Source organism: Haliotis rubra, unplaced genomic scaffold, assembly GCF_003918875.1.
Source record: "Haliotis rubra isolate DU_JTF1 unplaced genomic scaffold, ASM391887v1 Scf485, whole genome shotgun sequence".
Taxonomy (NCBI): domain Eukaryota; kingdom Metazoa; phylum Mollusca; class Gastropoda; order Lepetellida; family Haliotidae; genus Haliotis; species Haliotis rubra.
In genome coordinates this window covers 795,681-860,272 of record NW_025767174.1, presented here as the reverse complement: position 1 = coordinate 860,272, position 64,592 = coordinate 795,681, and the positions used below count along the sequence as shown (strand labels likewise).

Genomic DNA, 64,592 nt, shown 5'->3' with positions numbered 1-64,592 from the left:
TGTGTTTTCTAAATCCATTGTTTAAGTCAATATTGGTACTGGCATATTTCCTGAATCTTGGAATACTGCAATGAATTATGCCATTATTTAAATCAGGACCTGGCTGATCCAAATTATAAAGGTTATATCGCTTTTTAAATGTATCAGGGAAAAATATTTCACATCCATCCCTAGATAAACGTCTTCATTGATGCATGGATTCGAGTCTGAATGATATATTAACAGAAGCTCAAGCTGGCTTCAGACCCGAGCTTCTGACCACAGTGGACAATATATTTACTCATGCCAAACTCTCGTTTCTAAATGCTTCTCAAGACCAAAGGGACGATTTTCTGTGCCTTTGTTGATTTTAGAAGAGCTTTTCGATTATGTAGATCGTTCAAAACTTTTATATATGTTGTTAAAATCAGGTTGCGCCATGGAAAAATGTACAATCTTCTGCATAATATGTATTCATCCTGTTAGATCCTGTATAAAATTGTAGAGTGCAAAGAGCGGTATGTTTTTCACTAGTTCAGGTGTACGGCAAGGGATGCATTTTAAGTCCCGCTTCTTTTTATTCTTTTCATTAACAGACTTGCCGCAGAAATTCGCAATAAATGTAAACATGGTGTTTTTATATCTCCAGATATTGAGGATATTATGATGTTTATTATTTGCAGATGATATTAATATGTTATCTTACACAATCACTGGTCTCCAGCAACAGTTAAATGTTCTTCATGAATTTTGCACAGAGATGGGGAATTAAGTGTGAATTTAGAAAAAACAAATGTTATTGTCTTTAGAAATGGCGGTGTTTAAAGGAAGAAAATGGTACTATGGAAATGTAAAAACTTAATTGTGTTTCATATTATAAATATCTTGGATTGATATTTTTCCTCAAAGGTTGAATTGGGCAACAGCGTGTAAAGGGTTTGGCAACACAAGCATCTAAGGCAGCCTACTCTGTTCATAATTTATTCAAAACTAACTCTTTTATCTCTTTCCAAAATGGCTTGTACCATCATTGATTGTAAAAATAATGCCTATTCTTTTATATGGATCAGAAATTTGGGGTATAGCGTATTTTCACTGTATAGAAAGGTACAAACTACATTTTAAAACAATTTCCTAAATCTAGGTAAAATTTGCTTCTAAAAGAGGCTATATATGGAGAAACTGGTAGATGTAATATGTTTGTGTTCAGCAGAATAAGAGCAGTTAAATATTGGTTAAAGAGTTGGTAAGAAATGCATTATTTAAAGGTATCCTAAACAGTGTTATCTTTTTGAAATTACAAGATGATATTGGTAAAGGAATTAATTGAGTGTCTAACGTTAGATTATTACTCTTTCTACTGGATTTTCCTATGTATGAAGCTTGCCCAAGAGGGTTTGGCAATGAAGACTGTTTTATATCTCTTTTCAAACAGCGCCTATGTGATATTTTTCATTCAAGAGTGGTCTATGTCCATTAGTACTTCTAGATATTTAGAATATTATGCCTGTCATAAAGTCTTTGCTAGAACCAGAATTGTATATTTTAAATTTTCATGATAAATCTTTTATAAGAGCTTTATGTAAGTTAAGAATTGGTTTTCATGATTTCTGTGTAAATGGGGCACGTAAACATGGTATTTCTACAAGAATGTAAAAGTTATTTGATCTGTTCTAATTGTAATACAGGCGCTATAGAGGATGAGTTCCATGTCATGTTTGTATGCACCCAAAGTATCTAAGTTTGCGAAAAAAGTATATGCCATTTCTTTCACACACTGTTATAGATAAACATTCACTGTCAAATTTGTTAAATTCTAAGAATATTATGACCATAAAGTCTGTAGAAATGTATCTCAAACATGTTTTACTGTGCGTAGCCATAAATGTAACCATGTATGAAACCATATGTTCACGTGATTTGCAGAGTATTCTGTAACAACAAAATAATTGTAATGTAGGCCTTAAAGGCCAGAATTACTGAATAAACTGAATCTATGATTCCATTTTATGTAATCTCCAATTTGGTATAAAATATTTTTCCTGCTACTTTTGACTATTTTTTCATGTGTGTTTTTAGAAAGTTTCTGTATTCAAAATTGTAGCATCTGTACATAATGTTCTCAACTTTGTGAATAATTTTAGACATATCTGTATATATGCAAAACAACTGTTTGGTGGCTGATTGTTCTGAGGCGTGTTACTACATTATGTGGATGATTGTTCCAGATGATGTGGCTACATTGTATGGTTGATTTTCAAGATCGTGTGGCTATATTGTGTAATTGATTGTTCCATATCGTGTGGCTACATTGTGTGGTTGATTGTTCCATATCGTGTGGCTACATTGTATGGTTGATTTTCCAGATCGTGTTGCTATATTGTGCGGTTGATTGTTCCAGATCGTGTGACTACATTGTGTGGAGGATTGTTCCAGATCGTGTGGCTGCATTGTGTGGTTGATTGTTCCACATTGTGTGGCTACATCGTGTGGTTGATTGTTCAAGATGGTGTGGCTACATTGAGTGGATGATTGTTCCATATCTGACACAGAAACAGCAAATAGTAGCTGACACAGAAACAGTAACTAGTAGCCGACACAGAAACAGCAAATAGTAGCCGACACAGACACCTCAAACAGTAGTTGATACAGAAACAGCAAATAGTAGCCGACACAGAAACAGCAAATAGTAGCCGACACAGAAACAGCAAATAGTAGTTGATACAGAAACAGCAAATAGTAGCCGACACAGAAACAGCAAATAGTAGCCGACACAGACACCTCAAACAGTAGTTGATACAGAAACAGCAAATAGTAGCCGACACAGAAACAGCAAATAGTAGCCGACACAGAAACAGCAAATAGTAGCCGACACAGAGGAAACAGCAAATAGTAGCCGTCACAGAAACAGCAAATAGTAGCCGACACAGACAACTCAAATAGTAGCTGACACCTGGTGCATGATCGGAAGGCTCACGTGAAGACGGCTGCACAGAAAGAGCCGTTCGGACATAAGGATGTGCCGTGGCAACTCCACGAATACCTGTTGTCTTTAGGAAACGGCAACAAGCTGGTGTCAACAACTATTTCTACAATAACAGTGTGAGTGAGTGAATCAAATTCTGTACTGAGAAAATGTTATCCCAAATATAACACCAGAATTGTGATTTACATGTGGAACTGAACCCAAGCTTCATCAACAAATGCTTTGACCGCGGCGCTAACGCACCAGTCATATAACAAAATACATGTTTGTTTGCTGTTTAACATCGCACTTTCGCAACGTCCAGGTTATCGGTGTATTAGATGGTCTGTAAATAATCGTGTCTGGACAAGATAATCCAGTGACTGACGTCATGAGCATTGATCCCTGCAAGTGGAATACAATGGCACATATGAACCAAGTCCAGCGAACCCTTTGGCGTCCAAGAATAATTCTAACCCATGTCTTATGGGTAACACAATGAATGAGAGTTTGTACTAGTCTGATCTAGTAACAGTTTTACAGTGCCAGCCCACGAAAATACCAGATCACAGTGTAACACTTATACTGCGAGAAGTTTTATCCCCTTGTTTTATCTTCTTGTTTTATCTTCTTGTTTTATCCCTTGTTTTATCTTCTTGTTTTATCTTCTTGTTTTATCCCCTTGTTTTATCTTCTTGTTTTATCCCCTTGTTTTATCTTCTTGTTTTATCTTCTTGTTTTATCCCCTTTGTTTTATCTTCTTGTTTTATCCCCTTGTTTTATCTTCTTGTTTTATCCCCTTGTTTTATCCACTCAATGACATCTTTTAACACATTTTAGTACATAATATGATCAAACCAAAGACAATCGCCTCTCCAGGAAACACATTACCACAGCCTAGTATAAAGGGGTACAAAGTACCTTCAATAGTAATCTACAGTGTTCTCCTAATATCACACTAATGCTGATCACTTTAAACCTGCTGATTGAAACTGTCTTTAAGTCGAGATTTGACAAGAGAAAGGAAATTCTTGATATCCTTTATATGCCTTAACTGAACAACTAATAACTCAGTCATTTATGGTGAACTTGGAAGATACCCTCCCAAATGTCTATCCTTCTGTCAAATAAGAACCGTGCATCTTGTGGTTTAGGTTTACTTTGAATATAAACCTGATCAGCATATCCATAGCCTTTTCTGCCTGTTGAGATATTGATGATTGGGCTACACTCCATGAAAGTTTACTTGAGAAGTAAATATTAAGTATTTGAAGGAGGTAACCTCTTCTACCCTTTCACCTTTATAATACCACTTCTCATTAGCTCTCAGTTCCATCCTCTTCTAAAGACAATGATTTTGGTCTTATCAAAATTCACTTTCATACCAAATTGATCCCAGAATGTCTCTGAAGTGATATCTGCTGCTGTAGCCTGCCAACAGAGTAGCTCACGCTTGATAAGTCATCAGCGTACATCAGTGAAATTATGTTATCTACATCTCTATCATCCTGGTTCCCGGGCCTCTCATTAGTCTATATAAACTAATGAGAGGCCCGGGAACCAGGATGCATCTGTATTGACAAATAGAACATCATGTTTCTTTTTTGTGTTCATGTAGCCACCAAATTCTGAACATGGGTCGGTCAATCGGGGAGAAAAACTTTAACAAAGACACAATTATCTGAGTAGTGTTCTTGATTCTCATTTATTGTAAATCTTAGTACAATTTCGTCCTCGTGTTCTCTGGACTTGTGACAGCGACTGAGAAAAAGGAAAAACACTTTGTTTTCACTGACAAACTCGCCCTAAATATTTTAGATAATACCTATTACTAAAATATTAAAAATGAAATCTTTGTAGATCAATCGATATCAATAAAGAGGTTTGCAATGAAATTCAAGATACATTGTTTTCAATTTCCTATGACCTCTTTACATAAGTTATTTGTCTGTCGGGGCGGTGGGTAGCCTAGTGGTTAAAGCGACCGCTCGTCACGCCGAAGACCCGAGTTCGATTCCCCACATGGGTACAATATGTGAAGCCCATTTCTGGTGTCCCCCGCCCTGATATTGCTGGAATATTGCTAAAAGCAGCGTAAAACCAAACTCACTCACTATTTGTCTGTCTGTCTGTCAATTTCTTTCAGTTATCCTGTATAAAGTGAGACCTTGACAGTAAGACACCAAGTAGACAGCTCACGCACATAGAAGTTGACACAGTCTTGCTTTAGTGCTTGAAGATACAAGTAGTACAACATGTATGTAACACACACAGAGAGTGTCATCCATTTTATTCTTTTTGAAACTGTTTATTTCTTTTTTTCCTGGCAAAAGATAATACTTTGCTAGATAATTAATAACATCTGGGTTCTTGGATGATAATAACTGATAAAAGTTAGGATATGTTGGATTTAAAATGTAATATTCAGGTAACAATTTTTTCTGAAATCTGACCAAAAAAGGACAAATAAAGCAGAAACGGAACTCTCTGTTTCAATACATTGAACAATACATAGAGGACAAAATCGTTGATCCTTAGCAACATGAAGTTTATTACCTTCCTCTATCATCAATCTGTGATTTGAACACCTAAATGTAGTAAGGGATATTCTATATGACGTTACATTCACAACTGACAAATATTCTTCACAACAGTATTCCTTCTTCACAGATTAATATGCATTTAGTTTGGAAAATTTACTTATTACTTCAAACCATGTTTGTTGATCTATTGATATTCACCTTACTTTATAATCAAATAAGAACCTATCTATACAGCCTACATCTTGGTTGTGCCACACATAACTAAAACCATATTTATATAACAATTGTTGTGTATTATTGGCCCTGCATTGTCTACCAACTTCTGTTAATATATTATATATTGATAACGGCATGTGTGGTATAATATTCCATTATCCTTTTGGTATAATAACCGTGTCCAATGTTTTACAAGTTTTATATATTGTCTAGTTTTGAAAGATAAACATCCAAGTTCAAACTTAGGTACTAAGATCGGTGCATTCTACCAAGAAAAAGAATTTGCTCTAAAGAATTATTGTATACCCTGTCTGCTTCTAGTGGGGGATGAAATCACCATATTTCTGAGCGTAAGCTTAAGTTGGGAATACTTTGTGGTCAAAGATGTTGAGAAGAACAGATAATGTTAATTTTCTTAAATTTGATAGCTGGGAACGCTTTCTGGGCTTCATATGACATAGGTTTTTTGTGTTATATGCCATGACCTACTGCTTGAGAAATGAACACCTAACTATTTGTAGGAAGACACAGTTTCTAGTTGGGTATCATTGAAATAAAAATGCTCGTATTTCTTTAATCTACCACCTTTTATGAAAACCATACATTTTGTTTTACTAATCTTGACGGTTAAAGACCACTTTTTACAATATGTTGCAAGATTATTCAATCTTTTTGTAAACCTCGGACAGTGCTATCAAACAGTAACATATCATCAGCAAGAGTAACAAGAAAAGTCGACTGACACCAAGTCAATACATCTGTCTCCATCAACATCTAGAAATTCAGTAATATCATCAACATACAATGAAAATAGCAGTGGTGATAGTTGGCAACCCTGTTTTCCTCCGCTCACACAGTCAAAGAGTTGTGTGTAGCCATCTTGCAATGATATACATGATTGAACATGTGTGCACATATTTCTAATTCATCTAAAGATTTTACCTTTCACATTGCCAGTCAAAAGTTTATGCATCTAGTTTGTTCTGTTGATAGAATCAACTGCAGCTTTAAGATCAACAAAACAAGAGTATAGTTTGCCCTTATGTAAAGACAAATATTAGTCTGGCTGCACCTCATTAGTACGCACCATCTTCCTTTTCAGCATCCCACTTGCAATAGCAGCTTCACCTACAGGGTGTGCTAGAATAGTCTCGGCCTCATCCATATTTCCTTCTACTAAATAAGAATTGAATTCATCCCAGATTCCACACTCCTGTGTAGCACACTGTTTCCACTTCCACCTGTCCCACTGATGAGTGGCAGCTTCCTCTGGTCTAGCTGTAGCACTCTTCAGGGTGTCCCTTGTGCAGGTTAGGAGAAAGTGATCTGAGTCATATCTGGGAAAAATGCAAACTTATCTTACTTATTATACATGTATGTGGATACAATCTAGTAATCGATTGTACTTCTGCCTCAATGTGATGCACACTTTAACATCCATTCTTGTCCCATCCAGCTCTCCCATATGATATCTGTATTCCTCGTGTTCTACAAAAGGACAGAAGTGATTTTCCAAAAGTGTTAATCTTTGCTTGAGGTTGAATCTGTCACAATCATATTCCAAGTGGAGATGTTTTACATGATCATCCCACCCAGGAGTTCATATCTTCAGCAATGATAAACTTTGTATGTTCACCATATTTTTCAGTAATATGTTTTCCAAGATGACTGGGGCGGTGGTTTAGCCTAGTGGTTAAAGCGTTGACTCGTCACGCCGAAGACCCGGGTTCGATTCCCCACATGGGCACAATGTGTGAAACCCATTTCTGGTGTCCCCCGCCGTGATGTTGCTGGAATATTGCTAAAAGCGGCGTAAAACTAAACTCAGTCAGTCAGTCCAAGGTGACTATTCCATTTGGTTCCTGTCTCTTTTCATAGAAAGACACGAATTGTCGACCTATATAAGTAAAATAGCATAAAGTTTCCCATTCAAACAAACCATGCATACCATCAACAAATAACATATTATATTAGATCAATCAATCAATCTTTATTCAGTAGTTTAAAAGGCCACAGGCCTGTAGAACATTTAACGTTGACATGAGTAGATAGAAGTCATTTGCACATTCTTTTCTATAACAATCCTTTTTCTTAAAACTCATAGCGAAATAGATGTACGTTGTCAGATTCTGTAATAATAAGGTGGTAGTATCTGTTAATAGTGCAATTAACTGGAGCACAGTGGTGTAGTGGTTAGCATGCTGGCCTCTCACGCCAAAGGCGCGGGTTTGAATCCCGGTGGAGACATAAAGAATTTGTGACCTGGATCTTATACTGTGTTGTGTCCCTGGGCAAGGCACTTCGTCCACATTGCACTCAGCCCACCTAGCTGTTTAAAATGGGTATCTGAAAAGCGGATGTACGGACCTATACGGTCGCGCTTAGCGCTTAGTAGCAGCTTTGAAAGTACAATTCCGTAATAATGTAACGCCAGAGATCGGCATCGCGTTGGATTCTAGGCGCATTATTATTATTAGCATTAATTTTCTTACACTTAGATGCTTATAATATATAGTATGGATTTAGGTATTTCGTTCGTAGAGTCGTATACACAGGACAGAATAAAAGGAAATGTAGTTCATCCTAAACAGCATTCATATTACATAATTGACATATTCAGTTTTCTCTATGTATACCTGCATACCTGCCAGTTTCAATAAATAATTCGTGGGAAGAGCAACGAAAACGAGAGAGAAGCTGTACGAAACTTCTTAACGTCGATTTTTGCTAAATAGTCTTCAAAACGTATATCCGATTTCATTAATTGAAACTCAAGATTGATATTAGTATCAGTAAACGAGCACAATGTCAATATCTGATGTAACCTCCCTTAAGTGAATACGGGCGGTGGGGTAGCCTTATGGTTAAAGCGTCCGCTCGACATGCTGAAGACCCGGGTTCGATTCCCCACATGGGTGCAATGTGTGAAGCCCATTTCTGGTGTCCCCCGCCGTGATATTGCTGGAATATTGCTAAAAGCGGCGTAAAACCATACTCACTCACTCACTTAAGTGAATACCATCCTTGACCCTCCTCCTCACTAACCGTATCAGACGTTGGATTTGACGTTGAGGGTGTTGCATTCATCGCCTCTCGACGTGAGAAATCACCAACGGTAGTTGCACAATTGTCGTCCATTGTCGTCCAATGATGATGATGTCGTCCATTGTGATGATGACTGGCTATGTGTCCACAGGATGATCATTGAAATGTGGTACAACACTGTTTGGGATGTCAGTGATGTACAGTTGTACAGATGAGATTTTATCTGATCGCCACAAGATCACATTTACAGTAAGCCACTTGGACATCAACGAACGCCGCCAAACGGTACTTGCTCCAAGATATTCTCCGGCGCCAAACACGAGCTCGGCCACCAGTGATGACACCAAGCTGCTGCTGCTCGATCACTCATCAACGGACTTTCTGCGAGCCATATTGCATGACCTGAATAGGGGCACATGTGGCAATGTTGCTTCACTGCAGCTACTGATTGTAGTCTAACAAGAAGAAGCAAAAAACAAGGTCCGTGTTTTTAGCTGTTTTTCCAAATCCATATTTGATTTTGTTCTCGAGGATAGCATGAAGCTATTACATCAACATTAGCCTAGTGGTTCAGGCATCCGCTCATCACGTTAAAAGCCGGGTCCCCACAAGTGTACAATGTGTGAAGACCATTTATGGTGTCCCCCAAAGTGACATTGGTGGAATATTGCTAAAAGCAGGGTAAAACTACTCACTCACTCACCCTACTACATCAACAACAAAGAGACAGAAACACAGTTTTCGAGCCAAATTTACTTGATGAACTAATCACCTGTAAAATCAGCAATGGCCCCACGAAGGATGACTAAATACAAGCATCAGGAGCGGGTTGTCTATTTGGCTCCAGGACCCTCCAAAGTTCAGCTCAATACAGACAGACATAGCAGTTTCATCACATGTCCATCTTAAAAGGATACACTTGAAAATCACTGAGCATCAAATTTATGTTTTAAGTGAGTGAGTGAATGTTCAAAGTATAATATTACAGGCAGCCACATTCCTGCCATATCCCGGCTCTTCAGAAATGATCTGGCCCAGGCGAATAACCACAAAGTCTGACTATATATTCTTCTTTTGTCCATTCAAAGTATGATACAGTGGTGACCTGGCGAGTCCATGCGACCTTCCATGGCTGTTCCAACTAGCAAAGATTGTTTGGAGCACAAACAAGTCCGATGTTGGAAACATCCTCTAGTAATTTGTGGATGGTGCAACAGAAGTGATCACACTATGAGAGTTCCAGATGGTCATGTCATTGACTGTACAGACTAGAGAGTTCCAGATGGTCATGTCATTGACTGTACAGACTAGAGAGCTCCAGATGGTCATGTCATTGACTGTACAGACTAGAGAGTTCCAGATGGTCATGTCATTGACTGTACAGACTAGAGAGTTCCAGATGGTCATGTCATTGACTGTACAGACTAGAGAGCTCCAGATGGTCATGTCATTGACTGTACAGACTAGAGAGCTCCAGATGGTCATGTCATTGACTGTACAGACTAGAGAGCTCCAGATGGTCATGTCATTGACTGTACAGACTAGAGAGCTCCAGATGGTCATGTCATTGACTGTACAGACTAGAGAGCTCCAGATGGTCATGTCATTGACTGTACAGACTAGAGAGCTCCAGATGGTCATGTCATTGACTGTACAGACTAGAGAGCTCCAGATGGTCATGTCATTGACTGTACAGACTAGAGAGCTCCAGATGGTCATGTCATTGACTGTACAGACTAGAGAGCTCCAGATGGTCATGTCATTGACTGTACAGACTAGAGAGTTCCAGATGGTCATGTCATTGACTGTACAGACTAGAGAGCTCCAGATGGTCATGTCATTGACTGTACAGACTAGAGAGCTCCAGATGGTCATGTCATTGACTGTACAGACTAGAGAGCTCCAGATGGTCATGTCATTGACTGTACAGACTAGAGAGCTCCAGATGGTCATGTCATTGACTGTACAGACTAGAGAGCTCCAGATGGTCATGTCATTGACTGTACAGACTAGAGAGCTCCAGATGGTCATGTCATTGACTGTACAGACTAGAGAGCTCCAGATGGTCATGTCATTGACTGTACAGACTAGAGAGCTCCAGATGGTCATGTCATTGACTGTACAGACTAGAGAGCTCCAGATGGTCATGTCATTGACTGTACAGACTAGAGAGATCCAGATGGTCATGTCATTGACTGTACAGACTAGAGAGCTCCAGATGGTCATGTCATTGACTGTACAGACTAGAGAGCTCCAGATGGTCATGTCATTGACTGTACAGACTAGAGAGCTCCAGATGGTCATGTCATTGACTGTACAGACTAGAGAGTTCCAGATGGTCATGTCATTGACTGTACAGACTAGAGAGCTCCAGATGGTCATGTCATTGACTGTACAGACTAGAGAGCTCCAGATGGTCATGTCATTGACTGTACAGACTCATTGAGAGACTCCAGATGGTCATGTCATTGACTGTACAGACTGTACAGAGAGAGCTCCAGATGGTCATGTCATTGACTGTACAGACTAGAGAGCTCCAGATGGTCATGTCATTGACTGTCATTCCAGATGGTCTGTCATTGACTACAGAGAGCTCCAGATGGTCATGTCATTGACTGTACAGACTAGAGAGCTCCAGATGGTCATGTCATTGACTGTACAGACTTCCAGAGAGTTCCAGATGGTCATGTCATTGACTGTACAGACTAGAGAGCTCCAGATGGTCATTCTGTACACTGACTGTACAGACTACAGAGAGCTCTCCAGATGGTCATGTCATTGACTGTACAGACTAGAGAGCTCCAGATGGTCATGTCATTGACTGTACAGACTAGAGAGTTCCAGATGGTCATGTCATTGACTGTACAGACTAGAGAGTTCCAGATGGTCATGTCATTGACTGTACAGACTACAGAGAGCTCCAGATGGTCATGTCATTGACTGTACAGACTAGAGAGCTCCAGATGGTCATGTCATTGACTGTACAGACTAGAGAGCTCCAGATGGTCATGTCATTGACTGTACAGACTAGAGAGTTCCAGATGGTCATGTCATTGACTGTACAGACTAGAGAGAGTTCCAGATGGTCATGTCATTGACTGTACAGACTAGAGAGCTCCAGATGGTCATGTCATTGACTGTACAGACTAGAGAGCTCCAGATGGTCATGTCATTGACTGTACAGACTAGAGAGCTCCAGATGGTCATGTCATTGACTGTACAGACTAGAGAGCTCCAGATGGTCATGTCATTGACTGTACAGACTAGAGAGCTCCAGATGGTCATGTCATTGACTGTACAGACTAGAGAGCTCCAGATGGTCATGTCATTGACTGTACAGACTAGAGAGTTCCAGATGGTCATGTCATTGACTGTACAGACTAGAGAGCTCCAGATGGTCATGTCATTGACTGTACAGACTAGAGAGCTCCAGATGGTCATGTCATTGACTGTACAGACTAGAGAGTTCCAGATGGTCATGTCATTGACTGTACAGACTAGAGAGTTCCAGATGGTCATGTCATTGACTGTACAGACTAGAGAGTTCCAGATGGTCATGTCATTGACTGTACAGACTAGAGAGCTCCAGATGGTCATGTCATTGACTGTACAGACTAGAGAGTTCCAGATGGTCATGTCATTGACTGTACAGACTAGAGAGTTCCAGATGGTCATGTCATTGACTGTACAGACTAGAGAGCTCCAGATGGTCATGTCATTGACTGTACAGACTAGAGAGCTCCAGATGGTCATGTCATTGACTGTACAGACTAGAGAGCTCCAGATGGTCATGTCATTGACTGTACAGACTAGAGAGCTCCAGATGGTCATGTCATTGACTGTACAGACTAGAGAGCTCCAGATGGTCATGTCATTGACTGTACAGACTAGAGAGCTCCAGATGGTCATGTCATTGACTGTACAGACTAGAGAGCTCAAGATGGTCATGTCATTGACTGTACAGACTAGAGAGCTCCAGATGGTCATGTCATTGACTGTACAGACTAGAGAGTTCCAGATGGTCATGTCATTGACTGTACAGACTAGAGAGTTCCAGATGGTCATGTCATTGACTGTACAGACTAGAGAGTTCCAGATGGTCATGTCATTGACTGTACAGACTAGAGAGCTCCAGATGGTCATGTCATTGACTGTACAGACTAGAGAGCTCCAGATGGTCATGTCATTGACTGTACAGACTAGAGAGCTCCAGATGGTCATGTCATTGACTGTACAGACTAGAGAGCTCCAGATGGTCATGTCATTGACTGTACAGACTAGAGAGTTCCAGATGGTCATGTCATTGACTGTACAGACTAGAGAGCTCCAGATGGTCATGTCATTGACTGTACAGACTAGAGAGCTCCAGATGGTCATGTCATTGACTGTACAGACTAGAGAGCTCCAGATGGTCATGTCATTGACTGTACAGACTAGAGAGTTCCAGATGGTCATGTCATTGACTGTACAGACTAGAGAGCTCCAGATGGTCATGTCATTGACTGTACAGACTAGAGAGTTCCAGATGGTCATGTCATTGACTGTACAGACTAGAGAGCTCCAGATGGTCATGTACAGATTGACTGTACATTGACTGTACAGAGAGCTCCAGATGGTCATGTCATTGACTGTACAGACTAGAGAGCTCCAGATGGTCATGTCATTGACTGTACAGACTAGAGAGCTCCAGATGGTCATGTCATTGACTGTACAGACTAGAGAGTTCCAGATGGTCATGTCATTGACTGTACAGACTAGAGAGTTCCAGATGGTCATGTCATTGACTGTACAGACTAGAGAGCTCCAGATGGTCATGTCATTGACTGTACAGACTAGAGAGTTCCAGATGGTCATGTCATTGACTGTACAGACTAGAGAGTTCCAGAGAGCTCCAGATGGTCATGTCATTGACTGTACAGACTAGAGAGCTCCAGATGGTCATGTCATTGACTGTACAGACTAGAGTTCCAGATGGTCATGTCATTGACTGTACAGACTAGAGAGCTCCAGATGGTCATGTCATTGACTGTACAGACTAGAGAGCTCCAGATGGTCATGTCATTGACTGTACAGACTAGAGAGTTCCAGATGGTCATGTCATTGACTGTACAGACTAGAGAGCTCCAGATGGTCATGTCATTGACTGTACAGACTAGAGAGCTCCAGATGGTCATGTCATTGACTGTACAGACTAGAGAGCTCCAGATGGTCATGTCATTGACTGTACAGACTAGAGAGTTCCAGATGGTCATGTCATTGACTGTACAGACTAGAGAGTTCCAGATGGTCATGTCATTGACTGTACAGACTAGAGAGTTCCAGATGGTCATGTCATTGACTGTACAGACTAGAGAGAGTTCCAGATGGTCATGTCATTGACTGTACAGACTAGAGAGCTCCAGATGGTCATGTCATTGACTGTACAGACTAGAGAGAGTTCCAGATGGTCATGTCATTGACTGTACAGACTAGAGAGCTCCAGATGGTCATGTCATTGACTGTACAGACTAGAGAGCTCCAGATGGTCATGTCATTGACTGTACAGACTAGAGAGTTCCAGATGGTCATGTCATTGACTGTACAGACTAGAGAGCTCCAGATGGTCATGTCATTGACTGTACAGACTAGAGAGCTCCAGATGGTCATGTCATTGACTGTACAGACTAGAGAGACTCCAGATGGTCATGTCATTGACTGTACAGACTAGAGAGAGAGCTCCAGATGGTCATGTCATTGACTGTACAGACTAGAGAGCTCCAGATGGTCATGTCATTGACTGTACAGACTAGAGAGTTCCAGATGGTCATGTCATTGACTGTACAGACTAGAGAGCTCCAGATGGTCATGTCATTGACTGTACAGACTAGAGAGTTCCAGATGGTCATGTCATTGACTGTACAGACTAGAGAGTTCCAGATGGTCATGTCATTGACTGTACAGACTAGAGAGTTCCAGATGGTCATGTCATTGACTGTACAGACTAGAGAGAGTTCCAGATGGTCATGTCATTGACTGTACAGACTAGAGAGCTCCAGATGGTCATGTCATTGACTGTACAGACTCCAGAGAGTCTGACCAGAGTTCCAGGTCATGTCATTGACTGTACAGACTAGAGAGTTCCAGATGGTCATGTCATTGACTGTACAGACTAGAGAGAGCTCCAGATGGTCATGTCATTGACTGTACAGACTAGAGAGTTCCAGATGGTCATGTCATTGACTGTACAGACTAGAGAGTTCCAGATGGTCATGTCATGTCATTGACTGTACAGACTAGAGAGCTCCAGATGGTCATGTCATTGACTGTACAGACTAGAGAGCTCCAGATGGTCATGTCATTGACTGTACAGACTAGAGAGTTCCAGATGGTCATGTCATTGACTGTACAGACTAGAGAGCTCCAGATGGTCATGTCATTGACTGTACAGACTAGAGAGTTCCAGATGGTCATGTCATTGACTGTACAGACTAGAGAGCTCCAGATGGTCATGTCATTGACTGTACAGACTAGAGAGTTCCAGATGGTCATGTCATTGACTGTACAGACTAGAGAGTTCCAGATGGTCATGTCATTGACTGTACAGTACAGACTCCAGAGAGTTGCAGAGAGAGCTCATGTCATTGACTGTACAGACTAGAGAGTTCCAGATGGTCATGTCATTGACTGTACAGACTAGAGAGTTCCAGATGGTCATGTCATTGACTGTACAGACTAGAGAGTTCCAGATGGTCATGTCATTGACTGTACAGACTAGAGAGCTCCAGATGGTCATGTCATTGACTGTACAGACTAGAGAGCTCCAGATGGTCATGTCATTGACTGTACAGACTAGAGAGATTCCAGATGGTCATGTCATTGACTGTACAGACTAGAGAGCTCCAGATGGTCATGTCATTGACTGTACAGACAGACTAGAGAGCTCCAGAATGGTCATGTCATTGACTGTACAGACTAGAGAGTTCCAGATGGTCATGCCATTGACTGTACAGACTAGAGAGTTCCAGATGGTCATGTCATTGACTGTACAGACTAGAGAGCTCCAGATGGTCATGTCATTGACTGTACAGACTAGAGAGCTCCAGATGGTCATGTCATTGACTGTACAGACTAGAGAGCTCCAGATGGTCATGTCATTGACTGTACAGACTAGAGAGCTCCAGGTGGTCATGTCATTGACTGTACAGACTAGAGAGTTCCAGATGGTCATGTCATTGACTGTACAGACTAGAGAGCTCCAGGTGGTCATGTCATTGACTGTACAGACTAGTACAGAGCTCCAGGACTGGTCATGGTCATGTCATTGACTGTACAGACTAGAGAGCTCCAGGTGGTCATGCCATTGACTGTACAGAGTTGGAGATAGCCATGATCCACAGTCCTTGCCTGCCCAGACAGCCACAGTGATACTGTTGTGATTGAGAGTCAATGCCAGTTCATGTTCCGTCAGTTCAAGACAGTGATGTCTGCAAGAAGACACATGTACAATGGAGATTACCCACATTCAGTTTGATGTATTTTAGCAATATAACCGCTATGTTACAGTAGCCTCCAAATAATTAAGTCTGAGCAGACACTCAAGTTGTCAACATGGTTAGCAATGATCAATATTAAAGGGGCACCGTAATATGGCTGCATTAAACAATGTTGAAATTGCAATTTACATTTTTATGTAAACAAATTGAGCTGAAGTTCATAACATTGTGTTTTACAAGTACTTTCTGTCAGGAAGGTATTACTATCTAATGTCAGCAGTGATTGGATGGTTTGTTGCATGGGTTTTTAGTGGTGGGACGATTCATCGATACGCATCGATGCATCGATCCATGGGCTACCGATACAGAGAATCGATACGAAGTTTTACAATGTCGTATATCCCTATACGATACTTCAAATGCGCCACGATACATCGATATTGCCGAATCACAATATCTGTCAAGAAAAAAGTCTTACTTTGTTTGATTATTAAAATAGATGCTTACTTAAATATTTTCCCTTCATAAGTAAATGTTTTCTCGGAAATTCTTGCGTCAAGAACTGTGTCAGACATAGTGCTCGCATGTTATTAACATTCACAAGTCTGAGCAATGACATGTTATTAACATTCACAAAGTCCGTGTATAAACTTCATTATCTCGTTTCCGAATGAACATTTGAAAAAAAACGCTGGCGGAATTTGATGAAATACTTTAAAATGGTCTTGTTTTGATCTTAAAGGTGTTTTATATTTGGTGTTAGAATTAAAGATTTAAATATTGTATACCTGGGTTAGATGTCCTCACAGTACTTGAGTGTGTGAAACCTGGTTCTGTTGGTTAAGTTGCGATGTGGCAAAATTACTGCTGAAATTAAACTAATGTCTCTCACAGTGTGCAAGTTTTGTGACCATCCTCGGTTATCAGGGGCTGTGGGGTAGCCTAGTGGTTAAAGCGTTCACTCGTCACGCCAAAGACCTGGGTTTGATTCCTCACATGGGTACAATGTGTGAAGCCCATTTCTGGTGTTCCCCGCCGTGATATTGCTGGAATATTGCTAAAAGCGGTGTAAAACTAAACTCACTCACTCACTCATATTGCTGGAACACTCACTCTAACCCATTTGCTGTCTTCTCTGACTAAATACTGAAAAATAACATCAATCCAAATTTCATAATGTTTTTTATTCACGCAATTTCAATTGAAATGGTGTGATGTGTCATGACTGGACCCTTTTCAACTGACCCATGCAATAACAAAAACAGAAAAATAATGGTAAAATTAACTGTCAGTATCAACAGTCCACTATATGTTGGATAAATTCAGATAACAGGGAATCAGCAATATGGATCCTAGATATATTCAAACTCTCTTGAATGTGTTTAAGGTTATAACTACCGGTATTCTTGTTTATGAAGGCAGAAATAATATCACAAACTTAACACAATATCAATGTCATTTCGTACCTGCAGCAGTTGATTTCAGCTTCAATTTCACACTGACACACATGGTAGAATATAAGCAATCATTCTCAGATCCTCAAAGCCGTAGTTATGCTAAGAAATATTTTATTAAAATGGTCTTCCAATTTTACCTAAAATAATAGAAATCCTAAACCAAATAATACCAAAGAAGTACTTCTTCCTTGTCTGCGGTATGCATACTGGTGTGCAATTATAAAAACAAGGGTTTTCCATACATAATTGTGAGAAAAATTACAACTTTTTTCTATCACTGTCACAAACGTTAATGTATGATACATGTATTATCGATAACACAATTTTCATATCAAGGCCAGACCAATTTTATTTCTTGTCTTACAGATTTTTGTCCTCAGAAAACCTAAAGGCAGGAGGTAAAAATACAATCACCAGTCAAAGTAATATTCCTTCTAAATGCTAAAAGTATTTTTACTTTTGGCAATTTATGAAGTGTATGTGGGGCAAAATACAATCTAAAACAAATTCTTGTAAGTTTACATTTTTGGCCAATGACAACATTAAGATTATATTTTTGGAGCAGGAAAATTAATTTTTATTTTTATTCTTAATCTTGAAGAAATATGACCGCCGTCTCTGTAAACACACAAGAAATAAAATTGGTCTGGCCCAATAATCTTTTAAAAATTGTCCTATCGACAATATTTCTGATTATCAATTATTTCAGCCAGTCCTAATGTTGACTAGTTGGCTTCAGCAATATGACATCATAGGCGCCATGGGTGAGGACAGCTGGTGATCCATTGTTCATGGCATCTGGAACTGCGTAAGATCACCCAATGTTCTAACATGACAGATTAACAAGGCAGTTTCAGATTCTCCATGTGGTTGGTCTACTTCAGCAACATGACCTCATACTGCTTCATATCATGTCACTGTTTGTTCATGACACCAAAGAATGATTGGGAACACCCAACTTAGTAACATTTTAACAATAGTCATGTGAGGAAATCGGGAGTTCTAAACTTCTTTTGAGTTGTATAAATTGACAACGGGTAAAATAAAGATCTTTCTCAACTATAGATTCTCTGCCTGGAGTCTTTCCCAAGGAAAATATAATCCATAATTCCTTGTTACTCATCATTCCTAAGGAGAATATAATCCGTAGTTCTTTGTTACTCATAATTCCCAAGGTAAATATTATCTACATCCTTGTTACTTATAATTCCCAAGGGAAATATTATCTTAATTCCTTGTTACTCAGAATTCCCCTAATATATATCACAGTTCTGATATCTCTAACACAGCTGTCTTTGGGGAATACTTTTTACTGACATAACAGTCAAAGGTAATGGCAATTTAACTTAAAATGCATTACTGCATGTACATGCACAATTTGTCTCCAACACATACTACAGTTGTTTCTCACAACAAAAGCAGTTCATGGGAAAATATATTTTCTCTTTCCATAGGCATAGTGACTAACAGTTAACAAACATACAATCTAGATTATACAAAGATGACTTTAGAAAATAGTTTGTACAAAAAAAGGTATTTCCATCACAATTCAGTTTGCTGAAAGGTTGTAACTAGTAATGCTGCCTACGACACCCACTCACATCCTGAATAACTTTTAGCAGCCTCTAATTTGTTTCCCTTTGCATCCATAAAAGGAAAACTTCAAAGACATTGGCTACCTTCTGAGTGTGAGAGTCCTTCTGAGTATGATATACATACTACTACAAAGATGTCTGAGAGCTGATTCTTTCATCCTGTGTGTAGGACTGTGTGAGAGTCATGATATACATACTACTACAAAGATGTCTGAGAACTGATTCTTTCATCCTGTGTGTAGTACTGTGTGAGAGTCATGATATACATACTACTACAAAGATGTCTGAGAACTGATTCTTTCATCCTGTGTGTAGTACTGTGTGAGAGAATTAGAATGTTCTTTAACTTCCTTTGAGAATTACACTTCCCGTGTCATCAAAACAATAAAAACAATCAACTGGAAAGAATTTGAAGATCCCCACTGCACTTTTGACATTGTGGAAGCTTTCGTACAAAACCATACAAAATATGTACAGAAAAGTTTCTAGTTCTCTCAAAACATTTGTGCTGCATCTGACGTACCCCAAGTGTCCCAAGACTGCTTACTAAAAGTAGGTAGGCATCATAAAGTGTTTTAACATTATGTCTCCCAAGCAGTTCACCAACACACATCCACAGAGGCACTTCATACATGACATGTATGTATAATATCTAGAACACAGAACTACTCCAGCAGATGTGGACAGTATCTAATATCACAAAGTACAATGATGTCCATATTCCATCCTTTAAAAAGTATCTAATATCACAAAGTACAATGATGTCCATCCTTTAAAAAGTATCTAATATCACAAAGTACAATGATGTTCATATGCCATCCTTTGAAAAGAACAATGTCAACAGTTGTTCCACTGTTGTCATAGTAATGACAGTTGCTCAATTTACCTAAAACAGTAATAAGAAAGGTATGATAATTATGGATGACAACTTCTTTAATATAAAGAGGTTGTCATCCATTAGCTATCACACCTTTATTATCATTATAATAAATAAGTTGTCATCCATAAATTATCTTACCTTTCTTATTATTCATCAACTTCTAAAATGCCAGTTGAACAGATTTCCTAAGTCGGTGTTTCCTTGTCTAACTCTAACTAAAGATTAGAGTGGGTTGGACAATCTGTTTCTGTGAACTGTAGATCGTAACTATAAGATTGTTTTGGAATAGTTATATTGAAAATCAAGGACTGAAACTGCAGGACTATTTACATTACCAAGGCAACATATTTTATACTGAAAACCCAGCTTGAAAAACAGCATCAGTCTCAAATCTCTTGCATAAATCTAAACTACTGTTTGATGAATATCAGTCAATATCAGTGAAAGGAATGAATGCACAAAATGTCATCTACACCCTGTTGATATACTGCACAAAATATATGAACAATATACATAACAATAACTTCACCTGAAGGAGTAAGAATTAACTCCGAAGAGTGGTGTCTAACAAATAAAGAAGTTGATATAGTACAAACAAAAAGTTGAGAACATAAGAAATCTTGCTCGCCATCTTTAGGTGTCTCCCTCTGTCAATCACAGACTGAGGGACAGGTTCCAAGTCACTGGTAGAGTACAGAACAGACCTCTCTCTAGAAGTCCCAGAAAAACATCAAGGCCAGTGCCTAGTTGCCACAAGCTGGAGGGGAAGTCTGTCTTCCACATGCACTAGGCTGTTGTGTTTGGGTGTTTGAACCAAACATGGTGTTGGTGTGTTTCAGCACCCTTTTTTATGCTGTTTTTGACAATGTTTCATTTAACTCAAACTCAACTAATATTGAATCAGTTGCTTCACTGTATGTTCCAACATGTCGTTTAAAGTGCCAATTAAGTACACAAAAAATTGCATTTATCTTAGGTGTAAATGACCTCACCAGGTTTAAGTTTATATATATGACCATCCAATTTTAGGGTGTTCCCATACTTTTTGTTTGTAGTATATATAAAAAAATCTTTGACTCATGTTCATCAGTTGTAAATGCCCTTCAAGAAATAAATTGATCATTTGTAGTGTATCTCAAGCTGAGCTCCTAATGACGGTCAGCAGGTGCTGTAACAGGACATCTTTCCTGAACAAGAGTGAGTGAGTTTTACACATCTTCCACCAGTATTTCAGTTTTATCAGGTCATGTTTGCTTGATGTGGGGGGAAAACATAGTCATGATAAGCACATAACAATCAAGGATTATAATGAGAGAGATTCTGAGATTTGAATCCACAATCATAGGATCATGTCACATCCAAGGGACACAAATCCTCACAGTGAATATTTGCACAATGAAGCTAACCATGACCCTAGACTTGACTAGAAGTGAACAGAGACACGGCAGACTAAAAGAAAGACTTCAGAGACAATCAAAATTATCGCATGGGCAGCAGCACCTTTACAACAATCTTACCGCATTACGCGACATTCTCTACTAAACAACCCATTCATAGTGCCTGGCCTACCCATCCACTAGTAAAGGTTTTCTATTATGACAAGCAATGGCTCCTTGGGAGCTGTTCTCGTCAACAATCCCGACAGGGTCACTGTCCCAATAAAAGTAGGGAGCTGCCACACCATGTGTCATCGTGGGGTAAACTTGGGACTGGAACCAAGGTAAGGGACACAAATCTGTACCAAACTGGAACCAAGGTAAGGGACACAACTCTGTACCAAACTGGAACCAAGGTAAGGGACACAACTCTGTACCAAACTGGAACCAAGGTAAGGGACACAACTCTGTACCAGACTGGAACCAAGGTAAGGGACACAACTCTGTACCAAACTGGAACCAAGGTAAGGGACACAACTCTGTACCAGACTGGAACCAAGGTAAGGGACACAACTCTGTACCAAACTGGAACCAAGGTAAGGGACACAACTCTGTACCAAACTGAAACCAAGGTAAGGGACACAACTCTGTACCAACTAGGTAAGGGACACAGCTCTGTACCAGACTGGAACCAAGGTAAGGGACACAACTCTGTACCAGAGGTAAGGGACACAACACACTGGAACCAAGGTAAGGGACACAACTCTGTACCAGACTGGAACCAAGGTAAGGGACACAACTCTGTACCAGACTGGCAGCTAGGTAAGGGACACAACTCTGTACCAGACTGGAACCAAGGTAAGGGACACAACTCTGTACCAGACTGGAACCAAGGTAAGGGACACAACTCTGTACTACACTGGAACCAAGGTAAGGGACACAACTCTGTACCAAACTGGAACCAAGGTAAGGGACACAACTCTGTACCAGACTGGCAGCCAAGGTAAGGGACACAACTCTGTACCAGACTGGCAACCAAGGTAAGGGACACAACTCTGTACCAAACTGGAACCAAGGTAAGGGACACAACTCTGTACCAGACTGGCAGCCAAGGTAAGGGACACAACTCTGTACCAGACTGGCAGCTAGGTAAGGGACACAACAGTGTACCAGACAGGCAGCCAAGGTAAGGGACACAACTCTGTACCAGACTGGCAGCTAGGTAAGGGACACAACAGTGTACCAGACAGGCAGCCAAGGTAAGGGACACAAATCTGTACCAGACTGGCAGCTAGGTAAGGGACACAACTCTGTACCAGACTGGCAGCCAAGGTAAGGGACACAACTCTGTACCAGACTGGCAGCTAGGTAAGGGACACAACTCTGTTCCAGACTGGCAGCAAGGTAAGGGACACAACTCTGTACCAGACTGGCAGCCAAGGTAAGGGACACAACTCTGTACCAGACTGGCAGCTAGGTAAGGGACACAACTCTGTTCCAGACTGGCACCAAGGTAAGGGACACAACTCTGTACCAGACTGGCAGCTATGGTAAGGGACACAACTCTGTACCAGACTGGCAGCTAGGTAAGAGACACAACTCTGTACCAGACTAGCAGCTAGGTAAGGGACACAACTCTGTAGCAGACTGGAACCAAGGTAAGGGACACAACTCTGTACCAGACTGGCAGCTAGGTAAGGGACACAACTCTGTACCAGACTGGCAGCAAGGTAAGGGACACAACTCTGTACCAGACTGGCAGCCAAGGTAAGGGACACAACTCTGTACCAGACTGGCAGCCAAGGTAAGGGACACAACTCTGTACCAGACTGGCAGCTAGGTAAGGGACACAACTCTGTACCAGACTGGCAGCTAGGTAAGGGACACAACTCTGTACCAGACTGGCAGCTAGGTAAGGGACACAACTCTGTACCAGACTGGCAGCCAAGGTAAGGGACACAACTCTGTACCAGACTGGAACCTAGGTAAGGGACACAACTCTGTACCAGACAGGCAGCCAAGGTAAGGGACACAACTCTGTACTACACTGGAACCAAGGTAAGGGACACAACTCTGTACCAGACGTGCATTCAGTTGGTAGTGGTAGGTTGAGAGTTGATGTTATGTTCAAACAATTAACATATATCACAATATAGAATAGCAATTAATGTCATATTAAGATACGAATTATTAATGATTATCACAGACGTTTGTCTAATTCCAACACCCCTTTAAATGTGTGCTAGTTCACTATCCCCTGACTGCCAAATCATGCTATCCAACCACAGTAGCCTTCATGGACGAGTAACATTTCGAGGCATATGATTAAAAAACACTTCTCACAGCTTCGATTTTGTCTACACACTAAAACACAATAATACTGACAGAAAATGTAAACATAGCAAACATCTTTGTCTCATTCAGGCGGGACTAACTATTTAGTTTTATATTCTAACTAGTCTTTTTTAAAAAAAAACTGAATTTCTAAGGCTGCTCCAACATGAGTGCGTGAGTTTAGTTTTACACCGCACTCAGCAATATTCCAGCTATATGGCGGCAATCTGTAAATAATCGAGTCTGGACCAGACAATCCAGTGATCAACAGCATTGATCTTCACAATTGGGAACCGATGATGTGTCAACCAAGTCAGCGAGCCTGACCACCCGATCCCGTTAGTCGCCTCTTACGACAAGCATAGGTTACTGAAGATAAATCCTAACCCGGATCTTCACGGGTCTGCTTCAACATGAAACAAGCGACTGACAGCTGTCCACTTCCTGCATATGATGGGATATAATGGAACATGTTTTTATACAAATATCATTTAGGATGATGCGATTTTGTAATTATTTGTTAGTGGTGGTCTGACGGTTCATGTAAAAACTTAAGTAGATGACAGAAAGGTGATACTTTGTTACTTAAATCCCTACATGTCTTTCAACTGACCTGCCTTAAAAACAGAATTTCAAACATAGTGAAAACATAGCATGACAGCAGTATAACAGAAAAATAATGTTTCTTGTTTCACTCTATGACGGTGGTGTGTAAACAACCAGACAATCTAGTGATTGACATCACGAGCATCAATCTACACAACTAGGGTAGATGATAAGCTATCAACCTTGTCACCATTTCTGATCACATAATTATCTGTTTGCCCCAACAGCATGGGCTGCTGGAGACCTATGTTCTTACACAGGAACCAATGATTTGGAAAATAATGACAACCATCTAAACAATAGCAGATGATAAGAATCATGTTTCGCTCATGTGAATAAACACTGTTTTATGTTGCAGAGGCAATATTCCTTCCATACATTCACAACCCTGTAAATAAACGAACCTGTATAAACAAAACTGAGTACAAAATATTCAAACTATTATTATAAACAGTCCTCTTGAATATCAAACTAATTGCACTTAGGTAATGGCCAATCTCAATCAAATCAAATCTTTAACTGTGATACAATACCTCTGTGTCAAAATCTCAGGGCACCTCAATGTGGTGGTTCGAGTGAACAAAGCATTTAGAAAAGATTCAATATATCAAAAAGAATCTAATCAGGCAGTTTCAAATGACAAAAATTAAAGCTGGAAGGTTCTGTAGCTTACCTATATTAATGACAGCTTTGTTTGTGTGTGCAAAGGTTGATTGACACAGCTGGAATTATTATAACCAAAACTTGTATCAAATTATTCTGCATACTGCATTCTTACCGCAAGTCAACCCTTGTTGAAACAATTAAAAGAGAAAAGATGATATTTAATGTTTTGTTTATAGGTACACTTCTCAAAACCACTTTAGCGAGGATCAGTCCTATGTTCTAGCTCCACAATAATCATAGCTTCAGGAGACGTTTTGTTTTGGTTTTGTTTTGTTTGTTTGAGGCCGTCCACTCTTTGGAGGAGTCCACAGATCTTCATACACAGAGGTATTTTATCTGACTAAAACATGAAATTCTAATGTAACTGAATATTGGCAAGAGGGAAAATGAATAAATATATTCATAGAAAAGTATTCCATGAGTAAACACTACCAGCCAGGCAATGATATAAAGTGATGAAAACAGGAACAAAAAGGAATAAAAAAATTAAAAATATTTGTTAAAGATTATGACATTGAATTATGCTTAAACAAAACAGGTAATCATATAAAACATAAACTCTTGTCAAGTTACAAAAGACAAAATGAAAAAAAGAACAAGAAACTACAAACACAATGTACTTGAAAACAGAAGCAAAAAGATGTTTAAGCCAATTGTAGTGTAAAGGCACACAGGAAAACATACACATTGTACATGCTTCTCAATAAAAATCATCAACCCCCTAGCCGTAGAATACAAACGGTCAATAAGCAGAGGTAGGGTTTATGTACATTCCTTTCCATTGTACAAAAAACACATTGATCACTCAACTTGAAGATATTATACAATTATAGACTCTTGTAGAGGTCGATATCGGTTTTAATTGACCTGAGTAATACAATATCGACCGAGCTTGCGCGGTCGATATTGTTTTTCTCAGGTCAATAAAAACCGATATCGACCTCTACAAGAGTCTATAATTGTTTTATTATATAACGAAAGAGAAACGGGTTTTAACATAAACTTTTAATGCGCACACTGTGCCATCTATCCGAGTGATCTGATTGGCTGAAAAGCGGGGGAAGCCCCTTCGTACGGGATTCCTTGTCTATTTTTAGTAACCCAAGTCAATATCGTAATTTATCAGAAAACTCAAGTCAATATCGGGTTTTGTAGTCAATCATGTGACGGTCTCTTGACCAATCGTGGTACAGGAAAAATACAACCTATATAATAACACTGTTTAATAAAGGTACAATGTTATTAAACATTGTGTAAAAAACATTGTGTGATTCTGGACGTATGATGGCATAATGGTTTACAGTTATGACATCACAATGCTAACACCTCTGTCACACTGGTATATGGACCTTGCTTGACTCATGGAAAGCTGAGAGTCATCACACTGTAGGCAGTCTCTATCAATTTATGTTGGAGAGTAATAAACGGAATACTAAACTCGCTTCCGTGTTTAATAAAAATGGTATTACACGGAAGGTTGTTTAGTATCCTCTTTGTATAATATCTCTAACCACAGTAAGTGCGAACACATGAAACAGTTTCCAGACTAAAGTCAACTGTTGTTGTGAGTTGAAAAACATATTATACTGACAATACACCAACGAGAACAACAGTACTTTTCTCTATAACACTATAAGGAGAATTTACCAGAGCTGTGAGACTGACTAGAATGCCAGGTTTACCAAAGGCTGGGACTTAAATCTTGGATCTTGGGCTCCTGATACACTTAAGGGAGACAACCCAGCAGTGTAAATTGCAGACCCACAGACAACTGTACCACCTTTGCCTGTTCAACTACATTAGATAGAGGGTGGGACTCATTTTAAGTAAATAGAGGATATTATATAAGTGCCCATGTCATACTATGTTTACGACACAAGTGCTTAAATGTTGGTATTTCCCGAGCGAAAGCGAGGGATATTCCGATATTTAGGCACGAATGTCGTAAACATAGTATGATATGGTCGTCAAATTGAGGGCAATAAACCGAAATCTACTTTCAAACACAAGCTGGCTATCCGCCGTCGCCGCATGTAGAACGCAACGTCACAGAAGAAACGTGACGTCGTAGTCTTGTTCATGACGTCACGTCACCATGACAAGGTGATATCTTGCCCTAGGGCATCGTATGAAAAATATGAACCCCGATATGTTCGTCCTCGTAGGTAATAAATCATAATATTGATACAGATTTAAGTATATCATTACTAAATTGATAATTAACTGCCATAGAAATGTCTACATTTACTTAGATTACAATGGTAAAGATGGACGAAAAGAAAGCAAAGAAATTCTGTTTTAATGGATCAACGTGGGTCATCTTTAGCACTTATTCATTAATTGCCGTCTTAATACACATATAGAAAAACATTTTGTATGAATATAACTTGTATCACCATATCTTTTAAGACTATTGAAGCAACCTATCACTATCTACCTGTCCAATCAATGGCCGGCATTGATGCATGTACACTGTCAATGGGGAACAATGGGGTTGTGGTACTATCAACAGAAGTATAAAAATATGTACTGTCAGAAAATATACAGCCAAAGTGAAAATTTGACCAACTGATTGATGATACCATATTTATGCCTATCAATAATGACACATCTACGGACAGAGGGGAAATCTGTCAACTGAACAATAATGATGACATTTCTTCCCACAGAGGTCCGACACCCTTTCTTGGTGTCAGCGTTCAAGGCTCGTGGATTGGAGACAAATCTACGGACAGAGGGGACACAATAAATACACTGGATGGTCACAACACAATCACAGCAGATGGGGAAATCCACCGAGCCCTACATGGCGGAAAAGTTAAGCTAGATGCCTGTCAGACTGTGAGGTCAAATCGCCACACGTTGATCGGCTGTTGACAGAGTTGTCTTTTCCTGACTTTCCCGCCAAACACCAGCAGGTACGGCACACCATCCAACAAGTCCTGGAAAGGAGGACAAAGTGTTTAACAAGCACAATGTCACACATTTTTGACAATATTTCGGCCTGTATTATATATTTTGCGGCATATGCTTTAACTTCCTATTGATGCAATAAAAGACTTATTATCCCTTATGACTTGCCTGAAATTGATAATTGAAACTTTGAGGCAAACAGCTTCTAAACAGAGAACACTTGCCACATATTGAATGTAAACAATTGCTCTCTACATCGAAACAGTCGCAATTGGTGTTGTTGGTGTTTGTCAAACAAGTTTTGTGTAGGATATCCGTAAAGGGCGCTCCAAGGGACAAAACTCTATGGGGTTCGCTTGAAATAATGTTCGACCGGTAGAGGACACGAGAGTCGATTTAATGCAACACTGCATTAATTCATTTGAACTTTTTAATTTAATATTGTAATCAAAATATGTAAATAAAATCGAATAAATTATATGATAGCTTAGTATTATTGAGAGAAATGCATTATTTATTTTTAGAGAAGTGTGGTGTGATATAGTGTCTTTATAGCTTTTCTTGTCTTTATTAAACACAGGGTTCAAAGCTGCTTCAACGATTACTGCACTTTTACTGCGATGCATGCGTGCATGCACGTGTGTGCGACTGGGTGTCTGTTTGACTGCTTGTACAAGTCACGAATAATGCTGTTTTCATAGTGCCAGTATGAGATACCATGATGCAGTTTAATGTGATTATTCAATAATACATATAATTCATTTGCAGAGCACTTAACATCCACCTTAAATATGCTCAGTGGCGATAAGCGCAAATTACGAGCAAAGTGAAGACATTATTATACTACCCTGATTAACATAAGCTACTTGTGACGTCCTAAACTGTGAACAGTCATATGACCATCGTATCCCACCAGGTACTCATTCACTGCAGGGAGAACAGTGGCAAATATCTGGCTGCTTCTAAGTTTTGTCATTTTGTGGAAGGGTACTGGTACTTATATCTTACTATAGTTGACAGGTTTACAGAGATTGACATTTGTGAAACAGCACTGTGCTTACCATTCCTTCTTGTTGGACAGATGGTATCCTCTCACCCATGCTGCTAGGTCCAAGATCAAGGTTACTTCCTGTCTGAGTAGCTACTGTCACAAGAACTTTCTTATATCCTCCAGGTGGAACTTTCACCTGTACATCACAATCGTCACAATTATCCTGAGAACTATTCACACCTGAGCATGGAACAGATGCTGTATCCCTTGACAATGGACTATTGAAGGTCGTGCTGAGGTCATGACCCGACCTTGACCTCTGGCCTTCAATAGAGCTGCCCATTTCAGATATATGAAAGGACTCAAGCTCAATCCAGTCTTCTGGTAACACCTGTGTCGACCCCTTGGTGAAGATGTAGGGACTGGGCACCTTAACAGGCGACACCTGTTGTTGCTCAATGTCTTCAATATACAAATCATCACAGTTCTTGGAGTAAATAGCTTTGAGAGAAGTGGCTCTGATGGTAGTATGATTTGCAGGACTGGTGTGAACCAGTGTCGAGGTCATCAGAAGATGGGAATGGGTGGTGTCACCATCGGGTTGATGATGATTCGGAATGGGTGGTGTTGTTCGGAGGCTTTCACATGAGTAAGACATGGGAGCTTGATGAGTATGTACAACAGAAGATTGTTCTTTGGTATTAAGAGGTTTGGCCGGTAAATCGGAGCATGTTTTACTTACAGGAACCTGAGATTCATCTGCAGTACAGTCCACTACATTGTCAATTCCAACACTTTCATTCGAATCTCGAGACACAAATCTCAGTAAAGGTCGTTTGTCGTCACCTGTGATGACCTTTGACCTCGGAGCATAATCATGACCTTTGACCTCGGTCATCTGTACATTATTTATACTACTGTCTTCCAAGGTGAGAATATCACAGTTTCTTGAGGCAGACCTCACAGGGTACACCCACGACGTCTGTGGAGTGTCTGTTGTCACTGAAGGGCTCGTCCGTGGACGCCCAGCATTGATCTTACTTGAACCAGGCTTGGGGCTCTGTAATACTGATTCAGAGAAACACCTGACAGAGTTATCTCCCCCTGCATCTTGACTGTTGCTACTGGAAACACACACTGTTGCATGCTGGGAGCAGGGTAGAGGATGATGAGGACTGGGGGGGAAGGCAATCTTCCTCCACATAGTTGTATCTGTGAACAGCATCAGTGATATGATCACACAAAGAGAAAGACATGAACTTATATTAACATTATTACCATGCCTCGATTGGTCAATCAGAATTCTCAAATCAATCAATCAATCAATCAGTTTATTGCATGAAGGCCAGAGGCCCATATACAAAATAAATATGTATGATATGTACAACATATACAACATGCAACACACACGTTACATTGAATCTCTTCTCAATATAAGCGCGTGATAAATAAATAGAGCTACCTTATATTGTAATAGGGATGCTTTACAGGAAAGTATTGAATACAATTTTGTAGCATTAATATTTGATTGTAGCCATTGTGGAAAATACAGTTGCCTTAAATCATTATATGCAGGACAAAGAAATAGAAAGTGTAATTCATTCTCTACAGTATTACAAAATGGACAGAACCTTTGTGATTTTATAATAGATGAATATCTTCCTTGATTGATATATAAATCATTTAGGCCAAGTCTCAGGCGTATGAAAACATTACGAAGCTTTTTACTACGTAAGTTGTATAGATACGACTCAGGTTCAAGTAAAGATTTAAACTCACGATAACAATCATATCTTGAACTTTCAAAATAACTGAATGAAATGTCAACATCACTGGATCAACAGTTCTACAACAATATTATTAACAGGAAGTACTTCTTGGCTCGCTAACTTGGTTGACACATGTCATCGTATCCCATATGCGTAGATCGATGCTGATGATGTTGATTACTGGATTATTTACAGTATTGAATGTTTATAGAATACCACCATATAGCTAACCACAAGTGCAGTGTTAACTAACAACAAGTTATTGCTCCGTTAAAGTAGGTAGGAAGTTTTCAATACATTTATGTACAATTGTAGGTAACCCATGAAAAAACACTTACCACAACATTCAAGGTATGTGTGGCACTACCTTTTCAGCTCAGTATTATTTGTTACACTGCTGTACTGAGTCTAACTAACCCTAGTAGAAGGTCGCGTCAGCTAACCTTTGAGCTACCTATGACCGTCCTATCAAACCCGAGACGGACGAACGGATTTAGCCAATCAGACAACAGCTAATTGATAGGGTTCGGCGGGACCTACAAAACAGTTTTTGGATTTTCTCTTCATTGGTCGCGCTGACACTGATCTAACAACAAACGGAAATCCGCATAAAACACAGATATTTGATCTGCAGTATATACGCTTTGGGGTTCCTTATCAGGTTACTATGAGCTTACGTTTTTGCAAGATGACATCCTTGAATATTGACGAAAAGGATATTTTCAGCATCTGTTACTCATTGCGTCTTCCATGTGTATTACTCGGAAGCGATCATGCAGAAAATAGCATTTGGAATCCTTTGAGTTTTTTAGGTAAAGGTTCAAACAGTATGTGCGAATGTTAACTTTTGTGATTTGGTAAGCTGTGTGCTGATTGGTCAGTCCAAAAGGGTAGCTGACGCGACCTTCTACTAGGGTCAGGCTCAGCATAGCAGTGTAACGAATAATACTGAGCCTAAGTGTACAAAGACTGCAAGGTTAGTACATTTTGGACACAACAGGTAGCTTGAAATTTGGCCTGTTTTTACTGATGTCATTATAGTGTTGCATGGGCAAATCTTGTTACACTCTACAACATGGCGAAGGACAATGTGTATTGCAAGACTTACTGAAGTAGAAGAGCCAGACATCACTGTACAGCTGCCCCTGGTTCTCTCCGCCCACAACCACCATGCTCTCCCTCACCTGCAACAACATACTGTCATAACAGCAATATCGCATACCACTATAATAGAAGCCATGCATAACATCGTCATGGCAACATCAGTTCCATAGTACTGTAATCGTATATATTTTCACGAGGTGCAATTTTCGCAGAAAGTTCACAAAAGACCTGTTAGCACAGTAGTTTTTTCACGCATTTCGAACACCTGAGTGATGGTATCCATCACAAAGTTTTCACAACATGCATGCAATGATCAAAGCTAGCCACCAATGAATAATTAATGAATTAAGGAAGAGTGTATGCTAGGACCAGGGTTTTACATGACGCGTTATTCCTGCGTATTTGACACAACAATTTTGTAAACGACTCTCAAAATATTATCATACGAGTCAAGCTTGACGCAAGTTTTATGGGTGACCCTCACAACTCAGTTCAATAAAATCGATTTCATAAGCAAAAAATGATATTGTCAGATTGTTCCAGAGAACTCAGAGGACACAGTAATCCTGGCTGTTTGAATTGAACAATGCTGTAGTTTCATTTGGTGGTGTGACATACATTTACATACTGAGAATGATTAACACAAAGAAATATTAAACTTTTCATGACTCCCAAATATTGAAAATGACTCCCCAAAATAAATATTGTGAGTCACCAAGACTCCCATTTTTAAAAGTCTATGTAAAACCCTGTAGGACTTACGATAATTAAACATTGAAATCATAAAGTTTGTTGTTTATGAACACGTTTTGTTCACATGGTCAAATCACTGATTGGCTGCATTAAACAAATTGCATGTTGTTCCTACTTGAGTATTTGTCATGACTTGACCTTGAATATTTCGCTTGGTATGATTATTGACGCACAATCTTTTTGCGCTAAAAGCGCGAAAATTAATCCCATGCAAAAATAACTATGATGTAACTGATGCACCACACACCATCAAAAAATATAGTTTACCATGATAATACAAGCAGCATTGCATACCATTTTTAAGGCACAATGTCAAACCACACTTCTTTTAAAAAAATAATAATGCATTTCTCTCAATAATTCTAACTATCAGCCCTCAGGGAAGCTACCATATAATTTATTCCAAAATGTTTTACGTATTTACATTAAAATATTAAATTAAAAAGTTCAAATGAATTAATGCAACATTGCATTAAATCCACTCTCACACCCCCTACCGGCCGAACATTATTTCAAGCGAACCCCATAGAGTTATGTCCCTTGGAGCGCTCTTTACGAATATCCTAAGCACAACTTATGATTGAAACCAGTTTGACAAACACCTACAACACTGTGTGTGACAGTTTTCGATGTACGGAGCAATTGTTTACATTCCATATATGGCAAGTATTCTCTGTTTGGAGGCTGTTCGCCTCGAAGTTTCAATTATTGATTTCAGGCAAGTCGTAAGGGATAATAAGTCTTTCACTGCATCAATAGGAAGCTAAAGTCAGTGTATATGCCCCAATAATATAATATATAGGCCATGATATTGTCAAAAATGTGTGACATTGTGCCTCTAAAATTAACAGCATTGCATAAAAGCAAAATAGCTGCATACCCCAATGTCACATGTAAGATTTTTGCACTTTCATAGTGACATGTCAAGAAACAGATGACTGCTCTTTTGCCTGTCAGATACTATTATCTTACAACTCTTTCTTTCGATAAATATCTCATTTGGTTTTGCTTATTAGTTAAATTTTGAAATAACTCGTAAGATGAATTGTATCTCACAGACATTTTTCAAACAATCTATGTGAACAGGTCCACATTTTACCATAGCGGGTACCCAGTATACGGACTCGGAGCCGACCAAGCCAAACAATTGTTGTCCTATACCCTTACTCCTAAGCACAAGGCAGGGTAACAACAAGAACCTTCTTTCGATGACTTCCAGGGAGTGAAACCTCCAGTCTAGTCCATCTCACAGTCCCTGAACCACATTACTTGCGCTTCCACCCAGCCCTTTCTGTAATGCTTAAGCTCTAACAGAAGCAAGTCTAGATTTCCTCATGTTCTGAATCCCCCATCTCATTAAGGCTCCTTTTCAGTTTAAAGGAATAAATTGTTTCTATCAAAACTATATATGCTTAGAGAATAAGCGTTAGTCTATCTTCAGGCAAACCCCACGGAAGTGGTCCTGTAACCATGATAACACTGACTGAGTTTGGTTTTACGCCGCTTTTAGCAATACTCCAGCAACAACACGGCGGGGAACACCAGAAATGGGCTTCATACATTGTACCCTTGTGGGGATTCGAACCCGGGTCCTCGGCGTGACGAGCCAACGCTTTAACCACTAGGCTACCCCACCGCCCCACCATGATAACATGTCATGGTGACATGGTGAGTTATACTTACAACATCGGCTGTGTGACCCGTCATAGGAGGGGGACCTTGGACTGTCTTGATCCTCTGCCACTTCTGACTCACTGGAAAACATGAATACATGGTCAACATTAACACTCTCCATAACTCTATTACAATAACTTCAGTCTGAACCAGTACTTAGCTTGTTTCTTCTAATATTCAGCTATTGTACAGCCAGTATTCAACTAGCACTAAACAGTATTTAACTAGCATGAACCAGTATTCAACTAGCATGAACCAGTATTCAACTAGCATGAACCAGTATTCAACTAGCATGAACCAGTATTCAACTAGCATGAACCAGTATTCAACTAGCATGAACCAGTATTCAACTAGCATGAACCAGTATTCAACTAGCATGAACCAGTATTCAACTAGCATGAACCAGTATTCAACTAGCATGAACCAGTATTCAACTAGCATGAACCAGTATTCAACTAGCATGAACTAGCATGAACCAGTATTCAACTAGCATGAACCAGTATTCAACTAGCATGAACCAGTATTCAACTAGCATGAACCAGTATTCAACTAGCATGAACCAGTATTCAGCTAGCATGAACCAGTATTCAACTAGCATGAACCAGTATTCAACTTGCATGAACCAGTATTCAACCAGTATTCAACTAGCATGAACCAGTATTCAGCTAGCATAAACCAGCATTCAATTATCACGAACAAGTATTCCACCAGCATAAACCAGCATTCAACAAGCACAACCAGTATTATGCTAGCAACAACAACAGTAAGCTATTATGGACCAGTGTTCTGCTAACATCATCCCACTAATACTGCAGCAAGTATTCTCACAGAAATGGTAGCTCCACAGATCAGCCTTGAGGGTGAGGTCACACAGCCCCCCGAACATCCACATGCTGTTGCAGTGCATGACACTGCTGTGGCCATGACGACCACCAGGCATCTCCGCCGATGCTGGGGAAATGAATTGCCAGTAATCTTCATCTGCATGATACCCCCATAGTTCACTGCTGGACCCCCTCAGATCCACGAAGCCTCCATATATGTACATAATCCCACAATGCATCACTGCCGAGTGGTCCCTTCGACTGGTTGGCTGAGGCACGGTGACATCGGTGCAGGGCTTGTGAAGAAACAGTTGATCTGTGTAAACAAACAACATCCTTGTCACAGCTACATCGAACAGTCATACTCTCTTGGAACTTACGGGGCGGTGGGGTAGCCTAATGGTTAAAGCGTTGGCTTGTCACGCCAAAGACCAGGGTTCGAATCCCCACATGGGTACAATGTGTGAAGCCCATTTCTGGTGTCCCCCGCCGTGATGTTGCTGGAATATTGCTAAAAGCGGCGTAAAACCAAACTCAGTCAGTCAGTGAGTCTTGGTACTTCCAATATATGACCCTTGAAGATCCAAATTAGAATTTGTCTTCAGCAAACAATGCTAAGGGAACGGGTGGTCAGGCTCGCTGACTTGGTTGACACATGTCATCATATCACAATGGTTAACATCTATGCTCATGATGTCAATCACTGGGATGTGTGGTCCAGACTCGATTATTTACAGACAGCCATCATATAGCTTCAAGATTCCTGACAAACTTACAATATACAGCAATTACTGTTGTATTCATCTTCCTTTTAACATTGTTCTACCCAACAGTGGGTTCCCGTGTTATTTCCTGTTTACAGGGGGCGGTGGGGTAGCCCAGTGGTTAAAGCGTTGTCTCGTCAGGCCGTAGACCCGGGTTTGAATCCCCACATGGGTACAATTTGTGAAGCCCATTTCTGGTGTCCCCCGCGCCGTGATGTTGCTGGAATATTGCTAAAAGCGGCGTAAAACCAAACTCAGTCAGTCAGTCCTGTTTACAGTCGTACACAATGCTCACACTTTATAACATCAGTCTGTAATGAGCATAGACCCGACAATCCATTGATTGTTACCTTTCCTCACACATAAATGTTGTTTTCTGATTGGCTGAGCCAATCAATGTACCCAGCTTACAAGTGAGTAACACTGTCTATGTTGCCCGCTGGAAATACCGAACTGTGGAATTTGTTTGGTACTTCATGTTAGTAGTGTTTAGCTGTTGCCTAACTCCAGTACACCTTATTATGATCCAATACCCGTGCTTCAAACAGTTCAAACATAACATTGAGGTGTTCGTTATGTTTCAACTGTTTGAAGCACGGGTATTGGATGATAATAAGGAGTACTTGTTTATGTCCCCCACCTTTCTTGTTCAGGGTGCCATTGTACAAAACAACCTTAGCGCTAAGTCTACCTTAAGCCTATGTTAAGGTATGGGAGTTATGGTCACCTTATCGCTAAGACCGCTTTGTTCAACGGCACCCAGGTTACATAAACAAACATAGAGGGTACATCAACCCATATCCCCCTCATGATCAATGAACAACTTATATCTTGAGCAACATTCCCATCTGTCAAGAAATGATGACATCCAAGTCACAAATCCTGACCATCCAATACACTCAGTCACCTTGTACAACAACCATAGGCTGCTGGGGAGCAGTTATAACAAGGAATCACCATGAGTGTTGATCAAACATGGATTCTACCATGACTTCAGTAAATACTCAATTGTGATTGGTTAATCAAAGTCATTCAGAGGTATATAATCACACAAGTTTCATACAATGTTCAGTGTTCATGCACAGCTATAAACACTGTTAATGTCAACATTCCACATAAACTGTCGGGAATAACATTTTTTTAACATTAATGAATCTTGAAATCTGACCTATGTTAAAGATCCACAATGGCGGCTCAGTCCCTGCACTGAATTCCCCACCAAATATCAACAGCATCCTCTGAAACACGACAGACAATGGCATCAAAACAAACAAACAAACAGACTTACAATATAGTGTGGTCAATATTTAGATCAATTTGTTAATATGTAGAGTGGTCACAGGCCAACATTCAGCCCCAAGTTTCCAAAATTTTAACAGAATTTTTCAGTTCATGTAAAATCAGATTTTTTTCAGTTTGTGTTAATATTATCATAACTATTGATATTACAAGTGTTTATCAGTGTTGACTTGTGTGGGTTAATAACAGACTAGTCACTCACAATGTGCAGATCAATAATCAGAAATCTATCAATAATCAACTGTAATCATCAACCCAACACAAAACTCCAGTGAGCAATAACAGGACACAATCATAACATTGTGTGAACGAAACACGGACCCAGTTAATACCACGACCATGACGATTGAGGATACTTCCTGTTTAGACACAAATGAAAGTATTATTATTATTTTTTATTATTATAGGATATTTATATAGTACACATATCCAGGCAACTACTGCATGCTCAAGGCTGCTGGTATATTTTTCCCTCGATCATTGGATGTCAATCTCAACAGCACATCGTTTTATCAATCTCAACTCCCTGGGAGTATACAACTCTTGCAGCCACTAGGTGCACCGAGTTATTGTGGCTTTCTCATCCTAACGAGGTACCCATTCACAGCTGGGTGGACTGGGACACATAGTCACAGTACTTTCCAAGTCCAAGTTCACCAAGTACCCGCAACTAGGTGTTTGCACGTATTCATGTGGCCACCATCTGGTCATATACCTACGGATTCGTGGGTTCTTTTAAGTGCACAGGGTTGTGTACTATACACTAACGAAAGTATGTTGTTTACATCACAGTTTTACGAGTCAGGAAACTGCATCAGTTGTTTATATCTTGATTTAACAAACAAAAATGAAAAACATCCCTTCTAAAGTCTAATTCCATGTTTCATTGTTAATGAATAGTGATCAGTATCCCATGGTCATCAACAATTGATCAATCACTCCAGTGAGTGAGAGTTTAGTTTTACACCACACTCAGCAATATTCCAGCTATATGGCAGCTGTCTGTAAATAATCGAGTCTGGACCAGACAATCCAGTGATCAACAGCATGACCATCGATCTACAGAATTTGGATACGATGACATGTGTCAACCAAGTCAGCAAGCCTGACCACCTGATCACTCCAGCACTAATGGGACCAACATATATCACACCCATTAACGCCCATTTTTCTATTTTTACACTGAAAGCAATGCTTCATTCAGTATTGAAATACCTTTGAAACTTATAGAACTATTTTCTAATTCCCTTATAAAATCCCAATTTTGAAAGTAAATTGTTTTCCCCAATTTCCCTACCAAGGGACTTAATTTGGAACACTAAATAATTCCCTGTTTAATGTTCCACTTCTATATAATTGAAATCAGTCCCAGGCAGAGGATAATAAAAATGTAAGAGCACTATGAACATTTTGTTTGTTTGCTGTGCAGGTGACAGTTCTCGATTGGAACAGATGGGATAAATAGTCCATGATCAGCAAAATAGTTCCACAACAGATTTTCTGAAGCACGTATGACTATCATATTCCCTCTCTCACCCGACTTCGAAAAAGTGTTTTCTTAATTCATGGCATTTACTATAAATAACATGATAGCTGCTTGTACATTTGTTCTAACTGAAAATTACTTTATTCACTTTATTCAGCATAGTCCTGCAGTTGATGTTTATTCCCCCAAAATATGTATACATAGGTCTAATTCCTCTCTCACGTATGTTTTTTTGTTGTTTTTTGCCGCACTCAGCAATATTCCAGCTATATGGCGGCGGTCTGTAAATAATCGAGTCTGGACCAGACAATATAGTGATCAACATCATGAGCATCGATCTGATAACATGATGACATGATGATGACATGTGTTAACCAAGTCAGCGAGCCTGACTGACCATTCACATTATTCGCCTCTTATGACAAGCATGGGCTGTTGAAGATTCTAACACGGGTCTTCACAGGTTTTCTCACATCTGTATCCACAGCTGTTGCATTTGACTGACCTTGTGTGAGACGATGGTGTGACCCTGCAGATGTGGCAGTGATGTTCCCCGATACGTCAGACGTTCCCATGTTCCGCTACCTGCAAACATAGGACTTCAGTTTAGCTGTTTTACACCACAGTTGTCAAGATACCAGTTATATCATGGTGCCCTGTAAATTACTGATTTTGGCACAACAAACAAACTTGTTCACATTGATAGGCATCATCCATTGGGTAAGATGACACAGGTTTAAAAAGTCATTGGGCTCCATTCACAAAAGCATCGTAACTCTCGCAAGTCCATGTTAAGGTATGGAAAGGTGACATCGTCTTAGCACTACAGCTGCTTGTGGAGAGGGTCTCTATGTCGCATGTCACAAAAACTATACTCATGGAAACAAATAAGGGAACACATGAAAGAACAAGTGTTCCTTTATTGTTTTCCAGGTTTCTTCACAAGGTATGTATTGCACTGTTAGTGAAATTCTGGAAATAAATAAAGGAACACTTGTTCTTTCATGTGTTCCCTTTATTTGTTTCTATGAGTATATTCCAGCACAATTTATTCTACCTATGGACCCATGATGTACATAAACATGGCAGTATCTGTGTTTGTGGCAAGGGAGGTTGGGAGAGGATTAGATGCACACATCCACTTCATGATGATCAGACAGAAGCAAATGTCTCTACACTTTGATTCACGTGTTTTAGAGAAGCAGGTCACATACCTAGATGGTAGCGCCAGAAATCCTTCAGAGGTAGTGTGTTGTCCTTCCCACTGCAGATGTAGACCTGACCGCCGTGCCCACACGCTGCATGCTTCAGTCGGGTTCGAGGACAGCCATTGCATGCTGGGAGTGCCTGGATCTCCCTCCATGAACAGGAGAGCTCCTGTTTCGCGTTGTTGTGTTCATATGTGGTGTTTATTTTCATTGTTCGTGGTAGATCCTTGTGTGGAACATAATGAAAATCTGGGAAATAAACAAACAAACATCATGTTACTGACTGACTGAGTTTGGTTTTTCGCCGCTTTTAGCAATATTCCAGCAACATCACGACGGGGACACCAGAAATGGGCTTCACACATTGTACCCATGTGGGGATTCGAGCGAAGGGTCTTCGGCGTGACGAGCCAACGCTTTAACCACTAGGCTACCCCACCGCCCCTCATGTTACTGAATGTGGCCGCGTCAATTTAACGGGAAACAAACAGACATCATGTTACTCAATACGTCTGCATCAATTTAACATGCAAACATCCCAGACACTAGGAACGAATCAAGTCGCTAAAGCTTTGAATGTCATCAATACTAACGTACAGGCGATACTTGTATTGTTAGTTTGTGAGATCACAATATACTATTTATTTCTGAGTTTCATGCGACTCACAAATGTGAGTCTGGTACAAACAATATAGAGAATGGACACAGAAAATCAAAGACATCATATCCAGAGAGACGCACAAATTTACCGGGAGCATACCTACAGGGCAGGGGTGGAAATAACTTTAAAATTGCTAGTGTACTCCGGTACAGTGGCACATGTAAAATCACTTGCCCTGATAATTTTTCCACTATACTGGCTGTCTTCTGGTTGATTTTTTAAATAAACAACATAATTAACATTGGAAAGTCAAGTGGACACCGTTACAGTGTGATATACAAATTTGCTTGCCCGACAGAAAGAAACACTGGACTCGGACGTCGGGCAATAGGTTATTTCCACCCCTGCAGGGAATCAAGAGTACATATCTGTCTGTTATTTCACCCATCAGTCGCGACCACTGTCCACATACCACGGATTAATTGTAGGCTCTGAAGTAATTATCTGAACGTGCACTACACAACACCATTTCAATGCTCTAAAGGATCCTCATATTACAGTCATTCCATGCAGTAATGCCCTTTGCGATATCTTGGTTTCGGTTAAACCGCGTGGTGATCTGTGGCTCCCATAAAAACTTGCCCATCGATCACACATCTTCACGTCATCGGAAATAGCATATCAATAAGTCTGCTGTAATGTTCAGTGCCAATTGCAGTAAAAAGTGTTCATTGTACACATCCTTGTGTTATGGGTTTTGTACCAGTCAAGATAAAACCCTGCTATTGACAGAACTAGATCTGATAGAGTCAACTCCTGGGATGCTGGAAGTGTTGGGGCATCTGTAAGTAAGGTTGAACATGAAGATGTGATGATAAATAGTGTATTCACTAGCATACCAGTTATCTCTCAGGGTGTTTACTTAATGTATGAACAAAGCCCAAAGTGACGAATGTCTTTTTTTTTTCTTTTTTTTTTTTTTGGGGGCATTTACATTGTACATGCCTCTCTATAAAAATCATCATCAATATTGCTAAAAGCCCCCTCCCTCCCTCCCCTAGCCATAACTTATGAAGGGTCCCTAACATCGTTCTGTTTTCAACAAGAAAATCTGACTAAACCACTTAGATTGTGAAAATACCTACCTGAACAAAGTTATTACTCCAAATGAGACTAGCAGACATCCACATATTGAAGGCACATACAAATAAAGCCCCCTCTCTTCACACAGTTGGAAAACCTGGCTGTCAGGCCCCAAGTCATTACGACACCGATGTGAAAACAACTGTTTTGGAAACGTAACTTCACCACAACAAAGATGTCGTAACACACCAGTGATTCAAGAGTTCAGCAAACTCTGTTGCAATACATACAAACATAGCTCCAGTCAATCAATCCTTATGTCTGCACTGAACAGGTCACAGGCATTTATAGCACATAGATACAATTTGAGAGAAGGGCACTCAATAAAGGAGTGGTTTTCCTATACTTAATGGCACGATATTAAATAAAGACTGACAATGGCTTGCTGGGGAATTGAACAAAAATTTCAATTCAAAGACATTTGACAAGACAAAGTTCTGATATATATATTTGTTAATGATGCATATGCTTGACATACAAATTGTGTACTTCATTTAAATAACACACAAGGACAATTTGTTCTTCTGTCTGGATTTTGTACAACCAATTTCAACCAACATGAATTTCTAGCTGGATTTTATGGATATTTCTGTACAGCGACATAAAATAACTTCTTTGAGTGGCATTTAGAAGTTGGAGAGATCCATGGATATACAACTATGTTATTATTAATATGAGCGACATTTCAGCTTCTAAAACCGTTATCAAGCAAGTGATGACATGCTTGATAATGGTGTTAGTAGCTACACCGAAACATCGCATAGGATGGACAGAAGGAAATAGATGTTTTCGTTTTTAGCTTGGGTCATCTGCACGAGATTTTAAAACCCACGTGCATATACGCATAGCGACGGGTCTATTTGGGCGAGCTGACCCAAGCTAAAAACGAAAACATCTTTTTCCTTCTGTACACTCACATTTATAATAAAGAAGTTGTATATCCATAGAACTCACATCGATGTTCAGAAACATAAAATGTTTGGAGTATTATGTAATTTTTATACCTGCACAAAGTTTAGTTATTTGATACTGTTGTATACAGATTATATTATATATTTGGAGCGGAATCTATATGAAGGTCTTACTGATAAGTGTCACAAACAAGGCCTGGATATCTACCACATTTGTCACCATCATATCTAGGGCTGTGTATTGGCAAATAAATTGTATTGCAATATATTGCAATTCAGGTACGTGTATTGCGATACGTACTGGAACTTAAATGTTTGAGACAGTGAGCGACACTAATAGTACATGTCGATCCAACTTTCTACATTATAAGTCCCTAAACATATATGTTATGGTTCTGATAACAGCTATCTCAAAATTAGGTTGCATAGTCATGGATTGTATTATTTTATTTTTTTCACAATTTATAGTATTACAGTATGCCGTTGTGTCATTGAATAATGAAGGAAAAATTTGTTGTGAATGAAAGTATGTGTCGATCTTAATTTAAACCATAAAGATAATCACCATAACTAAGGGCTAAGGTAATGAAATTACTGTTTCCTTTCTTTTGAAATAATGCCACTGGCCACTGTCAGGACTCAGTTGGATTGTACAAGCGATCAATTGAAAATGTTTCCAAATTGAAGACTTCGCTCTAAAGTTTTGTACTCGAGAAAAAGCACTACAGCGGTGTGAGCTATTTTGGGTTGTTTATCAATACAAGAGTGCCGGTACCAATCTATCTTTTTTAATTTATTTATATGGTTTAAAAGTCATGCAAATGCAATTACATGACCAATAAACGTTCTCAAATATATTAATGTATAATAACATAAAGGCAATGCAAATGTTATTAGTATTTATGACTACATCACGAAACTTACCGATCATGGTCACGGAAATTGCCGATCGTATCAGGTGAACCGGTTCGCGAAAAGTGTACTGCAATATATCGTATTGTGAAGTTCGAATTGCAATATACCGGTTAACTGGTATTATTGCCCACCCCTACCGGTTCTCAGAAAAAATATTGCAATATGTATCATTTGGAAAGTGTATTGCAATATACCGGTTATACTGTGCAGTCCTAAGCATATTTGGTATATTTATCATTAGGACAAGAATTCTGCTGCAGACCCGTGAAGATCCTGGTTAGAATTGATCTTCAGTAACCCATGCTTGTCATAACAAATAACGGGATCGGATTATCAGACTCGCTGACTTGGTTGACACATGTCATTGGTTCCCAATTGCGCAGATCGATGCTCATGCTATTGATCACTGGATTTTCTGGTCCGGACTCGTTACTCACTCGCTCACTCACCATGCGTATCCCAATTGCGTAGATCGAAGCTCATGCTTTTGAACACTGGATTGTTTGGTCCAGTGTCGATTATTTTCAGATAGCTGCCATATAGCTGGAATACTGTTAAAACTAAAAGTGGCGTTAAACAACAAACAAAATTTTGTTCAATACAAACAGATACACTATTTCTACAACATAGTTCAGTCCCTAAACCTCAGCTCCTTATAGTATTATTGGACCCAATTTGACATCAAACCAGGGATGGAAATAACTTTAAATTGCTAGTGTACTCCGGTACAGTGGCACATGTAAAATCACTTGCCCTGATAACTTTTCCACTATACCGGCCGTTTTCTTGTTGATTTTTTAAATAAACAACATAATTAATATTGGAAGGTCAACTGGACACCGGTACAGTGTGATATCCAAATTTGCTTGCCGACAGAAAAAAAAACACTGGACTCGAAGTCGGGCAATGGGTTATTTCCACCTGCAATCACGTATGTAGACAGTCTATCTTTAATATCCTCTACAAATGAGGCTATTATAAACTCCTGATCAGTAAAAATTAAACCTGAAGGGACTCGCCAAAATTGTTTACTTATCAGGTATTTTACTTATCAAACTTATCAAAACCTGGAAATGACAACCAAATGCATGTACAATGTACATGTGTATGTATTCAGCAGAAGAACAGACAACATTTGTAAGTAATATGACATGATTTATTCCCTAACATTTCATTGCGTTAAGTAATACATTTATAATACAAAGTAATAAAAATCAAGCATAATGAAACAAAATATTTTAGTCTAACAGTCTAACCTTTTACTCCACAAAAGATGTCACGAGGGATTGTCTCTTTGTAAAACATTTCTTCACTTCATTTCCTTCTCTGTAACATAGTTGGCCACCATGTTGTAGCCTGTCATTACACTGTATCTCTCTGTTTTATACGATAGCATTTGTGTTAAATAAACAAGCATTTTTTCCAATTGATCTTATTCCGATTTCGCGAGATTTTATTACTTGTCACGTGACCGTAATGGCGGCCTGCTTCATGTCATTCACCATGTAAACTGGATAAACTCACTGTCATTGCTGATTGGTCTAATCACTGATACTCGCAAGCTACATAAAACAATGAACAACTTATCAGGGCTGGCTTCCAGTTGTCAGTGTATTGTCAACTGCATGACGCCAGCGAGCTGTAAGTAGGATGTTTGTTTAGCCGGAGACTGATACGTGCCCCTCATGTCGGATTATGTGGTGATCGCTAATTTAGTTATCCGGTCTCTTTTGTTAAGGAATTTACTTCCAGGGATCGTGAAAAAAACTTTAGTTAAGCGGTATTATTTACTTATCCGAGTTTAGTTATCCGGACTCTAACAGTGATAATTAATGAAGAAATTTGCCGGGACCAAAGAAAAGTGTTTACTTATCCGGTATGTTTAGTTAAGCGGTCTTTACTTAGGCGGTTTCCACTGTAGTCAACTCCATATATGCAAAATCACCAATTTTCAGCTCTGTTCCACACGATACAATCATAATATAAATATTTAAAACACATATTTCAAGTAACACTGATCAAAACATTTAACTACCCGTGAAGATCCGGGTTAGAATTAGTGCTTGTCCTGGAGCCAACTACATGTCATCTTATACCAATTGTGCAGATCGATGCTCATGCTGTTGATCACTAGATTGTCTGGCCCATACTCAAGTACTTACAGACCACCACCATATAGCTGGAATATTGCTTAATGCGACATTAAACAACAACAAAAAATTTTTTAACAAAAGCTGAAATATTAAAGAAAAAGGAGAAAATCCTAAAGTGAGATTTCAATTTGTTTTATCATGTTATTTTCCACAAAATAAGGCTCAGTGTCATGCATTCTTTAATTCCGTCTTGCGAACATTCAATGGCATTTGCTGCAGTGTCTGTGCAGGTGTTCTAGATTATATACACAGTCATACCTCGCAATAACGCTCCTCGCGATACCGCGGATTCGGTTAAACTGCGGGGTAATCCATGGCTCCCATAAAAACAGTTGCCCAGCGATCACACATCTTCACGTCATCGAAAATAGATTATTAACAAATCTGCTGTTGAGCTCAGGTTAATCACGTTGTAAACTAGCGAAATTCAGTGCGGTTTGCAATAAACAGTGTACATCGTACATATCAATGGTTTTCCAGATGCTTAAAATCATTCAGAGTTGTCTTGAATAATCAGACGAACAGAGGAACATCGTAATAACTTATAAAAGACAACTTTATCATGAATACATGCCATCAGCCAAGTACTTACGATGTTTGCTGTGATGCAACATATGGCGTTATAGCGTAGGTAAACACCGCCATCCAAGAGATGTATGATGTCAGAAAACACATAATTTCATTTTATTTGATTAAATTTAATCCCATTTTCATTCATTAAAACTGTTTACAGTAACAACGGAGAAAACATGTGTGAAATGGCATTACCTCATTCTATACGAGTACAACTTCCATGAACCCCAAGACCTATGTTATTGACTCATTGAAGTCATTTTTGACAAGTAATTGCCAACATTTTGTTTTTACAATCAAAGTGGCACATACCGTGGGAAGTCAGCGGTGACTTGTCAAACTGTCTCCTATGTAAAATGTATCCAGCCACATAACCCAAAGTGCTTAGCTTATGTTAATTATTATGTTAGCTATTTTTTGACTTGGCACAATACACGAAATAGCAGTTTTGTTATGTCCATGGAAAATACAAGTTTACTTGGGCCATTGTTCCACGTTATGTAATAGTTACTGTCTAATAACGCGGGGGATCATCCATGGACCCCAAGACCGCATTATGTCGAGGGATGACTGTAGCTGATTATATGGCATGACACAATACTTATGTGCTTGAATACACCCTTCGATACATCCTGATACACAAACAGCTCCAAAATACATCTAGCAACAAACTAACTATGCACAGAAAGAAAACAAACCACAAACTAGGTAATTCCTTGCCTCAGCAACTGTCTCACGCTCCCAGGTGAAACAAACAGGTCGGAGAAAGAGAATCTTAGATGTTGTCCAAGTGTTTAAGTATTAATTGAACCTTCAAGCCAAGTTGATCACAAGATCGATTCCATGCTAGGAATGAGTGATTAATGTTACATTCATGACCCTTTTGGTTTGAAGGTTTTTTAAATTAGAAAAATATGGCTTTGCTTAGCAAGTGACACATGTAAAACTAAACTAACATTTAGTCTTGAAAATAACATATTTTACAGAAAAAACGTTTCTAACTTAGATTAGTAAACCATAATAAAACCCAGAGACTTTCTTCATTTTCAGAAACTGTGGTAATCTCGATTCATTCTAGGCTTGCATGGGTTGCATTAGGTATATTTGTTTCAGGGTCTGTTTGACAGACTAATGGAAAACCTGCAGGGGTCATAAAGATTAAAGGGTTATAAGCTAAAAGCTAAAATTAAAGGCAAGTTATAAAGCTAGTTGAACGTATCTGCTAAAGATTAAAGGGAAGTTATAAGCTAGTTGGACGTATCTGCTAAAGATTAAAGGCATGTTATAAGCTAGTTGAACTATCTGCCAATATTCAAGCCAGTATTCCAAAGCCTTGTATACATATCAAATCTGACAATTCCACTGACATGACCACCACTAACCACCATTCCTCTTCACATGTCACAAACACCTGTGGGTGAGAAACCCATTTCAGATAACTGGTTGGTGAGATCAGATTTGGGGTAGCTGACACTCAATGCTTGTCTAAAACCTAGTTCATTGTCTTACCACAAGATTTTATGTTTGTCTTACACAGTTCGGGGTCAAACGGACCCCTAAAACGTAAATTCAAGGATCTTTACAAAACATATTATGTCCCTTTAAAATAAATAGTATAGTGTACTGTCAGGTTAAATTATTCAAATTATTGGGCCTTGATATTTTTCTCAAAACTGATACATTGTGTGTCATTCTGAACACAGTATTATTTTTTCAGAGTCCATTCCAAACATTTGTGAATACCGAACGACAAACGCACAATTTACTGTCATAATAGACTGTTGCTTTTTAATGATCTTCACAAAAGTGCTGTCAGAAATTTTCTCATTTACCTCTACAATTTATGTAGGTAATATGTGAAAGTGTGAAATATCTGTTAAACTAAGTTCGACCTAACTACAGTCTCAGTCTCAGTGGTAGGGGAAAAAGGATTTTACTGAGGAGAGATTAGTGCAGAAATGAGCAATGCAGGTTTTTTCTAAGTCCAAAACGATTTATTTGGAACACACCATGGCTTTATGCAAATTAGTGTGCGACGATATTGTATTACAAATGACACTTTTTAAATTCCCAATTTGAAATTAGACGTAGCTTCATTATAAACGATAGCTGGTGTAAAAAATAATTATTTTCATGCTGAAACTATTAAGGATGTAGCTACCATGGAGTCTCACTGTCACTATAAAAAGAAACAAATAGGAGGGTTCATCTTAAAAGCAAAACCTGGATGGGTGTCGCAGACGATCGTAGGGGTCGGGCTTGGGGATAGAGATATCCACTAAGATAAGATCATCCTTTAGGGCAATTATACTGGGGGAAGTACACGGCACGTCATAACAATTTACAAATAATATCCAGTCCTGTCGATCTTCACGATCGGGTGGTCATGCCACCTATATATTTGGAGACATTTAATATGATGCGTTTCTTTGGTTATCAGGTATCATACTCTTTTACATATCTCAACATAAACTTCATGAAAGAAAGACACGTAAGATGTTAATCAATAGATGAGGCATAGTCAACACACATGACAGAGCACAAGATTCTTTGAGATGACCCCTCGTGCCTGTAGGCAGCACATGCATTTTATGCCAGGTGAGTCGACGGTCCGTCGTCAGACCTGGCTGAGCGACCTAATTGCCATCAATAGTTTGATCTATTGTTTTCAGCAGCTATTCTTATTTTTCAAAGTTTTGCCCGATTTCACTGACCCGACTGAATGCCAAGTTAGGCCAAAGTAGGTTATTTCGACATATGCTATTAGCAGTTGTGTAAATTTTAGGGATACAGAGTAACAGCCTAAAAACAGTTTTTTTCTATTTCCAACAGTACTTTTATAAGCTTCACCAATGGCAGCCAATAAATCTACTTCCAATGACACCTAAGGACTAGTCTAGACTACCACCGTCTGACATATCACCTACCCACTGTGTATGACACAACGCTGGGGGGCAGCCATGTACCATCTACAAAATCTCACTTGCATGTCACCATCACAGGTCTGGCAGCTGGCATGGCCTCAGTGGTCCCCACCGACTTATCAACCAGCAAGGTGATGCAAACTTGATATATTGATCAAGTCAACGGTTACCAGACAATCAACATGGAAATCAAGCCAGCCCTTCACCCGTTGTCGTGGAAACCAACAAACAAAGATACCCCATACATGACAAACAGAAACCCTGGCTATTCAGAAATTAGAAGGGTTAGGAGGCGGAATATAACAACGGCCCGTGTCTAAATGAAGGGAATAAGCGATAGTCCTCTGTGATTCGTCAACATACTTAATGGAAGGTAGCACCAACCAGTTTTATCGCAATCATCAATAAATAAGCCCAGCTTCATCAACCAGGACCAACAAAGTGCTTTGTCATAATAGGCCTATATATAATACCTGGAAATGGATAAATATTTGATTGTATTCGTGGGTAACAAATGATAGGGAAGGTGATTAATTTTTCAATTACTGCTCCAGAGGTGTTTTGCTTTATCATCGTTATGAAGCATGAGATGAGGAAAGAAACAAGAGTACAGCATGTACATTACAATGCTCACTTGTATGTATGTAAGCATGTGTATACCTGTTGCCATGGAGATAGGTATTAGGAGTAGGTCATCGATCATGTCAACATGGTGTACACATTTGTCCACCGGAAAGTAAATAAATGTAAGGGTATGTCATCTGACTTCATAGTTTCTTTTTGTTTAATCCTTCGTTTCTGTTGTCATTGGACCTATGCACGTTTTTCTTCAGAAACTTACACTTACTTGGGGTATGGCGGAGTGAGGTGAAATGGGGTTTAACGTCGTACTTCAGAATATTTCGCTATGACGACGTGCATGCATGTGTATGTGTGGCTGCTTGTACTAGCCCAGACTTAAGCTGGTTTTATAGTGCTAGCTCACTGAGATACCCGCAACCTTCTGCTCTCCAGGCAGACACTCTAACCACTACACTACAGAGGAGGTCTTACTCGGGGGATGAGTGAGTGAGTGAGTTTAGTTTTAAGCCGCTTTTAGCAATATTCCAGCTATATCACGGCGGGGGACACCAGAAATGGGCTTCACATATTGTAACCATGTGGGGAATCGAACCCGGGTCTTCGGCGTGACGTACGAACGCTTTAATCACTACGCTACCCCACCCCCCGATTTGGGGGTTGAGCAATGACTACCACGCTGTACTAATCACGTGGTCAGGATCACTCACTTGGTTAATTGGATGTCATAATATCCCAACATGTTAATCCATGCATTAATAGTTAACATTAATCACTGGATTGTCTGGCCCAGACTTGATCATTTACAGAAATACATATGGCTGGAATATTGTTGAGTGTCGAGTTAAACAAAAACATTCCACTCCAACTACTTCCATACTATTCCTTCAAGGCATAATGGGGTCAGCATATCAGCAGATCCTGGTCACCTAAGGGACACAACAGTGTTGGAACAATCCATCGAACTAGCAACTCAAAAAATGAAGGAAGAGGAATAGACAACCAAAGACAGACAAGTCATGCACAGTACCAGTACATAACGCTTTCCACACAAAACTTTCAAACATAAATAACTGCCAAACAGTACGTTTTAGCGACTTGACCCGTCCAGGCAAAATTGTTGGGAATTCGATTGTGCATCTGTACAAGAGATTTGGAAGTGTTGGAACAATTAGTTCTTGAGATATTTGCTGTCAAACATTTAAATTTTGGAATTAATTTTGAATTATCTCCCCTTTGCTATTGGGCCTAGAGCCAAGAGATTTTTAAGGGGAATATCTACACCTTGGTGCGCATCTGTGTGATTTTTTGTAAGCGATTCGAGACATTGGTTTAGGAGTTATGTTTAGTACAAAAATCGGCGGAATAATAAATAATAATGATAATAATAATCTGAACGATTACAATAGGTCTCCTGCCTAGAGGCAAGGAGTCCTAATAACTAGTCCTTTCCAAAATGAATGTTAAAAACATTCTTTAAGCAGATAACAATAGCTCTAGTTGTGCACATCAGATCTACATTTATAATGATGACTACCATGTGCTGACATTAAAATATTTCGACATCTAAATGATATTCCAATAGCATTAAGATTTGTATACTCACAATCAACCTCCCAAACAGACTAACACTTACAGACTAACACTTACAGAGCTACAGATAACTTTTTGGGTCATTGAGTTATGTACTCGCTTGTGTTCATCTCAATTGGGTATCCTAATTTTCCTTTGAGTAACGAAATAAATTGTACTCACCTCAATCAAACTCATTTGGGTATTTTGCCATTTTCCATTAATTTTAAAAATATAATATAGTTTAAATGTTAGTTTTTGTGATTTACCTTTGATCTGTAATATGAGAAACGATAACAAAGACTGCAAGTTGTCAAGTTCATGTCCTAAAATAGAACCTATCAATATACGTCAGTTATTTTATCTATCCACCGGTACGCAAGCTACGATTGGACATTTTTGTGTGTACGCATGTAAGATCACATTTATTGAGTGTTTACAAAACTTCAAGCATACTTGTATGCAATAGACTTAATAGGAATTGGGTTTTCACATAAATGTTTGCGTAATTTACGCAGATACGCAGCTTATCTGTACCTCTGACTTAGTCTCTGAATACACATGAACTTGATAGAATAAAAACTCCTTTTAAATTGAAATGGAGCCCGGGTGGAATAGGAGATTCAGAACCTGTGGAAATCTATCTAGACCTGCTTCATTTAGGGCTTTAGCATTGCAGAAAGAGCTGTACAGTACGGAAAATATTGCAGTTCCCGAGACTGTGAGACAGACTACATCCCAAGAGAGCCTGTTCAGAAGAAGTTTATTTGGAGACTGTGGAAAATATTCTAAACTTCCAGCTTACATCCACTAAAACATGAGATGAATTTTTCAGATCATGATTCACATCCACAAAGCTACATATGAATGGCTGCTCCCATCACAGCCTCCAACAGGTCTGTGAGTGGTATGAGCGCTGAGGGCAGGTTTAGTTGCCCACCTGTCAGCATATGATATCAACTTACTGTCACATTGGATATCTGGTCATATTGACATGTCGGATATGGCCTACTTGCCTGATGACACATGGACATGCAGAGATGAGGTGTAAAGATAACAGGAATGATACCAATTAATAACAGTTTCTATCATACCGTTATTACAGGTCATGTGATTTGCTGTGTGATATATCTGGAGCAGTGGGGTAGTCTAGTGGTTATAGCATTCTTTCATTATGTCAAAGACCCAGGTTTGAATCTCAAATGGGTACAATGTGTGAATTCCATTTCTTATGTTCTCTACATTAACATAGCTGGAATATTACAAATTACAGCGTAAAACTATACTCACTTTAAGTCTAAACTGACTAGTTTGGTGTTACGCCGATTTTAGCAATATTCCAGCAACATCACGGCGGGGGACACCAGGCTTCACACATTGTGCCCATGTGGGGATTCGAACCCGGGTCTTCGGCGTGACGACGAGCCAATGCTTTAACCATTAGGCTACCCCACCGCCCCCACTTAGTCTAAAAATAATAATATAAGTTGTAAGCTTCTCTCGAGGGTAATACGGCGTACATCAGACCCTTTTACCCGAGGGAGAAGCATACAACGTATTTATCTTACCGACATATTAAATGTTCAAACTATCATCTTATTTTATCTTAATGATCGCTACCGAATATATGACATGTAAACAATATGGCATCTGCCCCTCGACTAGATTTTTTAAATCAATGAAACATATTCTGACATGGTTAACATTGCTATAAAATTTAATTATGTTTAAGTTGAGTGTGCAAATGATTCCATGTATAAAATAGTTTAAATAAAGCAGTGAAAGTCGGTAAAATAAATCTGTACATAGTGAACTCAAAAACATCTAATCGAACGGTTTTAGACACTGCATGCGTCATATTATGACATTACCCGATTGTTAGCGATACAGCTTCTCAGCGGAGAGTTTGGCGGTTACCGTGGTGGCGGGTAATGATTTTTCCAGTTGTCCCAGGGAGGGGTGACACGGAAACTTGTTAAAGTATCATTGACCAATGAAATTAAAGTATTTCACATGAAGGTAAGATAATGCCATATGTTTCTTTGTGTAACTATGATATATTTTACTGTAAATACAAATGTAGCATGGTAGATAGTATTCCTTCTCTCAAACTCACATTTATATATCTTCTTTCTAAAAAAAAATATGCTGACATTTTTCTTCAGAAAATACTCACTCTCGTGGGTTATTTTCAGAAGACAATCACATTTCCTCAATGTAGAAAACATAGTTCTGAGTCATGTCTGTATGTAAGTGCTATATATAAAGGGCAATCTCACCTGGCTAATAAATGTCATATATCACACAGAATGTATAATGTCACATATCATTTATACACAATTGCAAGGGTGCGGCCAACAGACAGAAAGGGATTTTATGACATTAACAGATAAACTGTGTCCAAGCTGAGATTGTGGCGTGAGCCTCCATTTTACTACTACTAAGTAAATTACTCAACAAGAAGAAGGACTGACCCAATCCAATAAATATCTGTTATGAATACATCATCTTGTTATGTTGAGTTATTCTTGAATCTTTCAAAAATACCAAGCTACCACATTAAGATTTATTTTTAGCTGAGAGCTAGTGCACTATCCTAACACTATGGAGATTGTACGTTAAGGCCAGACCAAATTTATTTCTTGTTTTACGGATCTGCCGGTCATATTTTTTCAAGAATAAAAAAAAAAATATAAATGAATTTTCCCCGCTCAAAAAATAAAATAGTCATGTTTTTATTGGCCAAAAATTGTAAACTTACAAGAAATTTTTTTTAGATTGTTTTTTTGCCCCATAAACACTTCATAAATTGCAAAAAATAAAATTCTTTGAGTATTTAAAAGGAACATTACTTTGACTGGTGATTTTCACTTTTTATTTTTTTCCCTCCTGCCTTTAGGTTTTCTGAGGACAAAAATCCATAAAATAAGAAATAAAATTGGTCTGGCCTAATGTTAGTTAAACAATGGGAGCTAGAGTCATCTTAGCACTAAGATCAGTTTGTTTCTTAGGGCCCAGGTAAGTAGAACCTGTGAAGAGCTCTGTTAGACTTGGTCCTCAGCAACCCATGCTTGGCGTAAGAAGCGACTAACAGGATCGGGTGGTCAGGCTCGCTGACTTGGTTGTCACATGTCATCGTATCCCAATTGCGTAGATCGATGCTCATGTTGTTAATCACTGGATTCTTTGGTCCAGACTCGATTACTAACAGACCACCGCCATATAGCTGGAATATTGCTGAGTGCGGAGTTAAACAACAACCAAAAATCTTGGATGGTAAGAAATGATTAGATTAGAACAGGTCCCCAGCAACCTAATCTGGTTGTAAGAGATGACCAAATAGATCAGGTGGTCAGGCTTACTGACTCGTTTATCAGTTTGACAGTATCGATTGCTTCTCAAAATGTTCATCTTTTTGCTATTGATAAGGCTCCCATAATATCAATCACTGCATTGTCTGGTCCAGACTTGATTATTTAAAGGCTGTTATAGTAAGATAGCTGGTGTATTGCTGAGTGTATATTGATAGTAACCTCTTTAAGTGGTATTTAGAAGCTGGCATCATTTGCTTGATAACAGTGTTTACATCGAAATGTAGCATCTATTGCAATGAGGAAGTTGTCTGTCCATAAATAAAGTTCTTCCTCGTCAATAGTACATGCTCATTGTACATAACATAATACACTACATACAAATAAAAAACAAACAAAACTAATGATTGATTGAATAAATAAAAACATTGGTGTAAAGCATGGGATCTACAGACATGAAGTCTAGCTTGGTATGTACATTGTTACTAGTTGGTCAATGGTACTCTAGAACCATATGGCTGTAACCGTAGTAACAAAAATTAAGTCTAGTTTGGATACATTGTTTCTAGGGAGGCAATGGTGGTCCAGTAACAATATGTTTGTAACCATAGTAACAAAACAATATTTAACATTTATTTACAATACAAGTTACAACATATCTTTTAAAAGGACATCCTGCAATTTGACACTTGCCATGACAGCAGATGTATTTCATCATTGAATGGAATACACAGAGGCCCAATCAATCTATGTTTACAAAATGGATTGATTAGATTCATGTTTATGTTAATGTTTTTGAGTGGCTCCAATATACAATTTCTAGTTTTAATCATACGAATTGGTTTCAACCACACAATAACATGAGTCTTTAATTCTGCATATTTTCAGCTTGATCGTCCTACTTCAAACAGGAAAACTGTTGCATGTGGCTATAAGCATCAATCAAACATAGAATATACCATGAGGTTATATGCAGGTTACCATATCATTGAGCTGTTGAGGGTGAGTATAGACTATCTTTGGCAAAATAGGGTAACGTTTCAGAAAAAACAACAAAAAAACTTTCACATATTAATGAGGACCCTCTGCAGTGGAGTTGCATGACAATGTACACAAAGTCTATAGTGACAAGACCACAGGGACACAACAAAGCTATATTGTTTCTATTTTGACTATTATGTTGTGGCAAAACAACTAAATGGCTGTTTGGTTCCTGGATGTATGACGCTAATTGTAATTCTAAATCAACTCAAGCTTTCGGAATTCTAAATACCGTACTCACGTCAAAATGCTGGAAACACCATCAGAGAATGTGTGTCAGACTAAGACCAGTACTAAAATGAGAGCTCTGTTTATATTTCGTAACCAACTGCCTTGTCGGCTTGCGAAAAACTTAGTTATTGCGAAATACGCTCAGTGATCAGGTGTCGAGCAGGAAAATTACGAAGGTGACTGACAATTAACTCGATGATAATCCGAGATCGCTAACTAACTTTACACATAAACATATGTTAGATGCGGGTGGTATATACTTACCGTTATTTCCCGGTTGTGTCACATCCTAAAACGCAGGGAATAAAACATAAACACCATAAACATCACTAGCAGGTAATGTTGTCACTTGGTCGTCGTCAGTTGACATTGATAAACGTACGAAGCTCCATACAGCAACGGTTCACCAACGAAAGAACGATTCGGAGCTGGGAAAGCAGCGTGTCGAGTTCACGTCTCTCGGTAAGGTGAAACTCGGATTAATCCGTTACCGAGTCGAGTGTATGTCGTAAGGTGATTCCGATTGATGATCCGGCCCCTCTCTCCATTCCCACGCGTCAGTTGCTCATACTGTTCAAGCTTTGGCTATGATTATGTTTAATAAATCTATTACTTATTGGTACCAGGAGATGAGGAATTCTACTACTTATATGTTGTTCAAACAATTTAAGGTGAAATTTGGCTTTGAAATGTATTTAATTAATGTTTTAAATTGTAACCTAAGGTCTGCATTATGTAAATTACGATTATCATCTCACACATTATTAATTGAAACTGGTAGACATGGTAGTAATAACATCCCAAGAGATGAAAGGATTTGTACTAACTGTAATCTTAATGACATAGAAGACGAATTTCACTTTTTACTCAAGTGTCCATCGTATACTCACCTAAGATCTATTCCTTTAAAGAAATATTACTGTAAACATTATTCAGTTTATAAATGTTTACAGTTATTATCATCAGAAAATATTAATACTCAAGGCTCTGTAGGTAGATAGGTGTATGAAGCATTCCGTGTAAGAAGCAACTTGAACTTATTAATAATGTCACCCTCGCCATCCAACATAAGTAATAACTTACTGTATTGTATGGATGGCCAGAGGCCCATGTGGCTTGCGTCAATAAAATCTGTCTGTATCTGTCTGTCTGTTATAACGAGCTGTATTTCTTAAACAGGTTTTCTGTTAATTTCAGAAACCCATCCTCATAACGTTTTGTTAATCTCCTATTAGGCCACATAAATAAAATATTCTTGTTTCTCATTACTTGTTTTTTTTAAAATATGGGGCGGGCGGGCGGATTTTATTTTTACATTTTATTTTATGTCCAAAACCCCTTGATTTCTGTGGAAATGTACACCTTTTCTCGGATAGAAAATCAAAACTTAAAAAAAATTATATAAAATCTTAGGTCGGGTCGAATTTCTGGGTCAGGCGGTAATGAGAAGCAAGAATATATTTATATGTGGCCTTAAAAAGATATTGAAGAACATAATTTGGCATCAGGGGTGAAAGAAAAGAAACACATGTTCGCTGGACATGCTGATTGCCTTCGAACTGAATGTGTTGTGTTAAAAATAAAATTGTTTCACTCCTCCTTTCAGAGAAAACCATTTTTAATTTTTTTAAATCATGTCTCAAATGAAGTCCAGGATTATTGCGCCGTGTGACTCAGATAATTTCGTGGCATTGTACTTGATCAACGTTTATGTGTTCGGTGACTGGTTTAAATGACTTAAGGTCTAGACTATACTTACAGGCTGACGTAAAGCTTGAGAAATTGCTGACTCCGCAATATCTCACCCACTCAACAGCACGAGAGAAGAAGAGAGAGAAGAATTGTTTATTCTCGAAAATCATACAGAATGATATAGAGAACATACCGTCGTTTAAATACAATATCATATGGGTAGGTATTTTGATTTAGAAGTGGCTAAGCACAGTTTTAGCAAAAAGTGAAAGTTTCAATAGGAGTGGGGTATAGTTTGATTTCATAAGTGAGATAAATTTGTCCATATGTGGATTATTACAGAAATAAGAGGGAAGAATCCTCTTACGTTCGACATTAAGCTGTGTACATGATAAAATAGCATGATACTCGTCACAAATAATATTATTTTTACAAATTGTACATGTACACTCAACAGCACAACGCGCGGTTGTCTCTTTCACACACATGGGGTGGTAGGGTATCCGAGGGTAGGACAAAATCCCACCCAGACAAAATCCCATAGGACAAAATGTCTGCACACTGCGGGCGAAATCCCAACAGTGTGAAAAATGACATACAATTTATTTTGAAATAGATATTTTTATTTTTCGTCATAAATAAGCAGTATTGATCATAAGCACTAATAACATGATTCAACGCAATCTCATAACATAACGCATCATCCTGGTATATTTTCATGGCACATGTAATCATCTATTTTAGCATCATTCTACAACATCATCATCTTTGTACATCTTAATTAATGTGGGGCGGCGGGGTAGCCTAATGGTTAAAGCGTTGGCTCGTCACGCCGAAGACCCGGGTTCGAATCCCCACATGGGCACAATGTGTGAAGCCCATTTCTGGTGTCCCCCGCCGTGATGTTGCTGGAATATTGCTAAAGGCGGCTTAAAACCAAACTCACTCTCTCACTCACTCTTAATTAATGTATGACTGAATGACTATGAGATGTAACAGGAACCGGATTCTCCATTGTCACCGTCTTCATAGACCCACGAGATTCTAATGCACTTTTTCCGGAACATTCTCTCCTAGTACTACTCTTGTTTGTAACCTTCTTAGTGTACAGGGGCGGTGGGGTAGCCTAATGGTTAAAGCGTTGGCTCGTCACGCCGAAGACCCGGGTTCGAATCCCCACATGGGTACAATGTGTGAAGCCCATTTCTGGTATCCGCCGCCGTGATGTTGCTGGAATATTGCTAAAAGCGGCGTAAAACCAAACTCAGTCAGTCAGTCTTAGTGTACAAAAATCCATCAAATGCTATTTTAACTCCTCCCTTATTGGTCTTCAGTACTTCCATTTTGGAACACTGATAAAAACTGTCACCCGCCCCCCGGGGAGCCTAGTGGTTAAAGCGTTCCTTCTTCACCTAAAAATTCCCGGGTTCAATTTCTCACACAAGTATACTCCGATTTGTGTAGACTAATGTTTAGTCTCTGAATATATATAATTTTGATAGTAACAAACAAGCCCATTTAAATTGAAAAGGAGCCCCAGGGAGACCAGAGATTCAGAACCTGAGGAAATCTAGACTAGATTAAGGGCTTTAGCACTGCAGAGAGGGCTTGGCAGTAGGGAAAATAATGTGGTTCAGGGACTGTGAGACAGACTACGATTTGTGTTGTCATCCGCCTTTATGGTGCGTGAATATTGCTTGATGCGGCGTACAATCACTCACAGAATTCCTGACGTTCCACCACAGCTAGTCCCTGAAACATGTTATTTTCCCTAATTCCTAGCCCTCGCTGCAATGCTAAAGCCTAGAATGAATCAAGTCTAGATTTCCTCGGGTAATGAATCTCCCATCTCACTGGGGCTCCTTTTCAATTTAAATGGGTTTATTTGTTACTATCAAAGTTATTATATATATATTATATATATCCAGAGACTAATCCTTAGTCTGCACCACAGTACACCGTGGAGACAATTTAACGACGCTTCCTGTAGTACCGATTTGTCTGACTGACTGACTGAGTTTGGTTTTACGCCGCTTTTAGCAATATTCCAGCAACATCACGGCAGAGGACACCAGAAATGGGCTTCACACATTGTACAGATGTGGGGATTCGAACCCGGGTCTTCGGCGTGACGAGCCAACGCTTTAACCACTAGGCTACCCCACCGCCCCTAGTACCGATTTGTACATATATGAAGCTGCAGACAGCAGAAATGCATTAATTTTTAGTACACGCACGCACATTCGTACATTCAGGGGCTAGTGGTTAAAGTGGTTGCTCGTCACGCCGAAGACTGGGGTTCGATTCCCCACATGGGTACAGTGTGAAGCCCATTTCTTGTATCCCCCGGCGTGATATTGCTGGAATATTGCTAAAAGAGGCGTAAAACTAAACTTACTCACTCACTTCATACAACCATGCATCCATACTTAATGGATTTAATTGCGTGACTTGTTAAAGTAATTAAAGAAAAGTCAATCACAAGTCTCCACTGAGCAAAGATCGGTGCCGTGTGTCACATGACGAGTAGTGGTAAGCCTCGCTTACATGACATGTCGCGTTGTTTACTTCAAGCCTAGTCACGTGACAAGAAGCTATTCAAACGGCTGTGATTGACAGAGTAAAGCTATGTACCACAAAAAGCTAAACAGAAAAAATATGTATGCGTTGTATTTTTCTGCTGAAACATGTTAATTAATCTTTAAATTAATGTGGTATATATGACATACACATGCACGAATCGCCTCATTATGAGACTACACATGTATATACACCTCTAAACACGATCATACGAGCAAGAACGCGATATTTTGTTCAATATCTACTCGTTGTAAATCATACAATGTACATAAAGGTGTTAAGTTAATACAGACGTCCTGGTAATATTGTCATTATGTTTTTTCTTATATTATCAGGTAAAAGGTCGCCCTTTAGCATATGTTTTCTGTCAGTCCAGGTGTGTATACATGTAAGTCTCTACATATCTTGACATAAGTAAACTAACTGTTTGATTGACATACTAAACTTAGTGAGTAAATAAGAATACTTACAGCAACTTCTTGTTTATTCCATTTAGCGACGTTTCCATGTGGATTCTTATACCGTTATCTACACAGAAACGCCTAATGAAATAACAGTTATTGTTGTCGATAAATGTGTATTTTTAAAAATTTACTTTCATGTTTAATGGTGGCTAGAATGAAAAAAGCCAGAAATGCGTATTCGACAATTGTGTTCTGTTTTTTGTTTTGTTTTTTTTATATTTTTAAATTATTATTACATTTGTTTATTCACTTCACTTGGATACACATTGTATAGAACAATCTGTGTAGATAGTTTTGTAATGATACAATATAAGGAGTGGCATGTCACTTTGTTTCAATTTCCACAGTTTTGAGGGCGGTGGGGTAGCCTAGTGGTTAAAGCGTTCGCTCGTCACGCCGAAGACCCGGGTTCGATTCCCCACATGGGTACTATGTGTGAAGCCCATTTCTGGTGTCCCCCGCCGTGATATAGCTGGAATATTGTTAAAAGCGGCGTAAAACTGAACTCACTCACTCACTCCACAGTTGTGTATTTACTACGGGCATCACAGTGTATTAATGACGTTACGAGGTCTCTCACCTTTGTAACGTTTTGTTAATGTTTGTAATTTTGTGATAAAATCAAACTTTCTAATGTGTAATTTCTTTTGACCGGTAGTTTACACTAAAAGTTGTCGGAGACGCTGAAAACGTCATTGGATTAATCAACAATGGGATTGTTTTATCTCCGTAATAAACTGCTCATGTTCAAACCTCCGGCGTACTCGTCTCAAGTGAATGTGGTTTGACATGCCTGTGTCATCAATCTTACAGAAATACTATCAAGATGGTATAAAAGACTATGAAAAACACTCAAGCCTTCATTTGAGTAACATAAACTTTGAGTACCCATTATTACATTGTTTTTCTACTATAAAAAGGGCCACTGCTAGAATGGTGTCTGTCTTATGACCTTCTGTCTGACCCCTGGAGCGACACCTACCGAGCTGCGGGCGTGGACATCACTCAACCCACCCAGGTGGAACAAGACGTCCTGTGGATGCGGTCAAACTGTATTCAAGCAGCCTCATCTGGTCAGCGTGTGAGCAGACCCAGACCTGTCCCACGAGAATCGGGTAGCGACAACCATATATTAACGAGTTTGAAAAAGTTCATTTTTGGATATACTTTGGATTTACTTTTCTTGATTTACCTACGGATGAGAAGATGTCATAAGGTAAGAGATTGTTATGTAGCCACAAAATAAGAATATATATACGAAATACCTTTATATATACTGTCCATCAATGTATATTGATTAGCTATCTGTGGTACTTATTACATGGTATTTATGTTCGTATAATTGGGTTCTGAAGTGACCAACACCTGACCGTTTGGTTTAAACATATTTATTTCATGAAAAAGCAACGACAGAATTTTCATGAGCTGGATTGGTCAACAAGCTCAAAAGAACTTATATGAAGACCGCTCCAATATACATTGATATATGAAACAGTATATATCCAATTGTGATAGACGCTAGTACCTTTCACTAGTGATATACTTTCACCATACTTTACCTAAAAAACACCTGCGTGATGTTGCTGGGATAGTGCCAAAAGCGGCATAAAACCATACTCACTCTACAACAGCAAGGATTTTTTTACAAAAGAATAAGAAGTATGTTTTAGTTTTTCATAATTTTTCATAGCGTTTATTGACTTTCGTGTATTGTATATTCATACAACAAATGTAATTAGACAGATCCTGTCAACAGTTGGCCCTGGCAGTTCATATTGGACTTACGACTACATTTCCAAACTATCTTGGCTTTTCGACTTGAGTGTTTTGTGTACATATACCAATCCAAGACTAGCTTCAAACCACCCTTGTATTGCAAAGTCCATATTAGTTCAGTATGACAAAACCTGTGAGTGTATACCATGGTGTCATGAGGACTTTACGTACATTTAGTCTGTCGTACAGACCCTGAAGCAAATATATCCAAGAAAACCCACGCAAGTCTAGAAAATGTGGCAAGTTTAGATTTCCTCAGCTTCAGCTGAAAATGAAGAAAGTCTCAGGGCTCCTTTTCATTATATATATATATTTTTTTACTATGAACTTTTCTTCAGTAAAATATGTTCATTTCAGAGACTTGTTGTTAGTCTAACGCTCTTTCAACATTTAACCCAATACAAAGTAGGTTTAATCATGGATTTCTGAACTAAAATCTTATGCTATTTTTCAATCAACCGTGTTATTGAGACCAGCCCTCCTCAAGCATACTCCGATCATAGTATTATAAAGACGATTACAAGATATTTGATCCCAGACGGAAACATCAATCAGATTAGAAGATAACACATTTTCCGACAATTACGCTCTGTAAATGATATTACGTGAAAAACAAAGGATCTCATTTCCTGACATCTCAAATCGTTTATCACTAGGGTACACACAATAGTATTCGTTAACACCTGAGGAAAACAACTCATTCAGTAGCGGTGCTGTTCTTTGATCACCTGTAGCGCTACCTGGAGGCTAATTAGCAATGTAAACACGGGTCTCACAAATAAACATCTGTAATAAACACGCTCCAAACCGGGAGACTGGTCATATTTCGTGGTAATCTTACGCAAGAGATGGTTAATGAGACATACTTGTACATGAGAAAGGGCCTGGTCTCCTCATCCGATGTTTTAGTGTTTAATGATGGATGTCAGCTGCTGAGGCAGCCATCAATTTGACAGCTGAAGATTTCAATGTCGCCATTATATCCCGTTTAGTTGAGTGTACGTGTGAAAGAAACGTGGTTTCATCCTTCTGTACAATGGCTATTGTGTTTAATTTGTTTTAAAGTGCTAACGATGACAATTTTCCTATCTTTTTCTCGATAAACGTGATAACATTTTTCAGAATATACCTGAATACATATCGACTACATTAATTGTTTAAAGTGTGTACGCGCAGTCAATAGACGACGTGCTAGTCACTATAGTATTTCAGAAGTAAGGTGACGTCACGTTAAGAACAGATACGATAAACTGACTGCAAACATAATTAATAACTTACAATAACTCTTGGATAAGGAAAAAGGGTGTGTTTGCACGAACAGGTTCCAAATTCTACAAATAGGAAACTTAGATGTTTAATATTATTTATATTTTTATATGGCAAATTAGTCAGACGCAGAACTAGAAATAACTATATTTTATCTCAGGCCGATAAACTCAATGGCATAACAAATACAAATGTCATGATGGGGGAAAAAGCTTTATTAAAACTGATCTCGCAATAATTTTTACAAATTTTGCTTAGTTTTGTGCACATTGCAAAGAGATAGAAAAAAATAATATTTATGTAGATATAATTATCCAGAATGGGCGCTAAGAAATGTAATGATATTCGTCACCAATATCTAATACAGGTAGTACATGTGCGTTCTGGCTTGAGAAACTTCATGTTGTTCCCTCACTCGCTCTTTACTTCCATTACTGTTCAATATGCTATTAAATCGATTTAAAAACAAACAAAACAGTTCATTAAAACGTATCCAATTATGTAGACTTGAATATTAGTAAACATTTATTTAACCCGAGCATGTCAAACATTTCGCAACACTAATCTGTGCAAAATAAACAACGCCTTCTAGCTCAATAGTGCTCAATGGTGTTCTCCAGTGACAGGTACGTATGTTTACTAATTAATTTCCCGTCAATGCAAATCACCTGTCAATGTAATTAGCAAAAACAACAACCGGTGAAGTTCCGCAGCGTCGATAGATATGACAACCAACGTGTCACAGTCTCAGGGTACGAGAAGTCTGATATTAACGACATATTTACATTGCTCGGAATTAGCAGTCATTATAAGACAAATTCTTTTAATTAATTAGCTCGTGATATATCAGACTTACTGACGTAGTGGTGTATATAGACGAAATATCGTGACACGCGTGCACATTGCACACGTGAAACTTGGAACACGCACAGCAATTTAGT

The 64,592-nt window shown here is 39.0% G+C and overlaps 1 protein-coding gene and 1 long non-coding RNA gene across 4 annotated transcripts; one reads left to right on the top strand and one right to left on the bottom strand.

Moving 5' to 3' along the window:
* Positions 1–21,988: 21,988 nt before the first annotated feature.
* On the top strand, positions 21,989–22,876 carry LOC124291195. Of its 3 annotated transcripts, none has more exons than XR_006902161.1 (4): positions 21,991–22,016; positions 22,189–22,224; positions 22,423–22,494; positions 22,824–22,876. It is a non-coding gene; the product is annotated as an uncharacterized LOC124291195 (long non-coding RNA). The 3 variants fall into 3 exon arrangements; XR_006902162.1 differs by lacking the exon at positions 22,824–22,876 and adding an exon at positions 22,715–22,751; XR_006902160.1 differs by lacking the exons at positions 22,423–22,494; positions 22,824–22,876 and adding an exon at positions 22,279–22,341 and having other exon boundaries at positions 21,989–22,016.
* A 4,982-nt stretch (positions 22,877–27,858) lies between these two features.
* On the bottom strand, positions 27,859–51,584 carry LOC124291194. The gene is made up of 9 exons (XM_046728128.1): positions 51,560–51,584; positions 39,926–40,168; positions 39,217–39,296; positions 37,095–37,164; positions 35,167–35,478; positions 34,348–34,418; positions 31,916–31,991; positions 29,109–30,250; positions 27,859–28,076 (listed from the first exon to the last, which is right to left on the bottom strand). The coding sequence occupies exons 2-9, from the start codon at positions 40,128–40,130 to the stop codon at positions 27,969–27,971; spliced, it is 2,064 nt and encodes a 687-aa protein (XP_046584084.1). The 5' UTR covers positions 40,131–40,168; positions 51,560–51,584; the 3' UTR covers positions 27,859–27,968.
* Positions 51,585–64,592: the final 13,008 nt, after the last annotated feature.

Excerpts from the sequence above, each read along its gene's own strand:
- LOC124291194 (XM_046728128.1), bottom strand. The coding sequence starts at position 40,130 with ATGAAAATAAACACCACATATGAACACAACAACGCGAAACAGGAGCTC. Across the intron at positions 39,297-39,925 it reads TTTCTGGCGCTACCATCTAG|GTAGCGGAACATGGGAACGT; the intron begins GTATGTGACCTG and ends CTATGTTTGCAG. Across the intron at positions 28,077-29,108 it reads CTGTCCAACAAGAAGGAATG|GACTTGTTGGATGGTGTGCC; the intron begins GTAAGCACAGTG and ends CCTCCTTTCCAG.